The sequence below is a fragment of the Cicer arietinum genome, chromosome 5, assembly GCF_000331145.2.
Source record: "Cicer arietinum cultivar CDC Frontier isolate Library 1 chromosome 5, Cicar.CDCFrontier_v2.0, whole genome shotgun sequence".
In the NCBI taxonomy this organism is placed as follows: Eukaryota; Viridiplantae; Streptophyta; class Magnoliopsida; order Fabales; family Fabaceae; genus Cicer; species Cicer arietinum.
In genome coordinates, this window is record NC_021164.2 from 67,189,222 (window position 1) to 67,261,310 (window position 72,089).

At 28.6% G+C, this 72,089-nt stretch overlaps 6 protein-coding genes and 1 long non-coding RNA gene across 8 annotated transcripts; 6 read left to right on the top strand and 1 right to left on the bottom strand.

Annotated features, from left to right (window-relative positions):
* Positions 1-7,722: 7,722 nt before the first annotated feature.
* LOC101504509 (protein kinase STUNTED) lies at positions 7,723-11,749 on the top strand. The gene is made up of 10 exons (XM_004502486.4): positions 7,723-8,164; positions 8,242-8,339; positions 8,528-8,771; positions 8,864-9,532; positions 9,619-9,867; positions 9,959-10,122; positions 10,211-10,290; positions 10,402-10,549; positions 10,665-10,814; positions 11,132-11,749. The coding sequence occupies exons 1-10, from the start codon at positions 8,017-8,019 to the stop codon at positions 11,375-11,377; spliced, it is 2,196 nt and encodes a 731-aa protein (XP_004502543.1). The 5' UTR covers positions 7,723-8,016; the 3' UTR covers positions 11,378-11,749.
* A 487-nt stretch (positions 11,750-12,236) lies between these two features.
* On the top strand, positions 12,237-13,764 carry LOC101504823 (NAD(P)H-quinone oxidoreductase subunit M, chloroplastic). The gene is made up of 2 exons (XM_004502487.4): positions 12,237-12,909; positions 13,345-13,764. The coding sequence occupies exons 1-2, from the start codon at positions 12,451-12,453 to the stop codon at positions 13,528-13,530; spliced, it is 645 nt and encodes a 214-aa protein (XP_004502544.1). The 5' UTR covers positions 12,237-12,450; the 3' UTR covers positions 13,531-13,764.
* A 954-nt stretch (positions 13,765-14,718) lies between these two features.
* LOC101505137 (UDP-sugar pyrophospharylase) lies at positions 14,719-25,436 on the top strand. Its single transcript, XM_004502488.4, has 17 exons — positions 14,719-14,948; positions 15,036-15,140; positions 15,223-15,339; positions 15,669-15,809; positions 16,615-16,705; positions 17,624-17,751; positions 17,833-17,904; positions 18,035-18,099; positions 18,397-18,457; positions 18,545-18,662; positions 19,664-19,788; positions 19,939-20,015; positions 20,340-20,445; positions 20,632-20,691; positions 21,095-21,175; positions 22,994-23,233; positions 24,974-25,436. The coding sequence occupies exons 1-17, from the start codon at positions 14,901-14,903 to the stop codon at positions 25,139-25,141; spliced, it is 1,803 nt and encodes a 600-aa protein (XP_004502545.1). The 5' UTR covers positions 14,719-14,900; the 3' UTR covers positions 25,142-25,436.
* Positions 25,437-29,353: 3,917 nt separating this feature from the next.
* On the top strand, positions 29,354-30,469 carry LOC101490945 (probable calcium-binding protein CML44). The gene is made up of 2 exons (XM_004502982.4): positions 29,354-29,535; positions 29,869-30,469. The coding sequence occupies exons 1-2, from the start codon at positions 29,445-29,447 to the stop codon at positions 30,288-30,290; spliced, it is 513 nt and encodes a 170-aa protein (XP_004503039.1). The 5' UTR covers positions 29,354-29,444; the 3' UTR covers positions 30,291-30,469.
* A 1,617-nt stretch (positions 30,470-32,086) lies between these two features.
* On the bottom strand, positions 32,087-34,700 carry LOC101505456 (BTB/POZ domain-containing protein At4g08455). Its single transcript, XM_004502489.4, has 2 exons — positions 34,260-34,700; positions 32,087-32,829 (listed from the first exon to the last, which is right to left on the bottom strand). Exons 1-2 carry the CDS (start codon positions 34,566-34,568, stop codon positions 32,374-32,376), a joined length of 765 nt encoding a protein of 254 aa, XP_004502546.1. The 5' UTR covers positions 34,569-34,700; the 3' UTR covers positions 32,087-32,373.
* Positions 34,701-43,146: 8,446 nt separating this feature from the next.
* LOC101505792 (PHD finger protein EHD3) lies at positions 43,147-50,702 on the top strand. 2 transcript variants are annotated; one of them, XM_004502490.4, is made up of 7 exons: positions 43,147-43,306; positions 43,641-44,265; positions 45,030-45,215; positions 45,313-45,648; positions 47,955-48,044; positions 48,151-48,195; positions 49,386-50,702. In XM_004502490.4, exons 2-7 carry the CDS (start codon positions 43,807-43,809, stop codon positions 50,277-50,279), a joined length of 2,010 nt encoding a protein of 669 aa, XP_004502547.1. In that variant the 5' UTR covers positions 43,147-43,306; positions 43,641-43,806; the 3' UTR covers positions 50,280-50,702. The 2 variants fall into 2 exon arrangements, with proteins under 2 accessions (XP_004502547.1, XP_004502548.1); XM_004502491.4 differs by having other exon boundaries at positions 45,316-45,648.
* A 16,100-nt stretch (positions 50,703-66,802) lies between these two features.
* Positions 66,803-67,442, top strand: LOC105852224 (uncharacterized). The gene is made up of 2 exons (XR_001144030.3): positions 66,803-67,141; positions 67,229-67,442. It is a non-coding gene; the product is annotated as an uncharacterized lncRNA (long non-coding RNA).
* Positions 67,443-72,089: the final 4,647 nt, after the last annotated feature.

Consider the following 72,089-nt stretch of genomic DNA (forward strand, 5'->3'; position numbering starts at 1 on the left):
ATTCTTGCTTTCAATTATTATGCATAATATTTGAGGTACTGTTTGTTTGTTCCATAAGTTACTTACAATTCCCTTTACCTCTGGGCAGTGTTGACAATGATCTATGTCCAAATTAATTAACCATATTCCAAATTAATCAAGACTTAATTAATTATACTAGAAAATAAAACAAATTACATAAAACGTGTCCTATTAAAATTTAAGTATATATTTAATGTTTTCAATTACATCCAAAATAATTAGGCTCTCATCAATACTGTAGCGTGCAAGTCTATGTGGAAAGGGAGAGATGTCTTGATGTAATCAAAAGTACAAGTAAACAACTTATATTACTGTATAAAATAGCCATGGTTTATTTTTTGAGATGGTGCATTATTTTTATATCATGAAAAATACAATAGTTCTTACTAATTTGAGTCTAGAATTACCCGAACATGAGTATGACAATGAATTTATGATTAACAATCTACAATTAACCTTTTACTTGTAGGTGAAAAATGAGAATAGTTATCTTATTCCACTAGTGATTGTGTATTATGTAGTCTCAACCAAACATCTACACTATAATAGTAATAGATAAAGTTTCTTCCTTAATATTGTTAGATAAAAGAATTCACTTGTTCATCATTGCAAGTCTCATAAAATTATCTTGTCTCCACATAACCCAATATTAAAAGTGATCAATAATAAACAATAATCTCAACTAAATCTAGCTAATAATAGTAATTACATAATTGAGATTAATAATAACAACACATTCTAATATTCTGACTTCTAATTAATCAGAATATTAGACAACAAATTAATCACATTCTTACAAAATAAAATAATTCAACAACAAAATTAAACAGCTTATTGATGAAATAAATAGTAGCCTACATTTATGGTAAAGCAAATAGTGGGTGCAAATTTCTCTCAAACAAAATGCAACTTAAGAGCTTACAAGGCGTCGCTGAAAATGAAACACAACAATAGAAGAAAGTACTGGATTTTTTTTTCTTTTTCATTTTTTGATTTTTCATACGAAAAATTAAACATGGCAAAAGGGTAGGAGTTAGATTTTGTCTTCTCCACCTCGCACTCGATTAATGGATCAAATTCGCATCTGCTTCCATATTATTATAGGGTTTAGTTTTTTCTGCCTACACCTGCACTCATTCATATATATAAAATTATAAATTTAAAAATTATTTTCATTATAATTAATATAATAAAATAATAATTATTAGACAATAATAAATATAAAAAATATTTTCTATAAAAATAAGATTATAATTTTTAATATTTATAAAAATATTAAATATATATATATAAATAATTTAAAAATTACTGTAAATTTTCTTGCGTGCGGAATGAATATCACAGTTTCAAATTTTAATTTCAAAAAACATTCACACTCAATCAAAATAAATTTTTTCCACCTAAATCTAACGGATTCGGATATGTCCGCATGCGAGGACATGGTACCATCCCTAAATAAAATATTTTAGTTTAATGGGACTGCTTGTGTCTCCCTCTCCATGTTAGGGCACATGGGCATTAACCCCACAAATTCACCTCCAAATGGATTTCGAATACCTCTATTGGTATGTATCCGATCTCCACGATCATAATTGAATTATAGATTAAATGACTTTTTTTTATGTTATATTTTTATTGTATATACTTTTTTTTTTCTTCCAATAAGAGAATATTTCTTTCTAATAAAATACAAATAAAATAATCAAATTATGCATATATATATTAAAAAAAATTACATTTAGTTTATGCAAATTCAATAACAAATTAAGTTTATTGTTTAATTATCATTCATGACTAATAAATCAGTTCATTAAAAATACAAAACATTATTTTATATTAAGACTTTTCAAATAAACTATCATTAAATAAGAAAAAATATTAATTGAAAAATATACGTGGGGTTATATTGATAGAACTTTTGTTAAGCTTACAAATAAAAGGGGATTAAGCTAAATATACAAAAAGTGTGTGCCATTACTTGGACTAATAATTCGGTTGAGCTATTTATAGGAGTGCAATTAACAAAATATAATAATGCTAAAGAGATTTGGGATCACTTGAAATATTTTTATGTTCAGTCTAACTTTGCAAAACATTATCAATTGGAAAGTGATATTAGGACCCTTAAGCAAAACAGTATGACCATTTAGGAATTCTATTCGACAATGACTAATTTGTGGGATCAATTGGATCTTATGGAATTAACTGAGTTGAAAGTTGTCAAAGCAAACATTGATTAGAGAGATGAGCAATGTCATATTTGATTTTTGATGGCTCTTCGTGATGATTTTGAGGGCCTTCGTGGGGGTATTTTTGCATTGTTCCCCTCTTCCTAATGTTGAATCAGTATTTAGTGAATTGTTGGCAAAATAAATCATACTTAAAATCCACTCTACTGTGTTAGATAAAGAAGTTCTCTCAACTCATCTATTTGTTTTTGTTGCTCTTGTTCAAAAAAGAAAATTTCAAGGGAGAGTTGGGCTTGGTAATGATGAATGTGCTTTTTGAAAGAAAAAAGTCATTGAAAATCACATTGTCTAAAATTAGGGAGAGCACATAAGAAGAATTGTAGGAGGTCATGTTCAATGTTGTTGTTTATGCTCCTCCTACCATTAACTCTAGTTCTGGTTCTGTATACTCATATGAGACTACTTTCCAAATATTTGATATTGAAAAATAGCTTAAAAACTTATTGCCACTCAATCACATGTCATATATGCCACCTCTACTAAAAGTTTGAACTCCTCTAATATGTCATATATATTTCCTTCCATATGGATTATTGATTCTGGAACATTTCACTAGATGACATCTGATGATAAATATTGTGTATGTAAATCAGACATCGTCTTTGTCGGTTATAACTGTTAATGGTACTCCTATATTATTAGTGAACATCGATTCTATCTCCACACCTAACTTATTTTTATTTATTTAAAATATAACATTATTTCATTTTCTTTTATGTGTCCAAATGTGTGTCTACATTATAATTAAAGTATGGTGAAATGAAACATGAGAATTTGCCCGTGAGACGAAGCACGGGCGACGGCGGATGTTGTTGGCCATAGTTGCTTGATGTGATATCAATTAATTAATCAATGATTTTGAGTGGTGGATCACGCAAAAACACAAATGAGAAAAGGCACTAACCAACGATGATCTGAATGTGATTATTGATATTTTTGTTGGTAGACCCGCACGACTTGATCTATGTGGTCATAACAACACCCCCATCACGTGCATTAAACACCCATACTAATATGGTCGGTTTCACTTGACACAACATAACATTTATCAACCAATCAATAGTGTGACAAAATCATTAACTTTCACTTATACCTTATACGAACTCCAGCACTAGAATCAATTCATCGATGATAGGAGTAATAGGACAATGATAAATAATCAATCAAAAGGGGGAAATATATATATTTATAGTTATAGGATCTATCACAACCTTAGCTGAGAATTTTGATACACATACTTATGGTAAACTATAATTCTAATTCATATTAGATTCCATAATCAAAGTAATAAATTAAATTAATCGGAGATGATCCCACTTGTCGTCGACGACTAAAGGTCACTCTCATGAGTCTCATTCTCTTTTCAAAGATTATCCAATAAAAATAAAGATTCAATGAGAAAAGGAAACTATTTATTTAATAAACCTCTAATTAAAAAACATACAATGTTATGTGCTTTTGCTTTTGCACGGTTTGTGTAAGTTGTTGCACGATTATGCCTAATCTAAAAAACAAAGAATGAGAAGGCCAATAATTCACATTGTCCTGTCAAATAATATTCTTGGTCGTGCTCGACATTGGGACAATGATTTCTAAAGCCGTTTAGGTCGTGTTGCTCACATAAATTTTACGAGAGACCAATATTAAAATATATATATTAAAAAATAAATTTAATCCATAAGATCAAAATTCACAATCAATTCTACTTATATATAAAAGGTAATTTAAAGCAACAAAAAAGAAATAAAACTGACAATATAATTTGGTAAAATCGAGTTCAATGACACCTCAAAGAGTCAAATTCGTATTTAATTGTGTGTGTATTATAGATAATTTAGAAATGTCTTTTAATGTAAATAGTTAAGTTAATTGTAATAAAACTTATGGTATTATAGAGACTAAAATATTTTGATTTTTCTATTTCTTTTAATTTTTTTACAAAATAGACTTCTCAGACACCTAAATATAAAATATTTTTAATTGTTTAAAATAAATATTTATTCTTTATGAATTAGCAAAACCTACCTCATGCTAATTTAAGGCCATTGGCTCCTCTTAGACACATGTTTTTGTTGTTGTTGATAGAAAAAAGAAAAAAAAAACATGTGTTTCTTGAGCGACACTCTTCACGAACGTGCACGAGGTTGTGTAATTGTGTCGGCCAATACAAGTTGATTTCTTCATCAAATTTTTTTTTGGGTATAACATCAAATCTTTTAAACAACGTAGATTTAGTTATTTTTACTTCTATTTAAGATTTGAGAGACTATTTAAATTAGTTATATTCTCCGATAAAAAATTCAAGAACGGAAAAATGTTATATATATATATATATGTATAAATTTATTAATTTACACCAACTTCTTTTTATAAAACTGTAAATTACGACTTATACATTTTTATTAAGTCAAAAAATCATTTTTTTTATTATGTTAAATAAATAAAATTAAATGGTAGATTTTTAAGTTTCATTTTAATTTTTAATGATTAAAATGATGTATGTTGTTATTCTACACATTTACTTTTTTTATTTGGACAAAAAACTCATTTTACTATTTTAACAACATACACTTTTTTATTTGGACAAAAAAAAACTCTTTTTACTATTTTAAATAAGTAAAATTAAAGAATAATTTAGTAAGTTTCATTTTACATAGTAAAGAGAGAAAATAAAATATAATTTTTTTACATATTTGTCCCTTTATTTTTGTAATTTTCTAAAAAAAATTTGAATTCTTTTGTCAAAAATTTAAAAGTGTTCATTGCTAACTTATACTAACTAAAAATGGGTGAGTTTAAATTAATAAGCAAAGACTTTAGTCAACAAAAAGAAAAATCCTCCAAATTAACTAAATAGTTTGTTTGTGACATTATTAATTATGTTACAGTCTTAATTATAATTATATATATGTTCGTTCATTTGGTAAAATGTAATTTTGAGTCTTTTCAATGTGGTTTAAATAAAAAAATGCAACTATTTCATTTCGAAAGACTTTTATAAATTATAAATGACATTTACAATAAACTTTATTTGTGATATATATATATATATATATATATATATATATTTTCTTTTTTTAATTTGTTTTTTTTATATATATATATATATATATTATCTACGCAACGATGTATATTCATAGCCAATAAATTTTTTATTTATTTTTGTAAGCTTTTTATTTAGTCTTAGTCTTGACATCTACAATAAATCATAAGTGTAATACTCTGATCATTACCGTTATCGACAATGTTATTTCACGACCTTTTCGCCTCCTATCCACCTAGTGGAAATAACGAATTTTTGCTTTCCGTAGAATTTGAACCCGATACTTAGGAGATAAGTTCCGCATCCACATAGTCTCACTACCAACTAAATTTTTCTTTAACACTTCGATCATTACCGCCATTTGCAGTGCTACTGACTCAATTGATAGTGCGACTGTGTGGAGGCGATACTTATCTATCAGGTATCGGGTTCGAATCCCACAAAAAAAAAAAACTCTTCGTCATGAGACCGAACAAAACAAAACAAAGAGCAAAAAATTGAACAAAATTAGAAATTTGCGTCTCTTACAAAATCATGAGACAATTTTTTGTCTCAAGTGCAACCTATCAAAAGATACTAAAAAATATTTTTTTTTAATATTTTCTACACTCAAATTCTCTATACTCTCTTTCATCTCTCATCTTATCTCTTTATACACTCGTATCTCTTCTCTCTCTTATCTCTTTCTATACTCACGTCTCTTTCTTTTCTCCGTCTTATCTCTTTTTACACTTGCCTCTCTCTCTCCTCTCCCCTTCTCTCTCATTGTATTGTATCCCCTCTATCTCTCCACTCTCTCCCTCTCATCTTTATCCACTTTCTCTTATCTCCCTCCTATCTCTTTCTACACCTATGCATTGCAAAAATTTATATCTTATACATCGATTATCAAATACATTATAGTGCAAGAAATTGTCGTTACATTAGTTCACATTTAAAAAAGTCTCATTTTTGTAAAAAAAAAATTCATTTTTAAAATCTCTTAGGCTCTCCAAAGTTGATGAATCCACCTTGCATATATATATACACACATATATTATATTTGTATTATTTCAAAAATTACGCAGATGGATGTGTATTTTAATTTTTTTTAAATGAAAGATGGATACGTGTACTAATAATACAAGGATTTATAACGATGCAAAGAAAAGCATGATGCTATTGAAATGAGAATGACATACCAAGATCACTTCTTACACTGACGTCAAAAAAAATTACTTCTTACACAAATAAAATATAGTTGTAAATCGTAATTTTGTATGGATGCACTAAAACATTCCGTTATTTGATATTTTTCTATATGTATATATAATTATTAACCCATCCATACTATTGTAGTATGAGTTTAATTGCTATCCAATATAAAAAATATTATATTATCAATATATTATAATTATTTATAACGATGATTTTAAATATAACTTTAATACAAATAAAATATTTGTAATAATTTAATAATTGTAATTAACTACAGTTAAATTATTTACATTAAAAATATATATAAATTAAATTTTAAAAATTATTTATTCGCCGAATTTCACTTCCAAAACAGAGCCTTTTTCTTGTATAAACCATTCTAACCCATTGAGGGTGGAGAATCTAATACCATTATAGAGTACATCTAACATTTTAAACACTATACCTCCTTGGTAAAAAATTATAAGTAAAATTTATTACATATAAGTCATAATAAAATATAAATAATTTTTTTTCAATTTATTTAGTGTCGACTCTTTTAAATTAAAAGTTTAATGACAGTTTTAGTATTTATTTTTTCCAATTTACAAACTTGATTTTTCTATTTTAAAATTGAAAAGTTTTAATTTTTTATTTTAATTTTTAAATCAAAAAATATGTGATATATTTTAAATAATATGGTATCAGATATGATGATGTATAATGATTAACATCTATAAAATCACAATAAAATCTGTAAAACAATTAACTTTTAATTTTTTTATTTTTTTTTATCTTTGTAATTTAATTAATAATATATGAATACTTAATACATATATTCTAAAATAATATGTTATATCATTTAAAATATGTCAAATTTTTATTTTTAATTTAAAAATCTTACTTTTAAAATAAAGACCTACTCCATGAATAGATGAAAATAAAATAATTAATGCTGCAATTAAATTTAAATTAAATTTTTTTTGTTGGTACACTTAATGCCAATTTTTTAATACAATTAAATAAAGAGAAAATCTTGTTTGAGTATAAATCTTAGTCATAATATTCAAAGACACTAAAAAAAAAGTAGAAGAAAAAATAATGAAATAATATATATTTTCAAATAATTAAATGATATATATACTTTTAGTATGTGTCTAAAAGATGAGGAGGAAATAAAGTAATAATATTAAATAGGGAGGGTAGAGAGGTGAAATTGAAAGAAATGAAACATTTGTTGTTAGATTCTTGTTAAAAAAGTCACATGTTTAATGATGGCATTAACCAAAAAAGTTATTATGGTTGAATGAAGCGTGTCACTCCTCTTCCTCCCTTACCTATTCCTGTGCTTCTGTCCTAAGCTGAGGTAAGTAAGTTGGGACCTTCTAAACCAAACATTTGTTGGCGACACAAAACTCTTCTCTGTTATATCAGAATACCTCACTCACTTGCGCTCCAACAACATCTTACATCCTACTCTCCCTCTGATTCTGATCCCCTAAATAAACTATAACTTAAATTCAAAATATGACTCCCCACGGCGGCTCCGGTTGCCGGACGGTGGTGGTCGGAGTCAAAATGGATTCCTCCAGCAATGAGCTTCTCACGTGGGCTTTAGTTAAAGTTGCTCAACCCGGTGATCTCGTTGTTGCTCTGCATGTTCTTGGTACCAATGGTAAGCGATCATTTTTTTTTCTTTTTCTTGTTACTGATTTTCGTGAAGATTGATCGGTGAAATTGGGTTTTCTATAGAAATTGTCAACGGAGATGGGAAATCTTCGCTGCTTTCTCTTGTCAAAGCATTTGACTCTGTTCTTGCTGTTTATGAAGGATTCTGCAATTTGAAACAGGTTCAATTTCTAAAGCTCGATATTCAAATTCATTTCTTTCTTCAAGTTTCTAAATGCAGAGCACAAAATTTAAAATTTCCACCTCTAATTATAATCCCAATAAAAAAGAAATTTCAGTTACAATATTTCAAGTTTATGAAAAATTGAAACTGTACAATTTTAATTTTTTATTTATTTATATTTTGTAGGTGGATCTTAAGCTAAAAATTTGCCGTGGTTCATCGGTGAAGAAAATTTTGGTTAGAGAAGCAGTTGCTTATTCTGCAACTCATGTTATGGTTGGAACTGGCTTTCATAGAATTCGGTCATCTACCACTGTAGCTAAGTATTGTGCTAGAAAGTTATCCAAGGAGTGTTGTGTTCTTGCTGTTAGTAATGGGAAAGTTGTGTTCAAGCGTGACAGCTTGGCATCAACTGTTGCTGATGTACAAGGTTTTGGATTTTACTTAATTTTGATTTAATGTGGATCTCATTGTTCATGAACTTGGTTTAATTTGAAGTTATTGATTTTGTTTTTTTGTTAGGATTCGATGGTCAACGACGAAATGGTTTGCTTGGTTCAATTCATTGGACATTTGGTAAGAGTTCAAAAGTTCTAAATGCTGATGCTGATGAGGGAAGTAGACGAATTTCGGATCACAGTTTAGCTAAGGTTTTATTGGATGCTAGAGAAAATGTTGGAAATCGGAGTTGCTCGATTTGTGGATCGACGTCGGAATTGCAAGACACTTCTTGTCACCAACTTGAGGAAGGGTCTTCTGGTGTCGGTAGCAATGAGAATTCTTTGGCAATAGTACCTGTACAGACTACTGAATTGAAACCCGGTTGGCCACTACTACACCGTAAGATTTCATCGGATAGACGATTACATGATAAACCGTTCATGCCATGCCACCAGATCTCTGTGGTCCAGTGGGCGATGAGGTTGCCGCGTAGAAATATTTTGTATGGTGTTGATAATGATAAACAACCTAGTATTTGTGATCAGGGTCAGGATCAATCTGTGGCTTTGGATAGTGAAAGTGGTGCTCTCGTTCCAGTAGATTCAGAAATATGGAAAACTTCTTCTTCACCCGAATGCAATACAAAAAGCATTCCTAAAGAATTGGAGAGCCTTCATGTGAAGTACTCGTCAACTTGCAGATTGTTTGAGTACCAAGAACTTGTATTAGCAACATCAAATTTTTTGCCTGGTTTGTTTCCTAGCACTAGTTTGGCTGTGTTCAATTTTAACAAAACCATTTTGTTTTTAACAACATTGTTACAAATATGATTTCAGAAAACTTGATCGGGAAAGGAGGAAGTAGTAAGGTTTATCGAGGCTGCCTTCGTGATGGCAAGGAACTTGCTGTCAAAATCTTAAAGCCTTCTTATGACGTTTTGAAGGAGTTTCTTTTGGAAATAGAAATCATCACTACATTGTATCACAAAAACATTATTTCACTCCTCGGGTTCTGCTTCGAGAATGGCAAACTTCTTCTGGTCTACGATTTCTTGTCAAGAGGAAGCCTTGAAGAAAACATTCATGGTAGACAAATATACCTTGCAACACACACTTTAGTTTTTCTATGTGACCAAATGATTTTTTACTAACTTATTTCTATTCCATGCTAAATTAGGGACTGAGAAAAACCCACGCGAGTTCGGTTGGACTCAGAGATATAAGGTTGCAACAGGTGTTGCCGAGGCTTTGGATTATCTTCATTGTAAAGATGATCGGCCTGTGATCCATCGGGATGTAAAATCATCTAATGTATTACTCTCCGAAGATTTTGAACCCCAGGTATTTATCTTTCGACTGATTGACTTTTAATATTTTAAATTATTTGTTTTGATCAATCTTTTTGTTGTTCTACTTTGATTTTACTCAGCTCTCAGATTTTGGATTGGCTACGTGGGCATCGACCTCGTCATCAAATATAACATGCACAGATGTTGCTGGAACCTTTGGGTTAGTACTTTGAAATCTAGCATAACTGAGTACCATCCATTCTTATCCGTACAAGCTGCAGAAATTGTATTTAGAATGATCCTCAATCATATATTGCGCTCGTTTATGCAGTTATATGGCTCCTGAATACTTCATGTACGGCAAAGTAAACGATAAGATCGATGTGTATGCATTTGGTGTTGTGCTGCTTGAGCTTCTTTCGGGTCGAAAGCCCATAAGTGGTGATTATCCAAAAGGTCAAGAAAGTATTGTTATGTGGGTACGTACATGGCAGAGATCCTATATTCCTATAATATGATTTCTCCTCATTTACTTCTTATTTCCTAATCATCAGGTATTATTATGGAATAAATAATAGAAAAACACTTTTGCAGGCAAGTCCACTTCTAAATAGTGGAAAGGTGTCACAATTGTTAGATCCTAGTTTGGGTGATAACTATGATCATGAGGAGATGGAGAGGATGGTCTTAGCAGCCACTCTTTGTATCAAACGTGCTCCAAAAGCTAGACCTCCAATGAGCATTGTAAGTGGTCCACTATCATCTTTATAGCAAATTGAGCACTTGAAATTCTATAGCATACTTTTTTTTATAGACAAATATTAGTGGTTAGTTTGTTATGGAGAGGAGTAATTTGTTAGTAGAAGGAATTGAACCCTAGACTTCCTTCTCAATAAATGCTCTTTCAGCGTCCCAACCCATGTCACTGGACTACACCTTCAAGAACATTCTATAGCATACTCATTGACTTTATCTTCTTGTTCGAGCACCATAAAAGTATTCTCATTCTCTCCAGTAGTCCTTTATCTCTTGCAAATCTCATATATTCTATTGGACCACAGGTATCAAAGCTCCTACAAGGCGATACCGATGCAATCAAGTGGGCAAGGTTACAAGTCAATGCCTTGGAAGCACGCGAAATGCTCGACAATGAAGCATCTCCACATAGTAATCTACAGTCACATATTAATCTTGCACTGCTTGATGTGGAGGATGATTCACTCTCCATGTGCAGTGTTATGCAAAGTGTGTCATTAGAAGACTACTTGAGAGGAAGGTGGAGCAGCAGATCATCAAGTTTTGACTGAGGAAACTATTCAAATACAACCATATATTGCTACAAGAAAATCTCTATCCTTCTAACATTTTTTTATCACAAAAATTTGTAGATAAAGTTTTTTATGTGCATGTTCCATAAGCTTTTGGCGTCTTCATGGCTTTTATTAAAGGGGTTTTTTGGATGAGAGGTTGTTTTGTGTGTACCCTCCACCTTACCTTAATAATGAGGAAACTATACCTTGTCAATTTGTTGGGCTAGTTCTCCTTTTTCATTATACTTCAAATGGTGTCTATTTTTGTCACATCAAGTTTTGTAAAAGGATGAACAAGTTGTAATTTAGAACATTAGGATCATGGCTCTTAACCCTAATAATACTACAGCAATCTGCTGCCTTACTATATCTTCACGTGTAATCTCAATCTGTTTCCCTCATCAGCTATGTCTCATGTCTGTATACTACTTTATATGTTCTGTAGAATTGTACAATTATGTATGTTTTATATGAAAAATAAAAATCCTTGTTGGCTGAAACATGTTGGCACTAAATTGGGCGAGAAATTGCAATTGGGCCAAATTACAAAACTGTTTGGAAATGCAATTTTTGTACATTGTCCAAAAAAGAAAGCAACAAAAATTTATATGGTTTGTTAATTTTGATTTTGTTACATATGACTTCTAGTTGTTGAACAGTGAAAAGAAAGCTAGAAAACTTATGTAATAATGCAATGAGCAAAAAAAGTCTTAATTTCCAAGATTTAACTATAAGCAAATTTTAACTAACTTGTTTTTTTTTTTAATTAAAAAAAATCTAGCTTTTTAGTGTCATTATTCTTAAAATACTATTCATAATAATGAATATATTTTTTAAAACTCATAGTAAAGAATGTGCATGGGTAAAATTGGAAAAGCTGTGTCCATGAAAGAAACTGTTCTTTTCTTTTTCTCTCTTTCTTCTCTGGCCACAAAACATTTCCCTCAAGTTATTATGTAAGAAATCTTATCCATAGAAGAAATACTGGCCCTTAAAGGCAATCACCACAAAACTAAACCAACTTTACATTCCAAAGCTAACACCAACACAAAATTTTCCATTTAATAATCATGGCCACAAGTTGTTCCTACATGGTTTCTACCAAACTATCCATACTAGGTTGGACAGGAAGAAGAAAAGAAGTAAGAAACAGAACACCATTTTTCATTTCAGCTCAACAACAATCCGATGTTAAAGAAACAGATGGAGTGAAAATAGGAGAAGGGCAAAGAGAACGACCACAAAATCAGGAAATAAATCCAAAAGGAACAAAACCAAGACCAGTTGAACCTCAGGTGAATGTAAAAGACAAAAACATGAGTAGGGAATATGGTGGACAGTGGTTGAGCTGTGCCACACGTCATGTGAGAATCTATGCAGCTTATATTGATCCAGAAACTAGTGCTTTTGATCAGTCTCAGATGGATAAGCTCACTCTTATTCTTGATCCTACTGATGAGTTTGTTTGGAATCCTGACACTTGTAACTTGGTTTATTCTTACTTCCAGGAGCTTGTGGATCACTACGAGGTAGTTTCCTTGAAAACAATCAAATATACAATAGTTTTGTTTGTCTTACAATTAGAACATGTCACTATTCGGTTCAAGTACAAGTGGTTTAGTCACACATCGACTAAAATTGTGGTGAATATTAAATATATAACAGTGGTGACTCATATAAATATACTTAAATGAAAATCATCGTTGATAGTGAAATTTGCTTCTAAAAATGCCCCCGGTTAGAGACATCAATAATATAGAGGAATTTTATAATTTTATAATTTTAATATTTGTAATTAGTTGTTAATCCAAAAATGCATTATATTTTAGTTATGTGCTAGTTTTGAGGCAATTAACATAAGAATAGTATCATGATCTGGCTTATTCCAATTTGTGTTAATTCTGCTACAAGCTATTTCTGTATGGTGAAATATTAACTAACCTCTTTTTTATGATTAAAAACAGGGTGCTCCATTGAACGAATACACACTTCGCCTGATTGGTTCGGACATTGAGCACTATATAAGAAAGTTGTTATACGATGGGGCAGTCAAGTATAATATGAATGCAAGAGTTCTGAATTTCAGCATGGGGAAACCACGGATCCTCTTCAACAATGATATCCAACCTGAAGATGCTACTACTACTTGACAAATCATTTTTCAAACACACTTAAGAAAAGTTAATATAGTGACGAGTTCTTTAATTTGTATATTATAAAAAACTCTTGTCTAAGATTAGATGTTTTTTGGGTTGACCAAAACCAATGTAAAACTAAATATCATTACAGCACAGAGAATTGTTTTAGCTGTTGTTATGTGAAAAATTTATGTTTTGATATGTCCTACTTTGAAATAGTGGTTAATGATTGTCTTCCTATTATTATATTCCTTTCTTATTTCATAGTTGATCATATTAGAAAAGAATTGCATTTCATTCTTTAGCTAAATTTACTTTACATTCTAATAACGTTATTGCTTTTTCTATTATAATCAACGTACTTGTTTAGTCAAAGTATTTATTGTCAAACAAAAAGAAAACATATTTTTTATGTAAATTTGATTTGAGTGAGGGTTAAAAATCATAATGAGTAGGTCAATTCTCAATAGGTTGCTTTAGAGTTAACTCAACTAAAAATAAGTAATTTTTAGATATGAGAGGTTCATAGGTCAACTTCTAGCAATTATGAAAATAGGAAATAAGTTAAAAATAAAATAAAGATATGATCAGTTTTTTGACAACGACAATCTTTTTGTTACAAGATATAATGATAATTTACTAATGTTGTTAATTATTATATATTTTTTAAGAATGTTGCTTTATTTAAAAAAAAAAAAAGTAACACTAATAACTATTTTGTGATTATTTTTAAGAGAATTTAAACTTTTGAAGTTACAAAGGGAATAAGAATGTTGTTATTTATCATAATTTGTTTTAATCAATTGCTTTAAATTATTAAAAATATTTTAGTAATATTTAATGAGTCATGAATTCAATACCTAATTTTTAGTTTAAGTCAATTTTTAACTATATTATTATTATTATTTTATAGTTTTTGACTAAATTATTTAATTTAACTATGTTTGACTAAATTTAATCAATGTGTCGAATGTATAAATCATAAATTAAACATGAGGATTGATCTTAATTTCAATGTTTTTATCGAAAAGAATATTAATTTTAAAATTCGAATCAGTTCAAGTATCGGATAAAAAAATTACGACAAGTAAAAGATAATTAATCGTGGTGGTTAATTTGTTGTTGTGTGCGGGTGCCACGCGCGGGGTGTGGGTCGAGTTTACAAAGTGAAAGGTGAACCGCGGGTTCAGCTGAGATTGAGATTGAGATTGAGACGCAGTTGAACTGAAACTGAATTAAGAAGTTGAAACTTATTACTTTACATTCATTTATTTATAAGATTAAGCTTAATAAATAATCAGATCCACATAATTACCACCACGCCACCTTTAATAACATTTCACAGTCACCACCTTCTACTCTCACTCTCCTTTTCCAATTCCATGGCTTCTTCCCTCGGCGACAATTCCAACCTTCTCTCTCCGAAGCAGGTTCTTTTCCCCTCTCTCTCTCTCTAAACTTTTCATATTTCAATAAGTTATTCTGTTTCTGATGCTAATTATTGTTCCTCGAATCAGCATGAGTTGGTGAAGATGTTATTAGATAACGGCCAAGACCACCTGTTTCGCGATTGGCCGGGCCCTGGCGTCGACGACGACGAGAAGAAAGCGTTCTTCGATCAGGTTTGCTTTCGTCCATTCAATTTCCCACTTATAGATCTGTTTTTTCCATATGTCTCTCTAAACGACATTGCGTTTTGGTTAGCTTGTTCTACTCGATTCGAGTTACCCTGGTGGTTTGGAAGCATACATCAATAACGCTAGAAAACTCTTGGCTGATTCCAAAGCCGGAAATAATCCCTTTGATGGCTTCACACCTTCCGTAAGTCACAATTAACTCCATATGATTTTTTTGTCATATTCATTTGCTTGTTTCTTTGTTCCTCTTTATTATATTTTCAACATTGTGTTTTTTATTTGTATGTATAACAGTTTGTTCAAATTTTGATATGCAAAAGTGCTATAGTGCCACTATAGCCTCTATTGACAACTTTTTGTACTAACTAGTGTATTGTGAAACAATAGTGGTTTGTTCAAATTCAACTGCGTTATAGTAGAAGCTATTGAACAACACTCTGAATTTGAATTTTTTGTATGTACATGTCCATGGAATGGAATAATATGTAAGACTGTTTAGTAATGATTTTGAAGGTTCCAACTGGTGAGACCTTGACATTTGGGGATGAAAATTTCATCAAATTTGAGGAAACAGGTGTGCGTGAAGCTCGGAGAGCTGCATTTGTTCTTGTTGCTGGCGGTCTTGGGGAGCGTCTAGGATACAATGGGATTAAGGTACACCTTCATTTATTTTTTTGCTCTTTCATTCTCTGTGACGATGACATCTAGTATATATATACATAGAGGTTCCTGAAAATCACTTTGTCCCTAAATACACACTTTTGGGTTGGAAGGACCAAGGTTGTTGCTGTTTCGTCAAAATCAATCGACATCTAATTTATGGTGTTTGGTGATCATTGTGAGCTTATCAACTTGAATTCTGGAGTACTATGAAAACCAAAAATTTCAAGTAGTTGTATAGCTTAAACTATATTATTGAGGGGGCCAAATTATATGCTAAACACATTAGGAACTTTGTGTGTGGATCTTCATTAAATGAAGATTGTGACAAGGAATCTAATTCCCAAACACGTTGACAAATTTGTCACTACATTATAGAAGAAGCCATGTGTTTAGACTAAGATGACTCTGTTAATCAATCCAATATCTAGATGTATGGTAGACTCATCCTGAATACATTTCAATTTCTTGACGAGGGGTACCCTCTTATCTGCCACTATGAATCTTATTATGTCTTTTAGTCTCTCTCCTTTTGAATTGGAGGGTTTAATTCTCATATAAATAATTTTTCAAAAGAATTTGAATAACTTAGCACAACAAAGCTCTGCTGTTGGTTAGAAGGATTCCTAGTTTTAACACTAATATGGTAATATATCGACTGATGCTTTTTCACAGCTTTACCTCTATTTCTGATACCTTATAAAAGGCTTTTTGTGCCGTGTTTGCATGTGGACAATTCGAGCATGAGAAGGGTTTCATTGCCAACTCTTAATGGTAACTTCTGCTCTTCTTCTCTCAGGTTGCTCTTCCGGCAGAAACAACTACTGGAACACGTTTCTTGCAACATTACATTGAATCCATATTGGCCCTTCAAGAAGCAAGCTCGGAAGGTCAGTATTAATTTCCTTTTCTATATAGAGTCATATTTATCCATCTGATTTTGTTACATATGTGGTAAAACAAAAGACTTAGAGAAACTTGTGTAGACGGTAGGGACAGCCCAACACGTTACGAGGCCTAATGCGAAACTAGCAGACGAGACCTTCTCAAAGTTAATAAATAAATTATTAATATTTTATTTAAAATCTATCTTTTGCAAAATCATTTATCAAATTATTGTAATCGATTTCGTTTAACAATTCTTTTTCAGCCGATTATAAAGCTAATCCATTTAATTTTTCTTGTGAAATGGTTGATATTAGATAAGGAATTAGGAAGTAGAGTCAAAGTGAAAAAATAATTGTTTTGTCGTGTTGGTAACAAAATTTCTGATGAAAATTTCAATATGATATTTTAAAAAACCTTTTTAGTGAAAAACAATGTCTTTAATGTCATAAAATGCTTCCAATGGTACGTCATAAATAGATGCATTTAAATAGGTGTGCCATTTTATGATTTTGATTGAGTAGTAGTATAATCAAGATAGCTATCAATTAAAATAATGATTATGCAAAAATTGGGAATTAAAATTTTGTGGAGTATATTATTGGGCCTCTTGACGGTATAAAAACTAGAGTAATAAATTATATTTTGGTGAGAAATTTTTTATGCATTATGTAACAACATTCTTGGAATGACACGTAATCTTTCCCTCCTAAAATGGGTTGTAACAATTGACTGCTACAGAAAATATAGGAATTTGAGCAAAATGCTTTTTTACTTCTGATAAAATGCCTTGCAAAAATTATTTTCCACACCAGGGAAAGAAAAAATACTTTGTGGTTACGAATATCAAATATGATATTTATTAACTATAATATTAATAATTCAAAGTATTTTCTAGTAATGGGTGTGTTTTCAACTTTCAGGTGAAAGCGAAACACAGATTCCTTTTGTTATTATGACCTCTGATGACACCCATGGGCGTACCTTAGAGCTATTAAAATCAAATTCTTACTTTGGCATGCATCCCACACAAGTAACACTCTTAAAGCAGGTATGTCTTTTAATGTATTGTAGAAAATTTAATCTGGCTTTAAATTATTTTTTTTAATTATTAAATTTGTACATGATTCAGGAAAAAGTTGCATGCTTAGAAGATAATGATGCTAGGCTTGCATTGGATCCACAAAACAGATACAGAATTCAGGTATTATTGGATACAGTTATGATTGTAGTGATTTAACAAAAGGCAGAGATAGAAATGTGCTCTACAACTATTAACCTCATATTGGATTTTCACGCAAAGTGCATTCTATTAACTTTATCTCTCTGGGCAGACAAAACCTCATGGACATGGTGATGTGCATTCACTTCTTCATTCCAGCGGTATTCTGAAAGTATGGTATGAAAACAGTTTATTGATCCTTAAGACCTGTTTATATGTCTTCATTTTCATTTTTATGATATATATAGACATTGGATAGAACTGTTCAATACATATTTAAGTGATTTAAGAATGTTCTGAATATATTTTAGCACCAAAAAAAGATTATGTAAAAACTTTAAATATCGGCTGCAATTCTATAAATTGATGGGCTTGTACTCTAAAAACCTAACAAATAAGTAGAGCAAATGGCTCTTTCTATTTTGTTGATATACTTTGATCATAAATTTGATATAATGAACCTATACTTGTTAGGCATAATGCTGGGTTGAAATGGGTTCTCTTTTTCCAAGATACAAATGGACTTCTGTTCAAGGTTAGTTGCTTTAGCATTTCATACTTCCAACTAATCCTCTCTGATTTGCTCATTGGTATATTTTAAGTATTCATTTTGTGGATACAGGCAATTCCATCAGCACTTGGTGTCAGTTCTACCAAACAGTACCATGTCAATTCTCTTGCAGTACCTCGGAAAGCAAAAGAAGCTATTGGTGGAATTACCAGGCTCACCCACTCTGATGGTAAGTTGAATGTTTCATTTCTCGTACACAAAGAAAATATTGCTGATTATGGATTCACATATGTTACATTATAATGTAGGTTAGAATAATCAACTTGCTTTTGGTGTGTTGTAGTGGATAGAACTTCTTTCTTACCTGTAAAGTGGTTTGAAACTGAAAATTGTGAATATGTTATAGTTTGCCGTAATTAATGGGGAGATGACAGATAGACAATTATTATTTGTGGAAACACAAGTGGTTTTAATGTTGAACTTATCCACTGATATTGATTCCAAGCAGATCAAGTAAACTGCAAAATTAAATAATCTTATCTTGAAATCAGATGTAATGCAAAGGTGACAAGTGAGTATTTATTTCATAACGCATAGGTATAATGCTGAAACAATTGTTATGCTGATCTTCAAAATATTTACTTGTGTTGGGAAAAACAGACATAGAGAAATTTAAAGAACATAATAAAAATCAGAAAAAAACCACAACCGTTGTCAAATGACAACCATAGAATAACATTGTGTAAAAATTGTTACAGCACATAGACTTCTCTTATACTCTCCATGGCCTCATCACTCTCACACTCTCCAAAACAAATATTTGAATTACATCTCGCAACACTCAAATACAAGAGTATAAGAGAGAAAAAATATAATCAGATACAAGCTTAATGTGTTTCTGACTGATGCGATTTGTAATGAAGAAGTAGAGCCATATATATAGCTTTGAACTCCCTCTTTCTTTACAATTTGAGGATTGAAATGCTACCAAGTTCAAGTAAATGGTTGCTAGGGTAGAGCCTTTTCTCTAAGAAAAAGTATTTGGTGTGAGATCACAGTTCGAAATCCTGGACATTTGATTGTACCTATATTCCTACATCCTTTGAAGTTTTATTAAAATTTATCAACATTATATAAATATTATATCTCTTGACTTCATTATGTCAATGACATTTTTTCTGTGAATTTTCCTGAATTAATATGTTCATCATATGATCATTAAAATGACAGGGAGGTCTATGGTGATAAATGTGGAGTACAATCAGCTAGATCCTCTTCTCAGAGCAAGTGGATACCCTGACGGTGATGTCAACAGTGAGACTGGCTACTCCCCATTTCCAGGAAATATAAACCAAGTAATCATTTTTTCATACTTATCACAGTTTTATCATCCTGCCCCCAGCCGTCATTGTTATTATGTCAAATCTTATACTAACATCGTTGAACTGTATCATGATTATTTACGCCACGACTGCATAGTGACGATATCTTACTTTTCCTGCCAGTTGATTTTAGAACTTGGTCCTTACATTGAAGAGCTCGCAAAAACAGGAGGTGCCATACAGGAGTTCGTTAACCCAAAGTAATTCTTCTTCCGAATACTTACTTCATAACTTCGGTGTAGCATGCTTCAGTTTTATTTGATTACATTCTATGCTTTGTTGTCGAATCAGACTTTGCTTTCTCTTTTTCTTTCCTCTCGTCTTTCTTTTTTCTCGATAGATGATCAATGTTATTCTTTACAGTATGAGCTATTCCAGTTAGTTTGTAATTGAACTAGCATTATTTTATGAGTAACTTTTCATGTACAATTTGAGGAAAAATCTATGATGTCTTAATTTTCTCTCACCATTGATGTTTTCTTCATGATATATCACATTTACAATGTTGTATTTACTCATTACAGGTATAAAGATGCTAGCAAAACTTCATTTAAATCCTCAACTCGACTTGAATGTATGATGCAAGACTATCCAAAAACATTGCCCCCATCTGCCAGGGTTGGGTTCACGGTAAATTATCTATTTGAGAGCAGTACATAAATTTTAGCAAATCAAAGCTTATCAAGTTTGACTTTGCCATCCTTCAAGATTATCTTTTTCAGTTATAGATGGAGTCAGTCAATGATGTGATGTCACTTCATGGGTATTTGGTTGTTATGCTTGGTGCTGCCTGACTGGTCCAATATAATTGTGTAGGTCATGGAAACATGGTTTGCTTATGCGCCGGTGAAGAATAATGCTGAGGATGCTGCTAAGGTACTGCTTAAATTCTAATGCAAAAGTTCGTACATGTATAAACAAAATATGGTGAGTGCTTGATTTCCTAGTTATATGTATGCAGTATTGAATAAAAGTAGATTGGAAAGGTCTAGCCCCAAGTTTGTGATATTAAGAAATTTGGATTATAATTGAAATTTTTTATGTATAAAAAGGTCTTGAGTAATGGTATCTTAGGGCCTGCTTAGTTTTTTTTTTTTCTACATTTTTTTAATTATAAAAATTGCAACTTTATTTCCTATCTTCAAAGTTTTGTAAAAGAAATATTGAATTCCAATAACTTGCCGAAAGGTTTTCACAATAGATAATTACCAAATAGGCCCTTAACTTGCTAAAAGGTTTTCAAGATGGATAATTACGTGTACTTGTTTTTTATCTGAAGGTGCCAAAGGGAAATCCATACCATAGTGCTACCTCTGGAGAAATGGCCATCTACCGTGCCAATAGCCTTATTCTCAAAAAGGTAATTTAGTGATTTTACCCTTGTAACCTGTAAGTTTTGAATACTGTGTCACAGGTGTTAATTTTATTACTTTTGATGTTTTATTTCCTTTTAATGATTTTATGTTATTTCCTTATGAACTAGTTTTGTTGATATTAGTTAGTTAATTTTAGGAAATCTGAAAATACTTGCAATAGAATTTCAATTCATGTTTTTAATAAGTCCATCATACAAAATAATGAAGAGATGGAGAAAGATATCGACCATAAGATCTAAATTGAGTGTATGAAATGTAGGAGTGTTTTGGGTATAATGTGATAAAAAAGATAACACTCAAGCTTGAAGGAAAATTTATTACACAACCATAAAACCTGCAATGTTGCATAGAGTTGCCTGTTGCATGGTAAAAACTAGCAAGAAGTTAAACTTAATGTGGCTAACATGAGTACATTATGATGAACGAGTGATCATACAAAACAAGGTAGGAGTAGTAATAGAGAAGATGCAATCATCTCGTATTAGGTGATTTGGACATGCATGGAGAAGACTTGTAGAAACAATGTGTTAGAATTCAAAGTATGATTTATTATTCTTTGACTATACAACTTTTTAGATTCATTGGTAGAACTCCTATTTAAATACAAGTTCCTAGTATTTCAATGTAATTATTGTAACCGCATTATAAATAGAAGATGTGTGATCTTGTTTGAGACACACAAAAAACACAGAAAAGTATAGCATGAAGCAAAACATAGTCGTAAGATCAAGCGTAGAAGTAAAATATCATATTATGGCTGCAACGGCTTGTGAACTTACATGGCTAAAACAGTTACTCAAGCAACTCAAGTTAGGAGATGTCAACGTAATGAAACTAATTTGTGATAACCAAGTTGCACTTCATATTGCTTTCAATCCGGTCTTCCATGAGAGAATAAAGCACATAGAGATCGATTGTCATTTTGTAAGTGACAGTTCTTTCCGGAGAAATCACAACTAATTTTGTTGGTTCAAATGATAAATTGACTGGCATATTCATTAAGTCACTTTAGGGGTCCTCGAGTTGAATCTATATGTAACAAGCTTGGTGCATATGATATGTATGCTCCAGCTTGAGGAGGAGTGTTAGAATTCAAAGTATGATTTATTATTCTTTGACTGTACAACTTCCTAGGTTCATTGGTAGAACTCCTAGTCAAATACAAGTTCCTAGTATTTGAATGTAATTATTGTAACCTTATTATAAATAGTAGATGTGTGATTTTGTTTGAGACACACAAAAAACATATTTTACACACTGGTTAGGAGAATAATAGATCGGAATAGATCAGATGGAGCATAGTCCAATAGTTAAAGATGGAAAGAGACAAAGGAAAGTTAAATTATAGATCAAACTATTGAGAGAGATTTAAGGAGGGGTAATAGTCATAGGGCTTAATACATAACCAGAATTTATGATGGTGATTGATCCATGAAGCCAACCCAACCTAGTGGAAAAGGTTTGGTGATCGTTGTTGTTGTAGAATTCAATTCCCATTAGAATACTATACAGATTAGGAAAGTTACTTGAAGATTGTTTACTTGCCAGCAAGTGAAAGCTTCAATATGCCTACAAAAGGGTTTGCAATATTAAAAATTCATACAACTTAAATTTTAGCTTAAGAATGTTATTCCAATAATTTTTGTTGTTTCCAGATTGTTTTTGAGATTCCTGCACAGTTTGTCGGCCCCATTCTCTAATGTCTTTTTGTGCTTTTGTTCTCACTACCTAGATGCCAATTGCTAAAACTGTAATTGACAGTTCAGATTGTAATAAATTGTCTGCATTTTTTTTCCTTCCAGGCTGGTTTCCAAGTAGCAGATCCAGTATTGCAGGCTTTCAATGGGCAAGAGGTTGAAGTGTGGCCCCGTATCACATGGAAGCCAAAATGGGGTCTTACTTTTTCTTTAATCAAGAGCAAAGTCAGTGGAAATTGCTCTATTTCTCAGAGGTCTACACTGGCGATCAAGGGTAAAAAAATTTTCATTGAAAATCTTTCCGTAGATGGGGCTCTTATCATAGATGCTGTTGATGATACAGAGGTACGCCAATAAAATTTATCGGTTTTTTACCATGTGTTGTTGCATTTGCATATTAGCTGCTCATTACAAGTTAATGTAAGACGGCACAATGGTGTATGTAACCTTATTTCCTACCCCTCCCCCTATTCCTCAGTGTTGTTATCAACTATTTTGCACGGGTTATCATCCAAACTAATTATGTTTTTTGCCTATAGGTGCTGATATTGGGTTTGGACAATAACTTTTGTTGAATAGTTGATAACAATTTTAAAAATAGTTCATAATAGGGATAGATAATAAGGTAAAAAAATAATCCAAAACATAATTAGGGTAGGTATAATTTCAATTTTAACACCATACCATAGATTGGGAACGAAATGTACATATCAATCCATAAAAATATGGAACCTAACTTCTCCTGATAAATACCCAATTAGATAACCAAGCTATCCAAAATGGAACAGAAGTTTTTTTGTACTCTTTTAAATACTAAATTCCCAATAATGACTGCACATGCTAAAGGTACTCCGTTCCTTTCTTATTTTTAATTATTTTTATTACTATGTTAGAAACCTAAGAATTAGATTCCAAGGATTTAGAGGAAGAATACTAATATTTAGAAAAAAGATATAAAATAATAGGAGAGAATCTCTTCTACGAAAATGATACACAAGAGTAGTTACACTCCTACAATGGTTTACACCACTCAATTTCTAAAGTTGATAAAAATACTTTTATAAGGGTTGAAACCTTTTTTTTTACAAGTCCCACGTACACTTGGGATAAGAGGGGCAAAGAATCCCTAACTACCTACTAACAAGTAACAACTTTGCAGTCTAACTAACACCTAATTATCCCTATAACAATCTCAACCAATCCAATTAACTACTTCTACTAACTAACTCTCTTGTATCTAAGTCTTAACATACTATTATTAATCTACCTAGGGGTGGGCAAAATTTGGTTCAGAACCAAAACTGAATGTAAACTGAACCAAACTGATTTCCAGATATTAAGAACCAAAGCGAACTGGTTCTGGTTCAACCTAAATTCAATCGAATTGGTTTTTAAACTAGTGAACCGGTTCTATGCAGTGAATTGCAAACCAAACTGTTCTTAACTTAACTGCTTTTATTCGAGGTGAACTGAACTGTTACAATATGCATTGATTCGAACCAAACTACTTTTGCATCAACAAAACCGAACCATTTTTCTAAATGAAGGAGAAAAAATTGTTTGAAGAAAATCCTACAACAGTTTTGATCAAACAATTCAATGCAAATAAATTCATATAAAAATAATTAAATTTAAGTTTATGACTACCATGAAATTAATAATCCAATTTAAAGGATATTGAATGCTAAATCTATCAAACTCATTTCATTGTAACAACTATGTACAGAGAGAGAGAGAATACGGGGAGGGAGAGAGAGAGGGGGAAGATTTATGGACGATGAAATTTAATTTTGCTTTGTAACAATTTAGTTCGGTTCAGTTCTAGTTTTTAAAAACCAGTTCGGTTAATAAACTGTTTTTGAAAAAGCAGTTTGGTTCTCAATTTTTATAAGTCAGATCAGCTCAAAAATAGTTCGGTTTACTTCTGCAGTTTAGTTTGGTAGATTATCTACCCCACCATTATCTCTTCAAAAAATAATTGAAGCTTGATCCTATTGACTTGAATGTCCATGGCTGTGTGTTTGATTGAATATTTTTTATTAATGGGGAGATTTTTTAATATATATATATATATAAATTAAATAGGTAACCGTGGGTGGTTCAGTTCAGAACAATGGTTGGACTCTTGAACCGGTTGACTTCAAAGATGCCTCGGAGCCTGAGGTATTGAGAATCAGGGGTTTTAAATTTAACAAAGTTGAACAAGTGGAAGCGAAATACTCTGAGCCAGGCAAATTTCACTTCAAGGCTTGAACTTGAAGTTGCATCTGTTCAAAGAATGTTTATCTCTCGTGCTTTCATCATCTATTCTTTATTCTCTTGTAACGTGACGCTATAAATTAGGTTTGGGGGTGCCTTTCTAGTAATAATAATATAGGTTTGGGGGTGCCTTTCTAGTAATAATAACATGTTCTAAGTACCGATGTTAAAGTTTTGCAGGGTTTCTCGCACAATTGCACCCTCTCATATAGGTTTTTGAGTGAAGTAACTGTTATTTTTGTTCATAAGATTAGCTCCAATTTAATTAAAGAAAATTTTGTTGCATTCATATTGTGCAAGGTGTAAATGATCTGAAACCCTTTATATTGGTGTGGTATAAATTGAAATATAAGCATCATCATATCTGTATATGCATATGAAGAAAAGGTAATATGTACATCAAACAATGTTCAATTATGTTGGATAAAGTTAAAAACCATGCTGATTGCTTTATGCATCCTATAGTCATTAATTAGTATATACTATATACTGTAATTACCTATTTTATGGGTATGATTAATTACCTTCAAAAATTATTGGTGATGACTATAATAGTAAATTAGTCTTTCAAGACTGAAAGGATAAAGTCATACAAGAAGGTTGGGAGAAAAATATAAGAGAAAGCATTTAGCTAATTTGGTGTAAGTTTCCTATCTATGCAAGTATGCATGGACAAGTGAATTAGTTAGTCTCTAACGTGTGTCATGCAAACTTGAAGATATTTTGGTCGTTCATGATGTTGTCATGCAAAATTAGAACATAGTTCTGATTTTGATAAATTATCGCCTCAAATTTAAGCTCCAACCAATATGAAGATTGTTAATCAGTTTTTATAATTATATTTACAGTTTTCACTTATTTTAGAGGTTAAGTCATAAGATTTTAAAAAATATATACAAGCAAACCATGGTGTAACATGTGTTTTAGCCTACCTTTTTAAGATTATCTTTGGTGTCAGAAAATATTTTTTATTTTGGTTTTAATTATAAATTTTTTTTTTAGCTGTCACTTTTCTTTATGTTTTAAAAATTTTGCATGTCAAATAGGAAAAACATTTTTTTTATTGTTTCGTCTTTTTTTATTTATTTAACTTTAGTTGTTTTATGCTCTCTCAAAAAAATTTAGATTGTTGTCCCTCAATCTTATTTTAAAACCTATACTCCTCTCCCATGAGATAAATATGTGTTATTATATTTTAGTCTTGTCAAACTTTTTCTTCGGTCAAACATATTTCTTAATGGTAGTAAAGAGTCATAGATGATGAGTCTTTTAAATAAAATTTTGATTTCTCACTAAATTTAATGTCACTAACTAACAACTTGAATATTTAATATTAATTTTAGAGTTTTAGGACTATATAAGAAGTTTTAATTATCCATATTATCATTTTTGAAACTTTATTCAAAATATTTATTATATATTTTATTGTCTTGCAGTTTATAGTAAGAAATTAAAACGATGTATTTTTCAAAAAAAAAAAAACCAAATATGTGTTGGTGAGACTTTAAACAAAAAGTAGATAAATATTAAATGCTTATAAAATCTTTGATTATTATAAAATAAACTATACTATAGATATCGATATTAAGGGGATGCAAGTATAATTAGGACAAAACTTCCGTAAATTTATATAGGCCCTATGTATTTTTTTGCCACTCAAGCTGTGACACGTATAACATTAATTATATAAAATTCTTACATTCTCAGGCGGTCCATTAAAATAGTTTTGAACTAAAGATTACAGGAGTTAAAAAAGTTTAAAATGTTCAAAATTCCTACGAAAGAAAATAGATCAAATTCTAGTAAAAAGACAAAATAATAATATAACAACTAATATATTAGTATTTTTTATAAGAAAAAATAATTTTAGGTAGATACAAATTTTTAAAAAATAGTTTTTACTTTATATTTAAAAAAGTTATTTTTATGAGAATTTATTTAAAAATAGTTAAAGTTATTTTAGATTCAGTTGTTATCAATTAAAAAAATAATTTTGTCATTTAATAGTTTAGATATTTATTGTTAAAGATTTTAACATGATAAAAAATTATATTTTTTTTTAAAATAATTTTTGTGAAGAGCTTTTTAAAATAACTTTTATTTTAATTATTTTTTAAAATTTTATTATCCAAAAAAATAATTATAACAAATAGATGAAATAGTTGAAACAAAATTTTAAGATAAACTATTTTAATTCTTTTTTTTTTTTGAAATTTTATTTTTAAACATTTTTAAAGAAAATCTTAAACAAATACAACCAAAAACCATATGAAATGTGTTGATAATTCAATGTGCATATACTATTTAAGGGATTTAACACGTCTAGTTTTTCGGAATAAAATTGTATAATCGTCTTTAAAATTGATTTTAATTTAAAGTTAAAAATTAGATCTATAAATTTTTATTTTAAATATAATTTTTACACTTAAATTTATTGTTAAATTTACTTTTGTCTAAATATATTTAAACATAAACTATTTTATATAAATTCACATTTAAAAAATATAATTTTTTTAAAGTTTTTAATAAATATTGGTTATTTCTGTTTTAAATCTCAAATTATTTATTATCTAAATAAAATTCTAATATAATATACTTTGTTTTTTTATCACAAAGATAATTAAATATTTATATATAAATATATCTTGTAGTGTCAATTTTTTCATATCAAAACCTATACTATAATTAATTATAATCGTTAAATTTATTTAATAATAATTTTTTAAAATTTAAAAATCATCTAGATAAATAATTTATTTACAAAGCGAATCAAAATTAACTAAAGACAAAGGAATATTCTTTCTCTTATATGTGCTCTTGATAACACTATAATTTTGACACTTGTGACGGATATAAATCTAAACACAAGGAATATTCTTTCTCATGACACGTGATCTACACGACAAGGGCTTCCTCTGTACCCTACGATTCCACGAACATAAAGGTAGACACGACACACGCACTAAACACGGATTTGAATTATAGCGGATAAGCTTGTTCCATTTAGTCTGCTATCTAATTAACTCGTTAAAAAGTTATGCAGAATAGATTAGTTTAGATAGTTGAGTTGAAAGTATTCTTATGTGTTTTTTGTTTTAAAATATTATTATATTTAGTTGGTGTATTATAATTATTTATATATTTATGTAAATAATATTAAAAAATATTGTTTTTTAGTAATAATTATGTATTTAATTTATACTTTTTATAATTAATTATAATTAATGTATTTTAAATGTTCCGTTTTTTATTTAAAATGTACGAAAAGAAATTAACTTTCACTAATCCGTCTCACCCCATTACGGGTCTATCACCGATTTAAATAAACGAGTTTAAACATTCAACTCAATTTACTTAAAATTAAATGACAAACAAAACAGATTAACGATACACGTTTAATTCGTCGTTTTGTCACACTAGTTTATTCTCATTCCCAACATAACCCTCAAGTTATACATAGAGAAGTGGATCTGGTAGTTTAAACCAAACAACTAACATGTGTTCCTCACTCACTCTAATTTATTAGTCAGCATGAAAGTCGTCTCATTTGGCGGAGTAATATTTTACTATCAAAACAATTTAGTAGAATTTAATTAGAGATCGTCATATATAATTGCATGAATAAGACTACTAATTTATAACTACTCTTATAAAGAAAAGTGATAAGATAAAATAGTGGATTTTATTGGATGTATGTAAAATTGTTTTATACATTCTTTAAAAGTGTACATTTCATATTAATTCTAAAATTTGGTTGAGTATACTATCCAACTAACAATCATAATCATTTGAAGTAGTGCCATTCTAATATTTATTTATTTTAAAGTAATTTAAATTTTGTATTTACTTTTTCTTGTTTTTATATAAAAAAAAACAGAATTTAATGAATATTTGTTAAATTAATTGATAAACAATCAAAGTGTAACAATTATGAATATATACATATATATAACTAATTAAATCATACTATAATGTCACTTTCTTAAATAAATTCATAAAATATCTACATAATAAAATATGATTAAAAGATATTTAAAAAATTATTATAAAAATATTTTACACCGACTATACAAATATATCGCGGTCCAAATCATACTTCTTCAAAAGATTAAAAAGAAATCAATAGCAGTCTAATTTATATTGCCATTAATCTAAAGAAATTTTTTGAAGAATCAAAAGGAACAATAAAAAAAAAAATTAGACTGCATTAATTTTTATTCGTTTTTATACGACTTTCAGTTTCTATGTGCTAATAATTTTAAACGGCATTTATTGATTTTGGGATTTTTCTAATATAATGAAGCTTTCAAGCTCATGGTGTGCGAAACTTCCTGCAAATTGCATGAGTCTTCTTCGACCATTCATTAATCATTTTTCCCGTACACAGGGTAACACTCACGCACGCTTCCCCTACGTTTTTTAATATATAGTAGATAGTTATTTAATATAAAATTATTCATGTGCTTTCGTGTAATATTTTAATTTTTAAATTAGTTACACCTCGTGACATAGTACATATTCATTTACATCTCTAACAAAGTCTTTGCAAGTGTGGCTATATATAAACATGTTGTAATTTGATGACTAAAAATATTAAGCACCAAAGTATATCATAAATCCATAATATACCCTTTTTGCTTTTATTAATTATAATTACATGTTGTTTGTGAATATGTGTATACTATCTAGCACTGACTTGAAGCGTATTTTTGAGAAGCTAGACACAAATAGTGACGGTTTTGTAAGCCTTGAGGAGTTGAATTGGGTGCTTCAAAAGATAGGTAATAATAATTCTCAATTTAGCTTAGATGAGCTTGAATCTCTTGTGGAAAAGAAGAGTTTAGATTTCAATGAATTCTTGTTCTTTTACAACTCTATATCGAAGCAGAACATTGGAGAAAGCAGAGGAGGTGATGATGAATTGGAGAGGGACCTTGTGAAGACTTTTAATGTGTTTGATTTAGATGGAGATGGATTCATCACAAGCCAAGAACTTGAGTTTGTGTTGAAGACGCTTGGTTTCTTGGAGGAAACAACTGGTATGGATTGTGGAACTATGATTCATTTCTATGATACTAATTTGGATGGTAGGCTTGATTTTCAAGAATTTAAGAATATGATGTTGCCTACAATTAATGCATGACTAAAACTGTATTTTATTATTATTTATTTTGTAAATTTGTTACTATTAGTATTCATTGACCGATCATGTGTCATCATTATTCAAGTGTATGTCTAAATGATGTAAATTGTTGACAAACAATATTTAGAGGATATGAAAAGTCTAAGATTGGTACTGCTAATTAAATTAGCAATCCACTATATGATGAAATCAGGTGATTTACTGTGGTTATTATGCGGTGTTTAGTGGCAACCGCCGCAAAATGTTCATTTTTATTAACCGTTTTCAAAATTATAATAATCAACCTTATTTTTAAGATAATTAGGAGCGACACATTTTAGTTATATATATTAATAATAAAGTTAAATATATTTTTAATTTTTATAAAATTTTAACTTCTTAATTTTACTATTAATAAAATAAAATATACCATTTAATCCTACGCAGTTTTAATCCTTAGTGATATAAAAAAGAGAGGTGAATAAATGATTCATTTTAGTACTACTCTCAGTTTGTGAAAAAATTATTTACTCGAACAACCTTGACGTCATTCAGCTCATATAACATGTTTATAATCCTTGTGCGATCTATAAATAATTTTATAAAATTGTATTTTTTTTTTTTTTTTGAGCTACTTGTCAAATTTAATAGTTTCTCGATTGAGAAACTATTAAAGTTAGCATCATTTAATTTAATGTTATAAATTTTCTTCTTTTCTGTGGCCTGCTTCGAAATTTCCATGTGAAAGACCTTACTCAATTACGACGACTCTTCTATAATTTAATCTCTTTCTAGTTTTAAGTTATGACAAGGGATCATTTTTTACTTATGAACACGTGACATGGACACACACCTATTGTCTGACCTGATCTTCAAAACAGTTTAATCCAAAAAAAATGGTGTATAATTTATGTTTGGAAAGGTAATCTAGAGAGAGGAAATTGCATTTGGTCAAAAAAAAGAGAGATTATTTAGGTTATTACCCACGAAAAAAAAACAAATTAAACACCTTTTTATTTTAATTTATTTCAAATTAATTACATGTTTGAATTAGTTAAAAAATTAAAATCATTCAAAGACACACTAATTTAAAGAAACAACTCAAAATTTTGTCCTTATAAGATATACAACAATTATACACATTCATTATTTTCAGACACTTATATAACACATCATTTTCTCTTTGCCTATCTCATCTTATCACATCACCAACTTATCATATCACTTTATCTATTTTTTTCTCTACGAATGTGTCATTGAAATATTTGCATATCTATTGATAATTTTTCTAAGTTATAATTGTGACAAAATATGTTTCAAAAATGTGCTTATAACTAGAATTCAATAGTGATTTTTACAACATTAAAAACCCAAACTTCAACATGATAAATAAAAGTTACCACTATCTATTGAGTCACTCATAACTGGATCACACTTCAAATGTCCAATCTGAAATGTGAGTGATAATATATAAATATAACCTAAAAATGTGTTTATAAGTATACACATCTCACACTTTACGTGTGTCATATTTCTAAGGAGCCAGTTTCATTGACAAAATTACAATTATTTGTAAAATTTAAATGCAATCAATACATCCTCTAATTCTTCTTTAATTTTTATGTAATTCATTAACTACAACATCCTTCTCAATGTAAAATAAAATATTTAGTTGCAAAAAACATTTCAACAAAACTGTGAATTCTCATCTCTATCTCCTATCACCATCTCCATAAGTACCTCTACACCCATATCTTTCTACATTTCTTTTATTGCTTCTAAAGATTAGACAAATATGCAACAAAGGCGCTGAAAGGTAGCATTTGAACAGTAGTAACATTTAAGAGGAAAATTAATGCATCTCGTTCAATAATCATAGTACTAATTTAACTTATCCGGTCTACCAAAAACCAAAAGGTGATCTTCAAGGTAAATCATGCCTGAGAAATGCAACAGATCCAGATGCATGTTCAACTGCAGTAGTAGTATATGATAATGTACAATTAAAATACTACCACTGATTAATCACCAATTAAGAATATATTCCAAACTGAAGTTTCTACCCGGCTTAAAGCCAACTACAATAATGTTTTACGCCGCCTTCCTATAGCCTAAGTGTGGATGCAGTGTTAACCTGTTTGGCAAGATATGCTTCATATATTTCCACAACAAGACGAGGATTAGTTTCCACTAACTCCATATAATCATCATTTTTAGTGAGGTTGTCCATATTCTCCATGATCACTGCCATGGCTGCATCTTGCAATTGGTTGGCATTGTGTTGATGTGCAAATGCAAAGTTCAAAATAGCTTTCTCCCAATTCATTTTGGAGATCAAATACTTCTCACAGTATGCCTTAAGATGCTTCACCTGATACTTTTCTGCTAAAACTAATAGGTTACAGGCCATTTGGTTATCAAGGCATGCTTCAGCAGTGTATAAATAGTTAACAAAAGCTCGAAGAGCATCATATGATACATCAGCAATCTTGATGGTGCCACTCCGACTTTCCTCCATATCATTCTCAAGCATGGCTTTGAAAACTGGTGAGCGACTAACCTATTCAATCATTGTTGCGTCAGGGATATCATTAGTTTCATTATGAACAACTAACAGCTTAAAAAAGGAAGATATCGATTATCAAGGCAGGGCATAGCAAGAACAACATAGTAAAGTAAATAACATCAAACATTATGTTTACTTCTTTCTGCATCATAACAGCATCAGAGAGCAAAACAAGAGTACAGTCACTACAGTGGAACAAATGCTTCATCATATAAAAACACAGTCTGGGATTAAAAAATATCACAGTAATCTTTGATTATTTTATATTGGGACTGATTCCAAGAAAGAAATTCATGTATTATTGGCTACAAGAGTGTTGGTCCTCCCTGCATGCAACGTATGAGTCAACCCATAGACCAATGTCAAAGAAAATCAGGAAAACAAATTTAAGATAAGAAAGATAAAAGCCATATTTTGGATTTCGAAACCTAACTGATGCAACCTGCTAGTTTAGTGGTTATGTAAATAGTTTGCCAAGGATTGTCAACAAAAACACTTTTTTAAATTTAATTACATATTAGGTAGTGGTTAAGTTTGACATACTTAATCCTGCTCCGTTTGCTGGATTTGGGTTAAGTCTGAATGAGTTGTTGCATTAGTTTATTTTAATGTTAAGCTTTTGATGAGTTGTTGTCTTAGGTGGTTAGGTTAAAATGCTTTTACAACTCATCAAGTGATTATTGTACTCTTAAAAATTGAAAAGCTCGTCTAAAGTGAGTTGGACACTAAAAAGAGTCTAAAGAGAGTTGGACACTAAAAAGAACGAATAAGGGTGCATTCACTATCAGAATTTCATCATAGGTTAAAATGACAATACACTTTAAATTAAATTAACAGTGAATTAATTCCTACATCCATATCCATTATACTAAACTATGGAGTACTTCTTAACTCCAATTGGTAGTACATTTTAGAATGGCAAGCAAAATATCGTTTCTTGCAATGAACAATGACATATTCACGTTCTTAGCAAGGATTTCTAAAAAGGAAACTGAAAAAAAAAAAAAAAAGTAAAAACTCCTAAAATCCCTAATCCTTAAATTAAGTTTGGTTTAACAAAGTAATTTCAGTCTTCGTTTGCTATTTTCAAGAATTGCAAAAATAACTACTAGTATCTTGTTTTCACTGTATACCTGTACAAAACTTTAAAAACAATAAGAGAAAAAAAAATTAAAACCAATTTAACATTTTTTGTAATTACTAGTGAAAACAAGTGTGTTTTCTAAAATCAATCATGTTATCAAACACAATAGAAACTAATAATGATGATAAATATAATCTCAATACGTAGCATCATCACTATAAAATAATTCATAAAACGCAAACGTTTAATGATAGCATCGCTAGGGCATACATACATAAAATAATTTAATTAATTTTAAAATTAAAAAAAGGTAAAAAGGAGATAGGAAGAAAGTACTGACGAGAACGGCCTTGTGAGCAGGAACGGAAGGAGAAAAAGCGTCGTTGGATGGAAGGAGGACGAGATCGGTGGTGGAAGGAGAATCGAGTGGAGAAGAGAGAGTGAGGAAGGAGACTTTTGTTTTGAGGTCTTGGATCTGACGTTTGAGTTCTTCCTCGGTTTCGTTGGCTTCGTCGTAGCATTCCTTGCAGGTACCGGCGTTGTCGGGATCGTAGTCTTCTTCGCAGGAAAGACACCTCATGGTGATATTATCATCGTCGTCGTCGTCGTAATCGCTCTCGTGGTAGGCTGGGCACCGGCGCGGTGGCATTGTGGTTGTGATTAATGGATGCGATGCGATGCGATTGTGTTGGTTATCTTTCGGCGTCGTGTGACACTGACACGGTCTCTCTCATTCCGTTACGCTTTATTCCTCCTTATAATTCCACTAGAGATTATTTCAGAAAATAATTAGCGATAAACATTTTAAATACAGAACATACTAACTATTCCTAAATATACTAAGGTCAATAAATCACTTTATAGTTTATTAAACAAATTTTTTCTTTTATATCTTTATTTAAAAAAAAAATTGATTAAAATGTCATACATTAAAAAATAATACAGAAATATCTTACTTTTTAATTCTAGTTGCGATCAAGATGCGACCATGTAGAATATTTTTTTTCATCTTTAATAAAAGAACGCACTTCGGAGATGGGACCATCTACTACTATATATTTTTTTTTTCTTCCATTTTATTAATTATTATTTAATAAATTATAAATAATTAAAATATTTAAAAATTCAAAAAACTATTAATTAATAAAATACATTAATAAATAATTATTATTATAATTTTAATAATAATAATAATAATAATAATAATAATAAAGTAAATTATATTAATAAAATAAATTAAATTGAACCAATAAAACACATTAAATTAAAAAAAATACATCAAATTTATATTTTATTATTATTATTATTATTATTATTATTATTATTATTTTCATTAATTTTTATTTATTGGATAAAAAAAATAGGAAGAAGTTGTTATAATAATGTGTCAAAACAAATAGGAGGACGTTGTTGTAATATCGTGTTCATGATATTTTGCCGATAAAACAACGATGTATTTTCTTAACAACTTCTTCTTGTTTAATTGCATTTTTTTTTCAATATAATGTGTTTTATTTTATTTTATTTTATTAATAGTGTTTTGATTTTTTAATTATTTTTAATTTATTAAATAATCAATAACTCAATTGTTAACAAAATAATATTAAGTGTTAATTTACCAGCAAAATAGGATTGAGTTGTCAAAATAATATAACATGTTATTTATTTTCACACTCAAACACGTTAACTTTGATATTTTGTTTGATTTTATTATTAAAATTTTATATTTTTAAATTTTTTTATTTTTAATTATATTAATAATATTTAATTATTATTATTATTATTATTTTATTTTATTTTATTTTTATGGACAAAATGGCAGGGACACGTTATTTGTTTTTACACGATATTATAACAACTTCCTTCATTTTTTTTTTAATTTGTGGTATTTTTTCTTTAATTTAATGTGGTTTGTTTGTTCAATTTAATTAATTTTATTAATATAATTTACTTTATTATTATTATTGTTGTTAAAATTTATAATATCATTAAAATTATTATTATTTATTAATATATTTTATTTTATTAATAGTTTTTTGAATTCTTAAATATTTTAATTAAATATAGTTTATTAAATAATATTAACAAAATTAATAAAATAGCAACAAAAATATATATATATATATATATATAGTAGTAGATGGTCGCATCCGCCGAATGTGACCTTCTATTAAGGATGAAAAAAAATGTGTTCTCAGGTTGCGATCAGCAACTGGGGCTAAAAGGTATGACATTTCTGTATTATTTTTTTCAATGTGTAGCATTTTGGTCAAATTTAAAAATAAAAGGATATAAATGAAAAAAAATCATTTATTAAATTAATTTATAAATTTATTGGTTTAAAATTTATATATTTAATAAATAAATTTTTCTCATTTATAATTTATTTTGAAATATTATTTCAAGTAGTATTTAAATTTATAATTTTTTATATTTTATTTCGTTTATAACTTATTATTTTATTTTTATTATTTTTTAATATTTTATGTAATATAAAATGATTACTCTATTTACTCGGTAGTCTCTCACGCATTAACTATGTATATTTCAATTTAAAATTATTTTTTAGAGTTTATTTCAGAAGAAAAAAATTCTATTTTTTTAAATTAAAAATAATTTGTTAGAGTTTGAAAAAACATGGAACTTAACCTATATCAACGAAAGAAAATTATGTCATTACTTTTTTTTTTTAATCTCATGGCCAATTTTTATTAGGTTTTATTTGTTAGTTTAAATCAATTCATTATTGGTTGTCTTTTCTCTCTTATATTGACCATTTTTATTTACAGGACATTCTTTTTTTGACCTCGTTAATATTTTCTCTACATAGTTATTTTTTGTTGCATGTTTATTTATTGTTTTTTATGAGTATTTATGTACATTGATCAACTTAAAATGTGTCTGCAAAAAATAATTAAACTATTAAATTTGGAAGTGCTTAATTTGAAATATTTAATTGGTTTGTTATAATAAATCTGACTAAGATTACAAGGAGTACAAAGATTATTATATCTTGGTGAATATGGATATAAACAAGTTAAAAATTATTTTTATAATAGTAAACAAACGTCAGTTAAACATTCATTTTTTTAAAATCTCTACAGAAAAATCTTTAAATTATTTAAAATAAAAATAATTTTTATTTAAGCTCAAATAAACGCATCCAAACATTTTAAAGTATATAACATACTAATTATTCCTAAATATACTAAGGTCAATAAATCACTTTATACTTTATTACATTAATTTATAAATTTGTTATATTTAAAGAAATATATTTAACAAACAAGTTTTTTTTTCATTAGTTTATAGTTTATTTTGAAATATTATTTTAAGTAATATTTGAATTTATAATTTATAATTTTTTATACTTTATTTCATTTATAACTTATTATTTTATTTTTATTATTTTTTAATATTTTATATAATATAAAATAATTACTCTATTTACTCATCAATCTCTCACACACTAATTCCATATACTTCAATATAAAATAGATGGTGTACTTATTTTAAATTGCATGAAGATAAAAAAGGAATAATAAAAATAAAATAATAAAGTTATAAATAGAAAAAAATATAAAAAAATTATAAATTATAAATTCAAACACTACTTAAAATATTATATCATAATAACTTATAAGATAGTGTGAAAACCTCATTTACTAAATATATCTCTTTTAATCTAACAAATCTAAACTAATTCAATAAAATATAAGTTAATTTATTGACATTATAAAATATTATCAAATAGTATTGATTATTTAATTCCTTTGAAAAACAAAGTGTTCTCTTAATTTGTATGTATATAAATTGTTCGTTGTTTTATAAATAAAAAAAAAAATAAAACAAATAATTTGTATTCGAAATTCACATTACCATAACTGCCAGATTACAGATTTCTACTTATAATATTGATGTTTGTCAAATAAATTAGATCCTACGAATATACAAAATAATATTAATATTTTATAAAGATATACATAATAAAGACATTAATATATGATGTATATTTTCTTAGTAAATATATATTTAAAAATTATAAAAGGATGTCAAATATGATTGAATTTCTTTTACATCTTCTTTTTATTCAAAACTTTTATTATACTTTATATTAAAATATCATTTATATTTTTTTATCTTTTTCTTGATGTCGCAAAATGGGAATATTACCGGATAGTATATTTTTTTCTCCAATAAGAGGATAAAAGGTCGCACTAATCTATTGCCATTTATTTTTATTTTTATTTTTTACAACAAATAACTAATTATTAATTTAATAAATAAAAAAACCAAATTATATTAATAAAATAAAAGAAAATATATTTAATTGAAGAAAAAATACATTAAAGTCAATACAGTAGATGTGCCAAAATAAATATTTTGTTGTATTATTTTAATAATTCATTTCTCTTTTGCAGCCTAATGCAAGATAAAAACTTCATTATATTTTATTAACAATTTCCTCCTATTTTTTCTCTTGATCTAATAAATAAAAAATAATAGAAATAATAATAAAATAACTAAATTATATTAATAAAATCAAATGAAATACATTAAATTGAAAAAAATACATTAAATTTTAAAATTTAGATCAAACAAAATATAATAAATTAATATTTGATGTTTTTTTTAATTTATAATATATTTTGTTTGATTTTATTAGTATAATTTAGTGTTTTTTTTATCATTTTATTTATTTATTATACGAGTAGGAAAAATAGGATGAAGCTGTTAACAAAATAGAATGAAGTAGTAAGATTTAAAATAAGAGATAGTTGTTAAAATACTATAGCATGTTATTTATTTTGACACATCTAATTAACAACATTAATTTTGATGTATTTTTTACATTAAATATATTTTATTTTATTTTCTTAACCTAATTTGTTTTTTAATTTTTTCTAATAATTTATTTATTTATTAAATTAACAAATAACTATTTGTTATAAAAATAAATAAATAAATGGTCACATATCCGTTAACTTAAATATATATAGTCTGTTAACTTAAAAAAATGGATGTAAGAAGTTCTTTTTTAAAAGATGACTTATTTAATTAAAAAAAAATCTTAATAAAATGGTTATTGCAAACTTAGACTTTCTTTTTGCAAATGATGAATTTTAACTAAATAAAAAAAATAGTAGTTTAATATACATATATTTTAAAATGGAATATATTGTTTTTTTTATAAATAATAAATTTGGGTTATTAACAAAAAAATAACCATTCAGTTAACCTAAATTTTTATTTAAATTTTTTACAAAAAGACCATCTTATAATTTTTAAAAATGCAATGATAATTATATATTATTTTTTTACATATCTATTATTATTATTATTATTAATATTATTATTATTATTTTAAATTTTTAAAAGTGCCTTTACAACTATTTAATTATATTTGACGGATAAGTGTATATTTTATTTATTTTTTAACGATTGTGTATTTTTTTTTGATACTATTGAAATTTTTAGCCATGACATTAATTCGTTATTATGCGTGGATAATCAAAAGTATTTTCTTTTGAATAAAATATAAACAAAAATTATAGCTTAAAATTATACTACTAATATATTTGATTAAAAATTTAATTCAGATGTATTAAATATTCGACTACAATTTATGTTTATATTTATTTTGAAAATATTATATAATTACTTTTATAAGTAATTGTTTATTTTTAAATATACTAGCTTAATTTGTATTAGTAAATAAAATCATGTGATTTTGATACTTTTTAAATTTTATAAATAAATCGATTCAAAAACTCCTGTGATTTGATCTAAAGATAAAAACATAAATATTAAATTTGTAGACTGTGAGTTTGATCTCACTGATCACTATTATCATTAGATAAACAAATATAATTCTTTTTATAAATATTTAGTGAGCCGTAAGATCTTTTATATCTTAAATTTGGGCATTATTCGCTTGCCTTAATTTTGTTTATCAAAACAAAAATGACTGAATTCCAAGAAACTCTCAAACTCACTAAGAAAATAATGTGTTACCATATTTTGCTTCAATAATTCATCCTTGTTCTGGAGCAGACTCTAGCCTAAAATGGATTAAACTCGTGTTGTTAAATGTTTTTTATGCGTGGAGATTAAAAAGAACTTCCCTTGAATAAAATATAAACAAAAATTAGAGGATTATACTATGCACCTTCATGCTTAAACATCTCACCGCTCAAGACACATAAAAATATAATTTTATTTTTTTTATTATTTATAATAAATTTTAAAATTGAAGGTTTTAGAAATTTTAAATTTTCAAAATAAGAATTACATTTGAAAAATTTCGAAAATTTCGAAAATTTTCTAATTTGGAAAATTTCGAAAGTTTTCTAATTTGGAAAGTTACGAAATTTTCTTATTTCGAAAGTTTTGAATTGTTTGAAAATTTCTAAAATTCTAGAATTTTCTATTTGAAAGTTTCGAATGGTTTGAAAGTTTCGAAAATTCTAGAAATTGTCATTTCGAAACTTTGGAAACTTTCGAATATTTTGGAAAGTGGGGTAAAAAAATGAGAAGTTAAAAAAGTTAAAAGTTTTATAAAGGGCAAAATTGTATTTTTACGTTGATTGAGGGAGTGTCAGATTTAGATCATGTGGAGGTGCAGGATAAAATCCTCCTAAAATTGTACTTGAAAAATTGATGCGTCTGATTAAAATTTTAAAAATTTAGTCTAGATACATTAGGTATTCGACTACAATTTTTGTTTTTTTTTTTTCCATTATGAAGAGATTATATAATTATTTTAATAAGTATTTTTTTTGTTTTTAAGTATTCTAGCTTAATTTGTAATAATAAATTAAATTATTTGATTTTGATAGTTTTAAATTTTGTAATAAATGGATTCAAAAACTCCAATGATTTGATCTAATAGTAAAAACATAAATATAAAATTTACATATTATGAATTCGATCTCTATCATTAGAAAGACAAATATGATTTATTTTTGTAAATATTTAGTGAAACTATCTTTTTATATCTTGAATTTAGACTCTATTGTCTATCCTTAATTTTGTTTAACAAAACAAAAAATAATTGGGGTTCAAAGAAACTCTCAAATTCGTTAAGAAAACAATGTTTATCATATTTTGCCCCATTATTCATCCTTGTGTATGGACTAGATTATAGTAAAAAATGGATTGGACTCATGTGTAAACTAGGTTAAAGCCTAACAATTCAAGAGTTTTTTAACTGCACTCTCACCTATATTTGTCATCTCCTAACGCATATGAAAATATAATTTTACCATTTTAACTATCTATAAAAACTTTAGATATTTCTACCTCTCATTTTTTACTTAATTTTTTCAAACATTTAGATATATCACTGTAAATTAGAATCTTTCAAATCTTCGAAATAAAAAAGTAAGTGATATTAAAATATTTCAAACTTTTAAAATACAAAATTTATAAATTTTTGAAACTTTTCAGGTACTTGAAAGTTTTGAAATGGAAATTTTCAGCAATCTAAAACTTTCGAAATATAATTTTTTTAGATTTTTTAAAACTTTCGAAAGTTTCAAAGTTTTGAAACGAGTTAAATTTTCGAAGGTTTCAAATTTTCAAAATAAGGATTATATTTCGAAACTTTAGAAACTTTCAAAATTTTCAGTTTTGCTGAATGTTTCGAAATGTAATAATTTTTTTAAAAAATAGTTAATTTTTTATTTTAGATATTATATTTATAATATAAGTATTAATTAAATTTAATATATTTTTTCAAATCAAGTATGGGTAGAGTTGAGAGTGAAGTTCCTGCTACAATAATGACTATAGATTCTACAGATAAATTCAGTACTAATCAGGTAATCTACAATTGATTTTATAAGTTTTGATTTTTTTATGTATATACATGTATTGATGTTTTATTTGAAATATATTTTATATATATTTTTCTCGCTATATTCAAATAGGCACAAACTATATAAAATAATAATTTTTACTTTTCGATCTGATAAGGCTACTCGAAAGAGATGAAAAAAAGATAAAATAATTTTGGGATGCAAAAAAGGTGGAAGATATAAATCAAAATCAACAATAACTTGTTATTACAAGAAAAACTGTCTATTCAAACTCAGAAGTATACCGTTGAGTATTATTGAACGATGAAAAATTAGTGTTTGTTGTGGAACACACAATCACAATCAACAATAACTTGTTATCACAAGAAAAATTGTCTATTCAAACTCATATGTATACCGTTAAATATCGGTCAAAGATGAAAAATTAGTGTTCGTTGTAGAACACACAATCACAATTTAGTGAATACTTTAGACGAACATTCATATTTGGGGCGTTTAAATAAAAATAAGAGAAAATTTATTAATGACATGACAAAGTATAAGCTTGCACCAAAATTCATTTCAAATGTTTTAAAAGAGAAAAATAAAGAAAATATCACAATTTCCCATCAAATATATAAAACAATGAATACTTATAGATCATATTTGAAATGTTCGACACAAAAGTGCAACATCTCTTGAATTTAATATAAAATAAAAATTATGTATATTGAACAAGAAAACGAGAAGATTTAAATATTTTGAGAGGAATATTTTAGACGGAAGAATTCATATTTTGGATCATTTATTTTTTATTTGTATTTTTTAATTATTTTTATGTAAATTTCTCTATATTGAATAAATTCATATGAATGTGTTTCATAAAAAGATTTACAGGAAATTGAGATTAATAGAGTGACTTAACTCTAAATTCAAAACATAATAGTTTTTGAAACTTTCAAACATAAAATCATCTTAATCAGAGTCTTATTTTTGAATTTTAGGAAGAAATTGCATTTAAAATAAATAAAGACCATCTTAACCCCTGTCTAGATTAACGTTACAAGCCAACATAAAATAAATCTCCCATGTATACATTAACGCCATAGTATTATTGCAGTTACAACCCTCTCACATTAAAACAACAAGAAACAATTGAAGTCAATATTGATAAATATTCAACATTCACATTTAAAAAAAAAAAATCCCATTTTATCCAATTAATTATATTTTTAAAATTAAATTTTGACAATCAAAATTGAAAAATTGAAAACTACCCTAAAAGTTTGGTATCGGAGAATTTGAAGTATAAATACTTGAAGAATGTAAAGGGAGGCACGTAGGATACACCTTAATCGAGCAGTAGTACTTGGTAACAATAGAAGGGTAAATGCATTTTATACCTTTTTGTCCGAAAGAATAAATAAAATTAGTCATCAATAAATATATACAAAACAGTCAGCAACGCGAAAAATTAAAGTTGAAAGGGAGGCGTCGGCGTCGGTTCCAAAATACAACTCGGATAAGAGAAACAGACAACAGAGCAAAGCAGAGCACCGTTGGCGTAGCACCACCACTTCACACTCAGGCAAGTTCACCATTTCTCACACTCTCTCTCTCTCTTTCCATTTTACTCACATTTCCACCTTCTTTTGTTACTCTTTCTGTTTCCCTATAAAAATTAACTCTCACTCTTGCTTGCATCAGAACAAACACAACCCTCTCTCTATCTTTGCTCCGACTATTTTTTTTTTATTTTTAATTTAATTCATTTTAGTTAGGAAACTTCAATATTATACGGTTGCGATGTTGTTTGTTTGATACATGATTTTCACGTCACTTTTATTTTTCTCTCAATCCCAATACACTTTTATGCCTCGATTTCAATTTTTTTTCCTCATATTGTTTCTTGGGTTATTCAGGAGCGACTCAACGCTATGTTTTAACCTTCATTCCATTTTTGAGTGTTCTTCACTCTGCAAATTTGTTGGGATAAACAAATCTGGCCAAAATCTTGGATCTTGGAAGCTTCTCTGACTCCAATCTAAAACCCTAATTTTGTTCTCCTGCAAAATAAGTTGTTTTGCTATGGGAACTGAGGATGGAATACGCAATACTGGTAACACTGAATGTGCTGAAGGGTTTCAGTGTTTGAAACGCAAAGCTATTTCTGATGGGGTGGTAATTTCCAATGGAAATGGTGTTGCTGAAGAGCCTCCACGCTTGAAAAGCGAATCCGTGAATGGCGGGGCTGTGTTTTCCAATGGGAATGGTGTTGCTGACGTGGCTGGGGTTGTGAAAAGTGAATTGTTGAATAATGGGGTGAATGGAAATGGTGTTATTGAGGGGGCTGGATTCTTGAAAAGTGAAGCCATTAGCAATGGAGTCGTAATTTCAGATGGGTTTGATTCTGGCGACGGGGACTCTAGTGGATTTACAAGTCTTCGAACTTATAAGAGGCGAAAGCATGATCAGTCAAGTTCAAAAGGCAAAGCTCAGGAGGATTGCAGAAAATGTGCGGAAACTGCAAGTCGTATAGCAGATCAGGTTTGCTCTCCTCCTTTATTTGTTTTTCATTTGTGTATAGCTTACCACCTATGATGTCCAATGTGTGTTCCAAAATGGGTGATTGAAAGAATGAAATATCAACCAAAAAATGGTTATGTTTAATTAGAAGAAAATGTTATTTATGTGTCAATTTGTTCTTCGACGCCCTTAATTTCTAGATGGTTTGTGGGTTGCTTATATTTGTATATTTTGATCTGAAATTTAATAACCCCATTGTATGTGCTCAGAAGAGTAAGTTAGCTACATTTTTGTAACTTAGGTCACTGCCAGTTCAAATTTGTGAACTTAGGGCAAAATTATTGTGAGAACTTCCACACACAAAAATCAGGTTCATCAGCCTTTTATATTATACTTACTGGTTTTACAAGTGAATTATATTGACTGTTTTTACAAGTAAATGGTTATGCACCTGCGCCATTTTAGTTAACCTGCAAATTTAGATCAAAGTACCTCAGATTTAAGATGCCAGGGAAATGATATACTTGATCTTCTTGATCAGGAACCGTTCCTTGAAACTTCAATGGCTAGAGGGGACTAGTTTATTACTTTTGCTTCATTTATGTTGGGCATTGCCATGATAATAGCCTCCTGCATCTATTCTGTTGAATGGTAAAATATGTATTAGCATGTTCATAAAGAGTCTAGTTGCAACCTATGCCCTGAAGATAGATAGATGTCTTGAAGAACAATAAGTACCCTTTCTTAATTTTTTCTTACTTGTTTCCTTTTATTTTTAATTGCAGGTTGTGAAGGAACCCTTTGATGCAACTTTAGGCAAAACTGCAGATGATTGTCCCCATAGACATTGGGGAAATGCTGTACTAAAGCATTTATATCAGTCATTAGGCAATGGCAATGGTGGCATAGAGGGGTGCATAGGGGAGGCACTAATTCACCATACTCAAATAAGCTGTGCCACTACAGTTATGGTTGGTTCTTCTGCTAGAATTGCCTGTAATGCACTTACTTGACTTATCCTAAGCACTTTTGATTCCTTTAATTTTAAGTTCCATCTTATTTTGACAGCAGGGAACTTCTAAAATTGACAAAGATGGACAAGAGTTCTCTTCACAAGTTGATCGCTTATCTCATAGAACACGGACCAAAGCTAATGGGCATGCACATGTCATGCAAAATGGATCTTCTAGTGAACCCCATGGCCGTGGTGTGACTGAGATGTGTCAGCGTGTGCTCTGCAATATGTTAACCTCAGAAAAGTTCAGCTCATTATGCAAGACTTTATTTGAAAATTTCCAAGGAATGAAGCCTGAAAGTGTATTTGATTTTAGTGTTATGAACTCAAGGATGAAACAGAAAACTTATGAACAATCACCTGCACTTTTCTTGTCAGATATTGAACAGGTATTTTTAGTAGGCTCTTTATAATTAGAAAATTTATTTATTCCTATATGGTGCTTGATGCGAGTCGAGAATCAAAGATGACTGAATGTCTGGTTTACCCTAAGACAATGATGTTGGGGGCATAAGTCATATGGTTGATTATGCATTATCTGTTATCTCTATAATGTTGCTCTAATTTCTAGATATTGTAATTAGCATGTATTCAATCGTTAGTACTTTCTGCATCAAATTTTTGAGGTTCTACTTTCGTACTTTGAAGAGAGATCCTTTCTTTATACAGTAAATAAGGGTTCTTTCTACTAGCAACAAAACTATAGCAAAACTGATTCACATGTCAATATAAATACTTCATTTGTAAAAGTTGCTGTGCCAGGTTGTTTGGTAATTTTGTTTATGGTTTAACAAAGGGATTATTCATGCTAAAAAGTATCTTCCATTCACTGTATTACATTCTATAATATACCATAAAATAGGAGGCAGTGGGTGGGTTGTGTCTGCAGGTACATGTGCTTAATTTGCAAAATGATTTGACATTTGACATGTGTTAATGCTATGATGGTTTGCAGTTGCACTTTATAGTCCTTTCATGCAACTTTTCTTATATTTCTTGATCACCTTGTTTTATGTTGCTTGGCTTTGGTGTCTTTGTCCAAATTGTTGAGAGATTTGGATTTGAATCGTTTATCAGTGGGCTTGAATAATGGCATGGTGTTAGGGAGTTCTATGATTCACGAAGCTAACTCCATCTAGTAGGAAAAGGCTTCTGTTTGATAAGTTAAGAATTCGATTTTGTGATACTTCTTGGTAACATGCTAAGAAAGGAAGAAAGGTATGTAGGGGGATCTAACCTCACATGGCCAGCAAGAGGAAGTTACAGGAGATATCTACCTGCACATGTTGCAAATAATTTAACTTGAAGTAACTGAGCATCTGTTAGGATTTTGGGCTTAAGGGGTTATCGATAGCAAACCAATTTCAGAAGATGACTTACAGTAAATAATAAATACTTTTAGCTCTTCGCAAAAAACATATCTTCAGTTTATCTGGTTCCTTTTGTTTGTGGTCAAACTAGCGTGTTAACTCGTGAACTCATACTAGCTCTCTTTGAATTGAATCTTTGCAGACTTGGTCAAACTTGTACTAGCACGCTCAAACTCCCGAGTTTGCTCATGAGTTAGCGAATCTAAATAATCTGAAACACAGCTCAAGCTTTGAGCTTTAGTCTCACTTCTCAGGTCCTATACTTTGCATTTTGCTTGAACTCCCACATTGCATTCAAGCCCCACTTCGCATAGGGTTTTCTCCGACAAACTCCCTAAATGCAGTGAAGAACTCAGGCAAAATCTGGCAAAGTGCTCACTTGAAGCTCACTCGAAGGCACTCAAAATCCGCCGAAACATCACAAAGCCACTCAAAGTTCGAGTATCCGACAAAATTTCTGCTGCTGTATTCTTCAACTCCTGCTTCCTAACTCCACCGTGACTTTGTTAATCTTTATTATTTGCTTGGATGGAGAAAAAGTGTAGATACAGAAAAGTGAAATATTCTTTCCATTAGTTTGGTGGAATAGAAAATTAAGAGTAAAGAAAATGAATAATTGACATGATATCTTTTTCATCATTGTCCTGTGATAAAATGAGAAAAGTTCAGTGGAACCCACCCTAAATATGAGAGAAATAAATGGGTAAAATTACACAGATTGAAATTTTCTCGTTGGAATTGATATTTTCTGTTTACTTGGGGAGTTTTTGCTGGATAATGTTGGAGGAACCATTAGTTTGGTCTCAGTGAAGTTTCTGTTTACCCCAACTTGATAAGATGCTAGGGTTGTAATTGCTGGACCAAATTGGGTATTCAATCAGTTGATGGAGGAAATGGCAGTTTGTTAACAATTTAATTACTTGAGGTAGTGAAAATATTGTTAGACCGATGATCCTAGGTATTTCGGTAAACTGACGTAAATTGATGCCATGGTGGGAGTTACCCTTTCTGTTGCAGTTATATGGTTTTTTATTGGTTTATTACAAATTTTGATTGAGATTTGAAGCTACTCTTGAAACTACTCCCTGGAGTTTGTTTGATGATTTAGGGCATAACATATTTATTTCTTTTGACTATCTCTTCCTCAATGTTAAATGCTATTTATAAAACTGTTGTTTTGAACTGGTTGATTCATTGTGTACCACTGCTAGGAGAAATCATAATATGGTTCACAAGGTTATTTTAGCATTGTTTGAGGTTCTTAGCCAGTTCCACGTAAGTTTCTGGTTCTTATTTTGTACGACTATTCTTGATTTGTAATTTAGGTCTGGAGAAAGCTACAAGATACTTGTAATGAGATTTTCGCTCTTGCTAAGAGCCTCTCCACCATGTCAAGAACTTCCTACTGTGAGCTGGTAATCAAATTTTTTTTCAAAGCACTTAAGTTTCAGAGTTTGTTTCTCTGCTCCTATTTGCTTTCCTTTGTGTAAACAACAATTTTTCATTTTTCCATACCTTCAGGTTGGAGTTTCAGCACAAAGCACATTTGAAGATGAAAAGCAAGTGGTAAGAGTTTGAAAATTTTGTTTTGATATTTCGCTAGCTGACACATTCAGGTATCAGATATGATATAAGATGTGTTTGAAATTTAGCTATTTTTTCCCACAAACATTGCACCAAGGGCAGCTAGTCAGACACAGTTGTTTTTGAAGATACATGATATATTGAGAAAAGATGAATTAACACTAAAAATGATTACATTTTCATTGCTGGGAATCAAATAGACATATATCTATCAATTTAGCAAATAATTATGAAAGGAAAAAGTTACAATGACAACTGTCACATGCCATTAACTATGGCAGAGTCATAGACTGTTGATTCTAATCAGCTATTACTCGAAGCATAACAGCTGAGACCAAAATCATACCTATCTGTTTTGCTTTGTTTGGATGTGGCTGTAATTCTTACACTATCAAAATCTCTGTTTCCCTGTTGTAGCCAGAGATAAGAAATTTCTTCACTTGTGTTGCATGCATGCTTTTATTTTGAAATTTGAAGACCCTTAAGGCATGAAGCACAGAGACATTACATGGTTATATTGCCATAGTCTATTGATGCCCAGTTCCATGCGTAACTGATCAAATGTGAATAAAGGCAATTAATTGTATGGAAAATCTTAGTTATTTTTTATCATCCTGTCCATCCTAATATGAAATAATACATTTTTTGTGTGAAGTTTTTCTGAGATACATGATAGGATCGACTAAAATTTTTATAGAAGAATTTTCTGATGATACATGATATTAACAAGTAACAACTGTGGTTGTATTTGTATCTATTTGGTACCAAATGTATATATCACAAATATGGATTCCAACTGTGATTATAGGATATGCTGCAAGAATGGAAAAACTAAACCCTAGTACCCTACATATCGGAAAATATTTTTTTTATTTTTTCTTCCTCAAAACCTTTTTCTGTCTGACAGAGAATCACATGAAGAATCCTGTTACATATTCCCAAGCCTTAAGGATTTCCTTGAATAAGACAGGACGAGGACTTGTTTGGTTTGTAAGATGTGTCTGAAAGTCCCATGTCCATGATGCAAAGAATCTGTTGCACTAAATAATGCCTGTTTATTTATGAATACCAAATGCAGTTCATTTGATATGATTAAGACTTTGCTGAAATATTTACTGAAATGGTAATGGGAATTGGTTTCGTTTTTTCTCTCTAATCTGTTCTTTTACCAGGAATTCGGCTCTCACATAAAACCAGAGACGATGGAAGAATGTGATACGTATAAAATATGCTGCTGCAGTCATTGTGGAGAAAGGGCAGATGGCACAGACTGTTTGGTCTGTGATTCATGTGAGAAGATGTACCATCTGTCCTGTATTGAGCCTGCAGTGAAAGAAATACCGCACAAAAGCTGGTATTGTGCCAATTGCACCACAGATGGCATTGGATCTCCGCATGCGAATTGTGTAGTATGTATGAGGTTGAATGACATAAAGACTTCCAAGAAAATAATTGGTGATGAAAGCCTCCCTACGAATGAGGAAACACTTCATGAATTTGAAGAGAATTCAAATTGCAGCTATGATGGGATTCAAATATCTACAGGTGGCGAAAAGGTGCCCGATTGCAAAGTGTGTGGAAATGAAGTTGAGGGTGGAAAAATAAAAGTATGCGGTCACCGTTATTGCCCCAGTAAATACTACCATGCAAGGTGTTTGACTAGCAAGCTATTAAAGTCATATGGTAATTGTTGGTACTGCCCTTCTTGTTTATGCCAAGTTTGCGTCACCGATCAAGATGATGATCAGATTGTCCTCTGTGATGGCTGCGATCATGCATATCACATCTATTGCATGAAACCTCCACTAGCTTCTATTCCAGAAGGGAAATGGTTCTGCAAAAAGTGTGATGCCGGAATCAAAGCAATATCTCAGGCAAAAAAGGCATATGAGAAAAACAAGCCGAGAACAAGTGAAAATGTTTCAAAGCCAAAGGCCAATAATGAAAACAAATTCAGTAATAACTATGTACTAGCATTGGAAAGTGGTGGAGGAATGGACATGCTTTTAACTGCAGCCAATTCTCTGAATTTTGAAGAGAATTTGGCTGAAAACCAGATTGAGTAGCAGAGAACATGAGTTTCCATGAAGGTTTTGCGAGCCTCCCAATTACTGTTACTAATGACTTTAACTTCGTATATGTTGACTGTTGATACCCAACTATTTCACATTTTGTGCATTTTTTGAATGACTGATATTTTGGTAGGCTGTATAACTCTGGTAGATTTCCTGACTTTTGGATACACCACATAGAAAGACAGGACTATAGAGGGTAAAAAGCAAAAGGCATAATCAGAAATTGTTGTAAGTGCTATATCTGCAAGAGCAAGCAGGTCAGATACTGTAATATGAAATTTTACTGACTGCTTTGCTTGTTTCATGCAGTGTGTAGTATTTTGGGTTGGGATGTTATAAGACAATATATTATATATCTCTAAATTTGTACAATTTATTTCATCTATGCTAAAAGATTGAGAACTTCAAAATCAATATTTCATTATCATTTCCGTATAAAGATTGTTCTGCATTGCTGCTCTCCTTTCTAGTTGGTCATTTGACCTTTGGCTTTTCAGTACGGTGCCTTACACCTGCACGCTCTTTTTTGTTGACGTTTCTTTCCGAAGTTTGGAATTTATTAGGTAAGATGAGTAATGTGTCGGTAAATGTTTGCAGCATTAAATTTAAGGGGTCTATTTTCTTCTTCCTTTGGGGAGGGATTTTAATAGAGGGAAGAGCAAATTTACTTTTTTTTTTTTTTTTTTTCATTTTTGTAATCGTAAATGTCATATCAAATAAAAGGATATTGATGTCCAAGTTTTAAACAATATTCTTTCTCGTTCAAATTTCCCTGATTTTAGAGGTGATCTACGATTGGTTATGAGGGATTTTTCTCTCATTCTATCCCAAAAAAAATTGAACAAAACAATTAACATTTAAAGTAATCTTTCCTCATCAACCAAATGGACTGTAAGTGCTTTATTTGTGTTCATATATTTGAACTCTTTGTAATTGCATCAAATCCTTGGGTTTAGCTGATAATGTATCAATAAGTTTTGTCTTGAGTTGGGTAGAAGCTGCACAACAATTTTTTAGTCAGTTTTGGTCCCTTGGAGGGTGAAGATCTTCTCAATTTCTCAATGAAAATGAAGACTCAATTTATGAGAGGCATAGACACATGTAAAAAATTAGTGGGATCCATTTTTAGAATATTTTATAAAAGAAAACTCACAAACATCTCATCTGTCCATCTCTCATAAGTGGAGAGGATCTCAACTCCTTCGAGGGCATCATTGTGCTGTCACGTGCTACTGCATCTATCCTTATAAGAAAATCACTTAGCAACCTAAAATGGTTTAAGAATTCTTTTAGGGAGCAGTTGTTTCCAAGTATCAAAAGATTCTTGGGAATATAAGGAATGTGAATGAACTCTTTTCGTGTAAGACAACAACAATGATCCTAAGAATAAGTTAGGTTTAATTGCTTTTTTAGTTTGTGTAGTGGGGCACATAGGTGATTTTGGTTTTTGTAGTTTTAATTGCTTAGATAAAAGGTTCTATACTTTTCAACTCATTGAAATTTAGTTCCACCATTATTATTCTATTCAATTATCAATAAGAAAAGCCGATGTGAATAACTTAAAATGACATGACATGTCTACTTAAGATTACTATCCATGTATCATTATTCTACACACAATTCTCTTCCAAGGTCTTGGCTATCTTTTGGAGGATTCTTCTGAACCAAGTACCAACTAGAGCCACAAGGCAAGTCGATCGTGGAGTTAAAGCAGATACTCATGGCTGAGAGCTCATACAGTTTGTCATTGAGATGGTGTTCAACATTTTATACAACATGGTGCAACTACTAATATAAATGGGAAGCGTTATTGAGCAGGTAATGTGTGTATGCTTGTTTGTTTTCAATGTCTAGACCAAGTTTGACTGTGTGATGATTTTGATCATAAACTGAATATGTACTGGTTATTTTGCCTTGGCAGTTCTTTGCTTTATCTGTTAAATAAATTACGTTTAACTTCTGGTATTAGACATGTTCCAGAATAATAGTAACTCATCCCCTGCCTCTGACACTGAGTACCCTCTGGATGGTAGCCAATTCAGACAGTTTTTGATCTATTGATGACATTTTTGTATTTATTTTGATTTCAAACCACAAAGTCAAACATGTTTCTTCAAGATACATGATAATTAATTGTCTTTGTTCTCGATTTTCTTATGGAAAATTTTGTCTCAATAAACTGTGTGCAGATACTTATTCCACTTACAACCCCTACTACAACATATCTTGTGAATATAGGTCGCAAATCTTTTATTATTAATGCCTTAACTCAGGAAGTGATGTTCAGAATTTGTGTAGGTTGTTTTAGGGACTCACCCCCTTGTGACTTAATTTATCTATTTTGGTCCCACTATTTTCATTAATTTATGGAATTGATCCTCTTATTTTAAAAGACGACAATTTTGATCATCCTTTAAATTTTTAAACTAAAAAAATGATGTGTACAATTAGTAGTAACTCCAACAAAATACCCCACTCCAACCCTTCCCCAATGGTCCCTTTCCCTTCAACCGTAGACATTTTCCACACCTCATCCAATATAAATATCACTATTGGACTCCACAGGTCCCATACTCCCTCAACACATTCCAACTACTGGTCTTCCCTCAATCCAAGCTTCTCTTCAACTTTACTCAAAACAAGTGATCCACCATGATGAATAGCATAAAACAACTGATTCCAATCAATAACATCATCATCAAAAGTAAAGCCAATCGAACTAAGTTCATCAATCAAACACTTTTCCAGATTGTTAGACACAATATCTGGAATTTCTTTATCCATAGATAAATAAGACTACCCATTTCACCAAATTGTTCTCTACTTGTGTTCTCAGTGTCATATACTAACAATGATAAACAAACATAAACATAGAAGAAAGGAAGAAGAAGAGAGAAATAAGAGAAATAACTCCACTAGGATTTCATAACCAAAACGAACAAAAGATAATGGTAATAGAGTTATAATAAGTGTATATGCAAGAGAATATAAAAGTTTAAAATACCCTTACTACTAATATATAATAATATTATATAACATCTCTCCCCAAACTCATGATGCATTAACATGGAGTATCAAGAGTTTGTCAACCAAAAAACGAAGATGTTTAATGGAATGCATCTTTGTGAACAAATCAACAATATGTAAGGAAAAAGATACAAACGATAGAGTAATAGTTTCATGCTGAAGATGATGACGAGTAATGAACAATTTGAATAACACTCTTGTTATCGCAGTGCATCAATTTGACTCAAAAAGAGAGATACCCATATCAGACAAAAGCTAACACAACCAAATTATTTCAGCAGTAGTGGATGTCATAGCATGATATTCTGTAAAAGAACGAGAGACATTGTCATATTTCTTACTCTTCCAAAGAATAAGAAAGTCTTCAAGAAAGATACAAAATCCTATGGTGGACTTACGATATGTGGTGTCATCAACTCAATCAACATAAGAATAAACACATAACTCAAATGAGGACGACAATGGAAAGAGAAGGCTCTAAAATTGAGTTTCTTGAAGATAATGAATAATACGAAGAACATTTGCCCAATATACTATAGTGGGGGAGACAAAAAATTGACTTACAACATGAACATGATAAGCAATATCAGACCTGATAATCGTAAGATACACCAAACTGCCAACCAAAGTACGATACAAAGTAGAATTTAGTAAATGAACACCATATGAATATTTCACATTTAACTCAAGAGGAGTATATGTTGCTCTAGTATTAGAAAGGCGAGTTTGTTCAAGAATGTTAGAAATGTACTTGAATTGAGAAAGAAGGTAGCCTCTAGCAGAGTAGACAACTTTAATCCCTAATAATTAATGAAGATTTCCCAAGTCCTTCATCTTAAACTGCTTGAGCTAACTGCAATTTCAACTCATTGATTCTACTAACATCATCACATGTAATAATCCTATCATCAACATACAAAGAAAGTATAATGCAGCCATAAGCGGTGGACTTTTTAAACAATGTAGAATCATGTTCACTAGAGCAGAAATCAAGAGAGTCTTTTTTAACTTACACACTTTCTCCTTATTATGAGAAACTCCTTGTGGAGGGATTATATAGACTTCTTCATGACTTTTTATTACGAAATCAATTTCATTTTAAATTTGTGATACTTAATCATAATAATTTGATTCATTTTTAAAACAAATATGAAGTCACTTGTGTATATGACATACAACTTTCGTAAAAAAATTTATTGTATCATGATTGATAACTTCATTAGCAATCATAACTTCAACTATCTATGTACTTTCAATTAATTTTATTTTTAAGTTTAATTTAACATTTGTCTTTATTGCATAATAATTTGATTGTGTATGCTTCTAAGTTATAGTATCTTGTTTTGATAAGTGTTTAACAATACAAATTATAATTTATTTTAATATTTGTGTGAAACACTTAAACGAAAAAAATATACTTATGTAATTATTAAATTTAATCAACTATCTAAAATAACATATCATAATTGTTCTTATAATATTTAATTAGCTGTTTTATCTACGAGATATATTTAGATCTAAAAATAACTTGTGCCGATGCACAGATCTCTTACTAGTTTGTCATTTAAGTTATTAACGAAGTATTACTAACTTCATTTGTTTTAGAATGAATGACACTTTACAAAAAAATTGTCATAAAAAAAAAATTGAACTGAATCGAACTGAACTGATACAGTATTTTTGTAAAATTAGACCAAATTGTTAATAATTATTTCAGTCAAGCTGATAAAATGAAATCAAACTACTATTTCTAAATCAAACTGAAACTATTTTTTAAAAAAATGAACTATACTTTTTATAACATAACTGATTTTTGTGAATTGAATTGAACTGTGCCGAATTGCCATTATTAATTAATATTAGGATTATTAAAAAGCTAAAAACCAAATCAAACAGAGAAGAATTAAACTGCGACAAATATTTAGCAAACTGAACCAACCCTAATTGAATTGGCACAGTTCTGTTCATTGATTATCTATCACAATCCAATTTTTTTATTGTAATTGGTTCAATTTAACAGTTCGGTTCAATTGTTGGTTCTTATTGGACGATACTATTGGTACTCCTAACATGACAGTGATCTCTGATTGGTAGCCTTGAGGTTCCTTGAGCCCTTTAACCCCTTACAAATTAGTACAAATGATATACATAATATTTTACCATGTGTTCCATATTTTATTTATTTATTTATTTATGGGAGATTCGTTTCTCTAGACTCTCGAATTCTATTAGATAGATTGGCTGCTAATTGTTGTTAGACCCAATTTTCTTTTGGGCAATTTATATATCATACAAGAAAGGAAAGGATGTCATGGGCTCCACCCGTTCAATCATACCAATAGAAAAAGGAAAAGAAGGTTGTTGATTACTCCACCTCAATATTAATATATTTTATTCAAGTTCAAATTTGAGATAAAATATTCAACCTAACAATATTAATATTTGTCAGTTGAGTTGGAACTTTAAAACATATTTTACTAAATTTTATACTATCAAAAGTTAGAATGTAATAAAAAATTATAAAAGTGAACAAACATAAATGATTGAATAAGTAATCACTGAAGGAAAATAATATGTTAGGCTAAAAAAAAGTTAAGTCTTTAAGTCATAGCTCAATTAACAAATGTCGATATTATTAAGGTAAACATCTTGTGTTGTGTCGAATTCAAACTCAAAATCTCCCAATTATCTAAATTAATTATGATAAATCTTACTATATAAAGAAAAAAGAGTTAAGTCCACTGCTCATTTATTGAATTTATTGAACACGCACACTAAATAGTCAAAGGAAAGATATAAAGGAGTTGGACAAAAAAAAAAGAGAGATAAAGGATAGGGGAGGGTGGTATTCATATCTCTATGGTTTTACTCTTATGGGTAACTTCGAATACACGTACTCTTATTCAAGGGTGGAACTAGAAAAAATTAAATATTGGGAGATCAAATATAACAAATATAATTTGTGAAAATAAAGTTTTTTCATGTTCAACATTTACATCCAATTTTCCGATTAAAAAAATGTGTATAAACAATTTCAAAATTTATAAATAAAAGAGATGAATGGTTTATTTTTTCCTAGCTATCTTTCAACTTAAAAAATACAGTATTCCAATTAAATTAAAAAAAAAAAAACAAACATTGTACATAAAATTTTCAAAGTAATAATGATGAAAATAAATATAAAGATAAAAGTTTTAAAAGATGTTAAAAAATTGATAATGGTAATACATAAAATTGATTATAGAGTAAATACTTTTAAATTGATAATATCATAATAGTCTTTGAAATATTTTTTTTTTTTAAACTCCTGAATTAATACTTTGTTCATCAATTGAGTTCTCCATATTAAATATCTTTTACAATTTTATTAGTTTGAATGACATGTCCAATTTTTTGACATGTCATATCCATCTGTGGCACAATTAATAAATTCACCAATATTTTATCCGCTCTACTAATACCAAAATGAAAAAAGAAGAAAAAAAAAATTGTCATCTTCTCAAATAGAAAGTTTAACCTTATTCTCACATTTTTTACACAATAGAGAAATTAAGTAGAACAAAAAATTAAGGGCACGATGAGGTGCTACACAATTTTTAAAGTCATTGGCGATTAATAAAGCTTGTGAAGGATTTGGTTATGTGAAGAAGCCTTGAAATTTCTAATACTTTGTCAGTTACAACAAATTCTTGACTTTCATAGGATTTGTTGTTGCATCTCATACTTCACATTGTTAACACATTAACTTTCAAAAAGGAATTTTGATAAGATGCTCTTGTATGCAAAAAAAACTCACAAGTCACAATCCATTTTCGATGTTGCAGATCTAACGTTTTCTTACCTTGTTGCAAATTCATATTTGAAAAACGGTCATTTGCATAAGTACTGTTTGATAAAATTGAAGAGCATTCAAAACACTTTAAGAAGTCTTTATTAAGGGATCTTCTTTATTGTTCTACTTTTTCTATTGTGTAATAAATGGGGGAGTAAGATTAATAGCTAGCTCCTTCTTTTTTGAGAAGATGAAAATATGAGTAACCGAATATTAATTCAAGTTTTTTAAAACATTTTTATTTCTTTTAAGAATTATTATAATACCGTTTGTCACTTTAAACGACTAAAGTGAATGTTTACTCATAAAAAATCACACACATATGTCTCATAAATGGAGCAAAGATCAACATATATATATATATTTTTTCTGTAAATGGATGAAATTAAAGACCGTAGATTTTACATTATTTTTGACAATTTGTTATATGTAAAAAAAATAATTTTATTGTTAGTATTAATATTTTAGTTTGATAATCTCTCGTTAGCTTTTAAAAATTTTATGTGTATTTTTAATTTTTTTATCTATGGAGAATGTCTCAACTTATGATATGCTTGATGATACTATTCTCATTTTATCATTTGAATTAAACTCATTGGTATGTAAAAAATATAAAACTAAACTACTAGCACTAAAAAAAAAACATTTATTTTTTACTAATATTTTTTCAACAGTCGGATTTTTTCATAAAAATATAATTTTTCAAGGATGATAAATTTTATTTCATTCTCCAATAATAATTGTGGCTTTTATAAAAAAGAGTGTTCCAAAAAGTCTTTCACTTCAAGTTTTAATGCAATTTTAATGACTATTTTCAATTGTATCATTAAATTAATAATATATATTACTTTTAAGTTATTATTCTTTACTTTTATTAATAAAAATAATTTAATAAATTCACATTTAGTTTTCTTTGATTTATTATATTTTCTTCGTTTGTATAAAATTCAAATATGTCCATTATTTTAAAATTAAGAAGTTGTGCTATAATTTCTAGCTTCCATTAGCCACTTTCGTAACATTTGCTCTTAACTTTTGGTAGCGACAATTATTCTAGAACATATGAAAGCAAACGCTTAACTCTTTTTTAATCCTAAAGTTTGCTTTTAAATAAATTATTATTATTATTGACTCAATTATTATTAAAGATAAAAAGAATTTCAACACTCCATCAAATATTTTTGGTATCAAAACTGTTTATAACAATTAGACTTCTTATCTAACAAAGACCGAACAGAACACACCACTCCCGCAAAATCTGACACTAGAATCTGCTGCTATTCCAATATCATGGATGCAATATTTTTTTCGATGTTTTTTTTATAAATAAACTTAATTGCAGTTTTGGTCCTCCTATTTTAACTGAATTGCGAAAATAATCTTCTTTTTTGTTTCTATCCAATTTTTGTCCTCATAACAGAATTTTTGTCTAAAACTTAATGAAAATTTATTTTTTTTTGTATTTATTTAAGTCACATCATGCCTCAAAATCTCATTTTCAACGATTGTACATGAAATATATGATCATAAATGGTTAGAACGACTTTAAAAAATAAGATTTTATCAAGTTTTGAATCAAAATTCTGTTTTAAAACAAAAAACAAAAAAGAGAATTACTTTCAGGATTCAACTAAAATAAATGGACCAAAATTGTAATTAAGTCAAATATGCTATGAACCATCTCAATTTATGAGTAAAAATAGTCAAGATTTTCTTTATAAGGCGTGATTGTGAACGGCTCCGCTCAAATGTTTTAAAGCATCTAATCTTACGAAAGAAAATGACGTGAGTAGTTACATCAGATAGTTACGTCACTATAACTTGTTTTATTGAGGATGGTTTATTGTTAAATTAAAGTATTGTTCGGGTTAGCCTTTTAAAGACGCGATGACCTAATTAACCTTTTTGTTGCGAGCACTGACCGAAGAATAATTGCATTTTTAGATTTAAATAATGATTCTATGAATTCAACTAGTAATAGTAAGAAAATAATTTCCCCTGAAGTTAGTGTATGTATGTATGAACTTAGTGTATTTCTAACTTCATCTTCTCTATTTTGTATTCCATCTTCCCTGATTTTAAGGGTGTATTTGGCTGTGAGAAGAAATTAAGGAAAAAAAAAAGTGAGAAAAATGTGTGAAGAGAAAAAAATGTGAGACATATATATAATAAATTTGATATAATATTTAGAATAAGAGATATATCAGAAAAATAAAAAGAGAGATAAATATCTTCCTTTCTATAATAAGACATACATAAACTGTGCCTTTTATAGATTAGATACACTATTTTTCCAATACACAACACCAAAGTTTCACTTTAGCTCATAATTAAGGAAAACATGGGGAAGCCATCACCATATTGTGAGAGTAAGATACCCAAAATCTATTTTAATATTTTTCTTTATGAATACGAAGGGCAATTCTGTTACTTCAAAAAAGTTCATTCCTTTTCCTTTTATATGTGCTTTTTAAATTGTCATATTTGGAGATTTTTTCAATTTCTTCCGCAACCTTAAAACATCTATTTTTATCTATAATATTTTTTTTAAATCTAAAATGTCCTATTTTAAAACTTTATACAAAAATATCTAACTTTTTTGAATCCTAAGATCCATATGTATTTGTTTCGTTTTTATTTTTAGTCTTTTAGGAGATCACATCTCTAGGATGCAATTATGTATTGGTTGAATTTTTATTAGGTGATTAAAAATATAATAAAAAAATTTATTTATATTAATAAAATCCAATAAAACACATTAAATATAAAAAAATAAAATAAAATATATTAAAATAATAAATAAAAAAAACTAAAAAACTTTTAATTAATGATGTCTACATCAATGTCTCTAGTCATAAATCTAGAAGGTCATCAAACACGTCTATCTTTTTGAATGATTTAAAATTATTTTGGTTCATCTTTATTTTGATCACGTTTTTTATTGTTGTTCTCGATTATTGGTCGTGTATCTAACTCAAACTCGTGATAATTTGTGTGTGGATTAGAGTTGTTCCCATTTGTCTCTATATAATTTTGAGTTCGGGGTTAGACATGAAATCAAAAACAACATAAATCAAACTCATAAATTGTGCAATGAATTCCAAACAAATTATAGAAAATTCTCTGTTATGTCGAGTGATTGAGGGTTAGTATTTCAAGCATTGAAGGGAGTCGACATTTCTGCATGAGTATGTAAATGTGGTGGTAGTGGAACATAACATGGAATTTATGTAGGAATTTGCAGTTGTGATGGTGATAGACTATAATATAGAATGCATGGTTTGGTACGTAAGTGAGGTGATGATGAAGAGAATTATGTAGTTTGATAGATGATTTATTCTTGAGAGATTGATTGGAGACGAGAATATATTCGACAATATCCTAAATGTGGGACTTAAGATATTTTGATAGACATAGATAATTAAAAAAATTGTAGTTTTTTAATTTTTATGTATTTGAAGAAAGAGATACAAATAAAATAAAATATCGAATAAATTTAAAAAATTAAAGGTCTACACATAATATATTATTTATTATAAGAGGGGAATTGATAATGTTACCATAATAAAAACCAATTCATATAAATGTATAATCGAGAAACTCCGCTTAATCTCAACTCAACTTGGAAAACTAGTAAGTAAATCAATTAGGCACATTAGAGGAGTAGTATATACCTTTTAGAAGACCCACAACACAAGTGGCTTTAATTTGTGACCCTAAATATACTTGGACAGCAAATTTGAATTTTTACCGAAAAAATAATAAATAAAAAAATGTTAAGAGGAGCAAGGTATTATTGCATTTAGTGACATATTCCTTATAAAAAGCCACCCCCTCTTGATAAAACACTCCTCCACATTATGAGTGAGACTATAGTAAGTGATATGAAGGAAGAAGAGATGAAAGGCAAGGAAACAGAGACATGGCACAAACCAAAGAATGGAAGTGTGTTTCCTCCCAAGAGACGTTCTGTTAAGAAGATGATATGGGATCATTTCAAGCTAGCTCCTTTTTCTTCTTCTAACACGGTTTCATCACCTTCTCACTCTAACACGGTTCACCCTCATAAATCATATATATAACCAAACATACTACTTCTAAATACTCCCATTTTCTTTATGTTGTTTATTAAATGTAATCGAGGTTATATCATATATTATTAATAATCCCCCACTTCTTCATGGGGTTTGTGTTTGTTCTCATCAATCAATGTGTGCTTTCAGCTTGTGAAATAAACAAACGATCAAAATCAAGTCAAATTCAGTACTTACAAGGTTTTTCAATTGCAATTAGAGGAAAATTATGCTATTTTTTCTCTAAAACTTTCCCTTTCAGGCATAAGTGACCAAAATCGACCACTCCGTTAACTTACCAAAACGATAAAAATCAATAAGTTTTGCTGAAAGTTACGTTTGGGTTATAATTAAAAATGTCGAAATGCCACATTCTTAGTAATTCAATAACATCAAGAGTTTGATTTCCTTTTAACTACAATTTGGCTTTGGCATGTGCAAAATATGCGATGTAACTTTTTATTTTATTTTTTTATTATACTTCATTCAAAATAAAATATAAATAAAAATAATAATTAAAAAGTTAAAGTATTTATTTAAAAAATTAAAATTAAATATATCAATTCTTTAGTTATTATTTTCAATTATATTCAATTTAAGAGTTTACTACTTTGCATGGTTTGCGTAAACATAATCTGCTAGACAAGCAGAGAGATATGCCCACTAAATAAACGGTCAAAAAGTGGTCCAATAAGGAAAGTAGACCTATCTTTTAGGACTTCTAGATGCTTCATTCTTGGCGTATTTGAGACTTTAGTTGTCCCTTCTTTATGTGGTTCAATAGCATTCAAATCCATAATGAGTTGAGTTGAGTAGAATGGGTTAAATTTCTAAAATAAGATGAATTTGAAATTAATTTAAAAAAAAAAGAAGAAGATATTTACGTATAGTGTTCAACCTCGAATAGAAATACATCAAGGCAAATAATCTATAAAAAATAGAATAAAATTGTCCAAACTCAAATAAATGTGAAATAATGTTCAAAATAAAAGGGCCAAAATCAGGTGTTCATGTTATATGGGTTTTATTATTTAAAAGTATTAATTATTAAAAAAATAATGAGTCAGCAATTAATCAATTATAGTGTATTCGTTAATATCAGCTAGCAAACGCTTTATAACCGCCTGTTTGCCACCACCACGTTTTTGTAGTGCAGTTGATAGAAAAAAAAATGCTTTTGGATTTTCCAAATTGGGAATTAAAACAAAAATATTTCTCTCGATATATGAATTTTTTATTGAAAAGATATTTCATTAGCATTCATAAATATTTAAAAATCATTTAAATATATTTTTCGCGGATATCTATACCTACATGAAATAATATTAAACATGATAGCTAACATATGATTACTATTTGTATCCAATAGATATAAATTTCAATTTCACAAATCTACTATTTATTAGACATAACTTACATGTTAGAAAGATAAAAAAAATTATAATAAAAATAATATGTAACACCTAATTTTTAATGTGAATAAAACAAAAATATACATAATGCAGATGAAACTAAAATTTTTAATTCATAAATATCTGAATACTTACAAAATTTAAAAACAACTTTCAAGTGATACTTAATTAAATTATGACTCTAATCTAGACTCAAGACGTGATCCGACTCCGACTCATGACATTGAAGGATTAGTGAGCAAATCTGGATACTCTTCATACTTTCAACGTTTATTTGTTATCTGGAAAACATCACCCTCAACACAGTGAGCATAAAGCTCAGTAACATAGATTTAATAAAAACAATTATTGATGTTTCTTAGCCATGCCTATGTGCTAAGCATGGAAAATACTCTCAGCAAACTATACTTCAATTTAATATAATATTATTTCTTTATAATTCAAATACCTGTTCTACCTCTGACCTCAAAAATTCCAAACACTTTAAGTCACTAGATATGAATAATCTAATGACTTAAACTCAACATAACAAGTATGTCATAAAGACTACATTGGTTTCACCCAATGTCCTCTACTTGAATAACCTCTTTTGGTAAGATTTGACATAGTTAAGTCCGTAAGTGGTGTCCCACTTACCATCGCTCCCTTTGTATAGAGACAAAGAGTTCATCTAGCTAGTATATATCTAATCATAACATATGAATAATCTGCATTCACACCATGGACCATGCGCTTAACACATCATACTTCAAGAAAAGAGTGTTATATTTAAGCTTTCAAATGCAATTGGTTCCACTCAAAAACAAGTTTCTTAGTTTAAGATATAGATATTTCAAGATGAATGATACAAATAAACTCATAATACAAAACAGTTTATTTCATAAAATCACAAAAAAAAATTGTAAATTTAATATAAACTTATAAAAATTTACAATAACAACGTAGCATGAATAAGCTTTCTATTCCAATTGATTTCACTCAAAATTGATTGATATTGCTTCTGTTATATTCATCTTAACTTAGCTACGTCGTAACTTTTTTCTAAAGAAACACTATAACTTTGGTAATTTAATTAAAATATCAAATGATGTCTGATTTGAGTAAACAATAACATTTTGGAAAGCCTAAGATGTCTAATTTATAAATATAATTTTTATTCTGCATAATAGATATTCAATTAGTACAGTTTAATAAAATAAGGTATACATATACAAAAAGAGAGCAACACATTATTTCCAACTTGTAACTCAATTTTCTCTATCAATTCTCAATAAAAATTAGTGAAATGAGTGTCTATTTCAAATATACTCAAGTCTAGTTTCTAATGGGACATAAATAAGTTCAAAATACTATCTATAGAGAAAGTTATGAATAAAACATCGAAGGTATACCTATATAGGTTTTGAGACAACATTATATTATTTTCATTTCAAACTTTATATTATCAAGTTCATATGATCAACTAAGTAAAATATATTCAAAATTAAGCATAAATCAATTAATTACTAGTATTAAATAATTATCATCTCATCTTCAACTCAACCACAACACTCAACAATCATAATAAAACAACAACTCTTCATGGTAATTAATACAAACACCTAACATGCATTATTAATAATCAATGTTACTAAATCAAATAGGATTATTTCAATATCCAAACATGCAAATCATAATCTCTAAGCACACCGAAGAGAGGTTTTAAGATGATTTTCTATGTTACCTTAACTTGTAGTGTGGGAGAGTTGTGTATTTTCCAAGGTTGAGTTTTAATCTCATTTATTGATAATAATCCCCACTTGACTTCCATCTTCAAATCTTCTTTTTGTTTCTTCAAGAGTGAAACCTAATACTCTTTCTTTCTATCTTCCTCTCATCATTTGCATTCAATATTATTGTAAGAAGAATATATTGTAATGGAATGGCGTGGGTAAACTTGGAGGTAGAACATACAATGGAGAATTGTGATGTTTTCTCTCTTCTTTTTCTTCTTCATTTTCCCTCTTCTTTTGCATTATGCCCTCCCTCCCTCTTTCTTTCTTTCATTCATTTTTTTTTGTCTAACAATTTGGTTTTAAGTAAGGGGAAGTGTGATGAGAATTATCAATCGCACCCCTCCAAAACAAGTTTTGTTTAACTACAAAATGAGCTACTAAAAGTTGAACTTGACATTTATATTGGATTTATTTTTAATTTATTCCTCAACTATAACGAACACATTAGTATGAACTTCATAAACTAAACTTCACTTGAATATCTAACAATTATTTATGATTAAATAAGATCTAAGGGATTAGGATAAATATATAAATTATGACAATAAAAATATAAATAAAATAATTATTAATAAAAATAAGAATAAATGGAATATACAGCTTTTGAGGTGTTACAAGATCCACTAAAGGAAGCTCTCAAAGCTAATATGTCACCAAAGTTATATGGATTAAGTGAGTCTCTATTTTTCAAATTTCTCTTTCGATTTTTTATAAAAATATCTTTTGAAAAAAAAATATATTTTTTTTAAAAAATGTCAAAAAGTTCTTAAAAATAAAAAGGTGTTTTTTTTAAAAAATTTCAAGAAATATTTTCATTTCCAAATTTTATTTTCTAAGAATAAAATATTTCAAAAAAAATTTAAGAAAAATTATTTTTGATTTTTTTTATAAAAAATTCAAAATTTTTAAAGAAAAAAATATCAGTTGACAAACTATTAGACCCATAAGTTCTCCTACTTCGACTCATAAAAAATAATAAAATATTAAAAAAATTCTCTCAAAAAAAGAATCTATAATTAATTGGAAGCTTATTAAGAGAGATTTAAGACTTTGAAACACTTAATTCATAGCTCTAACCATGGGACATGTCTCCCATTTGTAACACTTAGATCCAACCCTGATCTTAACAAATGTGTTTACAAACTCAAATACTATTGCAAGAATTTTAACCCGCCTAAAATTTTCTATTAACCCATCTAAAATTTTCTATTAACCCTACAAATTTTGCTGACAGTGGTTAATTTTTCTAAATTGATAGTATTTTAAAATTAAACTATGTTTTTATTAATGTATCTAAACAAAACAAAAATAAAATATATAGGGAACTCAATGGAAAAAAATATATTCATAAAAGAAAGGCATCCAATTGTATGTCTTTGAATTTTATGGATTACTCAATCAAATATTTTAGAAAATATAAAATAAAAATAATATAAAAGATATAAATAAACTCTATCATATTATCAAACTCTATCAAATATTTAAGAACTAAAAATACAAAAATAATTTAATAGATAAAATTAAATAAAAATAAACTCTACGGGAGCTTAAATTGTGTTATGAGGCTAATGTGCTGTAAATCACTCAGCAAGTACAACCCAAAAGTCAAGAGAAAAATTATTATATTTTTATTGATCCTCAGTAAAAAAGAGTTTATTTGCACTTAATTTAATAGATATTGGAATCAACATATAATTATTAATTATATTAGTAATGTTTATGACTATTAATACACTTAATAAATATTATTAATATATTAAAAGTTTACTACTAAACCTCTTTATAAATTGTAGTTTTCCTTTAAAAATACTACTTAATATTTTATATTCAAAGTTAAAAAGTATTATTTATTATTTCTGATTCAACTGTGATTTACCACGATTGGATAATTAAACCTTGAACCAGTACTGTTTTTTGAACATTGATTATTATGTACTGGTTTTCGTGTGATTTGTATAAAATGAAAAATAAATAAAAAAATTAATCTTATTTTATTGAACCTAAATTAAAATAATACAAATATGTGAATGTTTAAGATTTAAGTATTGTATATTAAATTATTTTGCGATTGACTTAAATTTAAAATTATTATATAAATGTAGCATATTTGTTAAATTTAATAGGAAAAATAATTTAGAACATAATATTGTCAAAGATATTGATAAAAATATATATGATAATAATAAATAAAAAAAGACAAATGAAATTTATAATAATTTTAATAAACAAAAATAAGTAAAAGAAAATTTAAAATATCACGAGGTTCTCATAATTGTATAATATTTTAGTAAAAATGCAAAATTCAATAAGAATAAGAAAGTATATTAATTGAGAAAAGTATGTTGAATAAGATATTATTATTAAATTAAAAGAAGAGAAAAAAGAACAATGAAGACGTAGAGAAGCATAAGAGAATTTCGTTGCTTATTAAACAGCTAAAAGAGTTTATTTATAGTGACATTGTGTGGAATAGAAATGAGAGGAAAAATGATGAGAAGGTTGAGATTCTGTTGCGAAGGGGTTGACATAATAAGCCTTACGGCAGAGCCAAAGAAAAAAATTACAATTATTGAAAACAAAAAAACAGAGCAATGGAGCAAAGCTAGTGATGCAACTGTGATTCCTCCAAAGAGAAAGTGTGTGAAGAATATGGTGTGTAATTGTTTTGTTAATTGCATCTGTGCCAAGTGCTTGAAGATCAACACCAACACTATTTCACCTCCATCACACCCAGGTAATCAATTCAATTATATTTCATATTATATGTTTCTAACTTAATTGCTTCTTATTCATTTTAATTGCCTCTATTAATTTGTCACAGCCAACTATATAAACAATAAGCCAACACTTCGCTCGCGGGTGCCATGAACATGGGAATCGATATCGTTTTTATTGCTTGATGCTTTCAATAATGAACAAACAAAATGAAAAAAAAGAGTGATTGACTCATTGATATCATTGTAACTTTCTACTGTAACTTCATCGTGCTGGAAATTTATTTTTATCGCCCCTATTTATTAACCGACATTAAATTACATTTTATTCGTCCTTTTTATCATCGTTGTTATATAATTTCAACATTTTTCTTTTACCCGTATACTTTTCACACGTTAGAACTTGACTTCTTAGAAAATAATCAAGTCCTGCATAGATGAATAGAGTTTTTTTTTTTTTTACTGTGCATAGATAAATATATAGATAATTAATTGAAGATTGTAAAAGTAGTTTGAAAAATTATAAAAAAATATAACGTCAATTATTAATATGAATTATATATTGTATAGTTATTGATGAGAAGAAGTTACTATCATGCACGGAGATGATTAAATTTTAATTGACAGTGTATAATTCGAGTACATATTTTTCCTTTATAATCCTTCAATTTTCAAGAATGGAATAAAACGCCTATTAATTTTAGGCAAATTCGGACACAGAATTAGGTCCACCAATGATTAATTTTAAAAAATATTTAAAATTTCAATGATCGTATATGTTCTCTCTAAAACATAAACGTTAATAATTGTGTTTATTTTTATGACTCAGATAATAATTTAAATAATATTGGTTCGATTAAAGTACAGAAAAACAAATATATATTTTATATTGAATCAATATTAATTACGTTAGATCTTATTCGTATGGACGATCACAAACTATTGTTTATGATTTATGATTAATATTATTTACCTTTATTAGAGTTTTCAACGATTTGTAACTAACGTAGTTCTCTTACACAATCACCTTAATTTTATGGTTTAATTGTAGTTTTGGTCCCCGTATTTTAGTTGAATCACGAAAGTAGTCTTCCTATTTTGTTTTTCTCCAGTTTTGATCCCCAAATAGAATTTTGGTCCATAACTTGATAAAATTTCATTTTTTTAAAGCCGTACTACATCATTTGTGATAATAGATTTCAAGTACAATTGTTGCAAATGAGATCTTGAGGCATGATGTGACTTAAATAAATACAAAAAAAATAAAATTTCATCAAGTTTTGGACCAAAATTATGTTCGAGGGACCAAAATTGGGGAAAAATAAAATGGGGGGATTACTTTCGCGATTCATCTAAAATAGGAGGACCGAAATTGGAATTAAGCATAACTTTATTTTACTTAATTTTTGTTATTCTGCATCACCAGACCTATTTCTCTTATAAATAGAAGGTTTTGAGAAAAAAATGCACATCCAAATTACAGGGGACTCTTAATGTCTGCTAACAAAACCAAATTGCATTGGTAAAAAAAAAACAAAAACAGCAAATTGCAGTGCCGCGGACAGAACAATTCCAAAACCCACAAGCCAGCAATTGAATTGAATTGAAACATACGCAAAGGACTGAAATGAGGCACATAATTTTGCTTTTTAGGACGAAAGAGCATCACTCGTGATTATTGATGACAGAACATATGTTTTAAAAACACAATGCTTAGCCATTTTTTCATGCGAATAAAATCCATTTGTGGTGGCTCACATACAGATATATAGCTAGATAAATCAAATCAATTTTTTTTTTTTTGCAGCTTTAGACCAATAGGAATTATTCTTGATTCGATATTTATTAATATTCAATCTGCAACTCGCTCTCTTAAAATATTTATTTCATTTCATAAACATGGTTAATAGGTGTCTAATGAAATGCTTCTACGAGAATAAATCTGACAAAAGAAGAAAAAACCTGTTACATTATTTGTTTAGTTAATTAATCAATTGTGTTAAAGAAGTACTAGTAATACTTATTCAATTGTTGGGTTATATGAATATTATGAAACTTAAATTGAGATGAATTCATGTAAAATATTGCATTGGATTGAAAATGAAGTAAGTAATATTAATTCAAATAAACAATAAAAACAATGCATTAAAAGTAAAAGAATCAATTGTTCTAGAACTTTTTTTTTACAAGTATTTTAGAAAGGAGGGAGTATTTCATTCTTTTCACAATGAATGTGACTTAATTTTGCTAATGAGTTTCAATTTTAAATGTGGTACCAATTTCTACTTTGTTCAATTAAACACTCTAATTATTACAATGTACACGACCCTTAAGGCATTATATTCTACTTTTATGTTATGATAATGGATAACAAAGATAATTTGGAAAAAAAATAATACTATATCTAGTCTTTTATCATGAGAGAAATTATAAGAAAAAATATATATTTACCGCTTATATGATATTTTTACTCTTATTTAAAGTGTTTATCTTTTTAATATTAGTGAATATATTTAATATCTTACAACTTTTCATGAGGGTAATTTTAAAAAATATTAAAAAGTTGTAACAATTAATGGATTCATCAATTTTGATGTTTTTTGTTTTTTCTACTTATAATTAAGACCGGATAAAGCATATTTGTCTTTTATTTATAATTTTTTAATATATATAAATGAGTTAAAATAATATTTATTGTAAAACAAATAGAATAACTCCCTCAGTCATATATTAAATGTGTCTCGTATTATTTGTTATTTAAATTACTAATGAAGCATCTCTATTTGTTTCAGAATAAATAAAAACATAATTTAGAAAAAAAATTATCATAAATAAAAAACTGAACTATTCTTTTTATAAATGAACTGACTATAGTGAATCAACTCGTACTAAATTGCCATTATTAATAATATTAGGACTATTAAAAAGCTAAAAGTCTAACTGAATAGAGTCAAGAAGAACCAAACTGTGACAATTATTTTAGGAGTTAAATGAAGTTGAATTAAATTAGTACAATTTAGTTCATCGACTATCCACCACAATTTAATTTTTTTGGGCGTAGTTTGGTTTATTTCGTTTCGATTTTTGGTTCTTATTAAAAATATTATATTGGCAATCCTATCATGACACTGATCCTTCATTGCCTTTAGGTGCCTTGACCCCTTACAAGTTAGTACAAATGATAAACATTATATATGTACATAAAGGGAGATTATATTTCCTCAACTTACATTCACTTTAAAAGTACACATTTGAATAAAAATATAACATTTTTTTTTTCTTATACTTTCAATTGAAACTATATCTTTTTAGAAAGACTTAGTTATAATTTTAGTCTATTTGTTTTTCTCAATTCATATAATTTGTGATCATATTTTAAAAATTAATAATTTTGTTCCTTCTATCAGATTTTTGAACAATAAATTAAATCATCTATATGTATCAAATATTGATATATTGTTAATTAAATTACAAAAATAAATTTTTTCTAAAGTTAAATGTTAAGTTTTTATACAATTTTATTGCGATTTTATGAAATCAATTATTCTACATTATTGCATCATATGTAATGTTATTTAAAACATGTCACTTCATCATTTTTTAATTAAAAAAAAATCATAAAATAGTCAAAACTGTCAATTTTTTTAAAAAATTGATTGATTTTGTAAATTAATAAAAATAAAAGACTAAAATTATGATTAAATTTTTAAAAAAATATAGAGGATCGTAAGAGATTCTCTAATTTCAATAAATAAATACTAAATTGAGAATTGTTGTCAACCCATTTTTTTGGGGATAATTTACATATCACACAAGAAAGTAAAGAGCATTGTGGGCTTTGTTCAATCAAACCAATAGAAAAAAGAAAAATATATATGATTGTTCATTCAATCTCTATATTTTTTCTTTCTTAATTTTTTTTTATCAAATTATAATTTTTTGATGATATAAAATTAATAAAATATACTATCAAACTCTCTCTCTCATTATTATTACTATTTATGAATATAATTTTTAAATCATGTTAACAAGTATCTTTTTAAATAAATAAAAAACATAAATAAATAACTTATGAATAAAAATAACATGAACGAAGACCGAACAAAACACATTACTCACGCAAACAATATCTTTAATGTAATATTTTATTGATTTTCTTTTTCTTATAAAAATTTGATTGAAATTTCTAACGTGACGCGTGTGCATATGTGGTGTGAAACAAACGACCCCAATCTATCAGTAAAGGTAGTCAAGATTTTCATTGATTGAATTAGATCATAAGCATTTGTTGATGTCGTTTGTTTTTGAATTTATTAAGATTATAAATACAATCTCTAATGTTTTTTTAATTAATAATGTTATAGATTGAAATGTTTAATAGCAAAATGAAAAATAAATTAATTAATCAAAGATACACTTAGAAATCAAAATAATTAATAAAAGTCACGTTTAAGTTTATTTTTATAATTTTAATGTATTCAAATATTATTATAATAATGTTTACATATTTAATTTTTAAAAATAAAAACATACTGTAGACATAATCTACAATATATTTTTATATAATTTATTTTTTAATGTATTAAATATTAAAAATATTTATTTTTCAAAACTAAGTGTAGGCAATTGCTCACTCTACCTTGTGCACAAAGCCTATCGTGATCGTAAGGTGTGAAGGTAGGTGGTCGAATGTTAAAACTTCTAAGCTTTAGGTGATAATTTTTTTCTCATATATTCTCTTTTAACTTTTTTTAAAACACCTTTGGCACAAATATATAAAAATATTATACTTTTCTAAATCTTCAAAAGATCACACGAAAGAGATAGAACCATCTGAAAAATGTATTTTTTTCCTTTTTAAGGGATCACATACATTATTTTTGTGGGTTAATTAATCTTTTAGTTTCATATTTTTCTTTGAGTTTTATTTTGATCTCTTAATTAATTTTTACTCTATTTTGGTTCGTC

What these genes read in the sequence shown, in the direction of transcription:
- LOC101505792 (XM_004502490.4), top strand. Translation starts at nt 43,807, where the DNA reads ATGGGAACTGAGGATGGAATACGCAATACTGGTAACACTGAATGTGCT. An exon ending in TCTTGTCAGATATTGAACAG is followed by an intron (nt 45,649 to 47,954) that starts GTATTTTTAGTA and finishes TTTGTAATTTAG; the next exon opens with GTCTGGAGAAAGCTACAAGA. An exon ending in GAACTTCCTACTGTGAGCTG is followed by an intron (nt 48,045 to 48,150) that starts GTAATCAAATTT and finishes CCATACCTTCAG; the next exon opens with GTTGGAGTTTCAGCACAAAG.
- LOC101505456 (XM_004502489.4), bottom strand. Translation starts at nt 34,568, where the DNA reads ATGCCACCGCGCCGGTGCCCAGCCTACCACGAGAGCGATTACGACGAC. An exon ending in CTGCTCACAAGGCCGTTCTC is followed by an intron (nt 32,830 to 34,259) that starts GTCAGTACTTTC and finishes ATGATTGAATAG; the next exon opens with GTTAGTCGCTCACCAGTTTT.
- LOC101504823 (XM_004502487.4), top strand. Translation starts at nt 12,451, where the DNA reads ATGGCCACAAGTTGTTCCTACATGGTTTCTACCAAACTATCCATACTA. An exon ending in AGCTTGTGGATCACTACGAG is followed by an intron (nt 12,910 to 13,344) that starts GTAGTTTCCTTG and finishes GATTAAAAACAG; the next exon opens with GGTGCTCCATTGAACGAATA.
- LOC101490945 (XM_004502982.4), top strand. Translation starts at nt 29,445, where the DNA reads ATGAAGCTTTCAAGCTCATGGTGTGCGAAACTTCCTGCAAATTGCATG. An exon ending in TCATTTTTCCCGTACACAGG is followed by an intron (nt 29,536 to 29,868) that starts GTAACACTCACG and finishes TTGAGAAGCTAG; the next exon opens with ACACAAATAGTGACGGTTTT.
- LOC101505137 (XM_004502488.4), top strand. Translation starts at nt 14,901, where the DNA reads ATGGCTTCTTCCCTCGGCGACAATTCCAACCTTCTCTCTCCGAAGCAG. An exon ending in AAGTAACACTCTTAAAGCAG is followed by an intron (nt 17,752 to 17,832) that starts GTATGTCTTTTA and finishes TACATGATTCAG; the next exon opens with GAAAAAGTTGCATGCTTAGA. An exon ending in AGCGGTATTCTGAAAGTATG is followed by an intron (nt 18,100 to 18,396) that starts GTATGAAAACAG and finishes TATACTTGTTAG; the next exon opens with GCATAATGCTGGGTTGAAAT.
- LOC101504509 (XM_004502486.4), top strand. Translation starts at nt 8,017, where the DNA reads ATGACTCCCCACGGCGGCTCCGGTTGCCGGACGGTGGTGGTCGGAGTC. An exon ending in GATTCTGCAATTTGAAACAG is followed by an intron (nt 8,340 to 8,527) that starts GTTCAATTTCTA and finishes TATATTTTGTAG; the next exon opens with GTGGATCTTAAGCTAAAAAT. An exon ending in CTAGACCTCCAATGAGCATT is followed by an intron (nt 10,815 to 11,131) that starts GTAAGTGGTCCA and finishes ATTGGACCACAG; the next exon opens with GTATCAAAGCTCCTACAAGG.